The 61,202-nt window shown below is 40.0% G+C and overlaps 2 protein-coding genes across 9 annotated transcripts in view; both read left to right on the forward strand.

Moving 5' to 3' along the window:
• The window catches only part of ZNF639 (zinc finger protein 639), an 18,627-nt gene extending 10,177 nt beyond the window's left edge, over positions 1-8,450 (forward strand). For 3 of the 7 annotated variants that reach the window (XM_060172003.1, XM_060172001.1, XM_060172002.1), the window contains exons 3-6: positions 3,140-3,208; positions 4,782-4,892; positions 6,941-7,075; positions 7,219-8,450. In XM_060172003.1, coding sequence (XP_060027986.1) covers positions 3,151-3,208; positions 4,782-4,892; positions 6,941-7,075; positions 7,219-8,372 — 1,458 coding nt within the window. In that variant the 5' untranslated portion in view covers positions 3,140-3,150 and the 3' untranslated portion in view covers positions 8,373-8,450. Of the gene's footprint in view, positions 1-3,139; positions 3,209-4,327; positions 4,547-4,781; positions 4,893-6,940; positions 7,076-7,218 lie in introns of all 7 variants that reach the window. The other 4 variants (XM_060172007.1, XM_060172005.1, XM_060172006.1 and 1 more) reach the window with 2 other exon arrangements.
• A 10,113-nt stretch (positions 8,451-18,563) lies between these two features.
• Positions 18,564-54,556, forward strand: MFN1 (mitofusin 1). 2 transcript variants are annotated; one of them, XM_060172008.1, is made up of 18 exons: positions 18,564-18,713; positions 19,723-19,838; positions 21,800-21,935; positions 23,151-23,313; positions 23,711-23,835; positions 25,662-25,770; positions 28,431-28,538; positions 30,757-30,910; positions 31,271-31,338; positions 38,413-38,534; positions 39,958-40,084; positions 40,259-40,363; positions 42,892-42,994; positions 43,140-43,369; positions 43,700-43,852; positions 45,212-45,408; positions 51,079-51,213; positions 53,884-54,556. In XM_060172008.1, exons 2-18 carry the CDS (start codon positions 19,727-19,729, stop codon positions 53,960-53,962), a joined length of 2,226 nt encoding a protein of 741 aa, XP_060027991.1. In that variant the 5' UTR covers positions 18,564-18,713; positions 19,723-19,726; the 3' UTR covers positions 53,963-54,556. The 2 variants fall into 2 exon arrangements, with proteins under 2 accessions (XP_060027991.1, XP_007518177.1); XM_007518115.3 differs by lacking the exon at positions 18,564-18,713 and adding an exon at positions 18,791-18,934.
• Positions 54,557-61,202: the final 6,646 nt, after the last annotated feature.

Raw genomic sequence — 61,202 nt, forward strand, 5'->3', positions numbered from 1 at the left:
TCCCCCTCAGTAAATAAAATTAGTAATTAAAGCACAGGTCTTGGGCTGAGGAGATAGCATAATGGTTATGCAAATTATTTTCATGCCTGAGGCTGGTCCAAAAAGTAAATAAAATAGTTGGCAATAAAGCATAGGGTGTGTTGTAGCATCCACTTTTTTTTTTTTTTTTGGCCAGAGCACTGCTCAACTCTGGTTTATGGTTCTTCTTCTAGCATTTGCCCTTCTTCCGTAGCCAGTCAACAGCATTAGGTTGAGCCTGATGTAAAGTTTCGAGACCTCCTTTGAATCTGGAGAGGTGGCAGTCGTTGACTATGTGGGTCATAGTCTGTCTGTAGCCGCAGGGGCAGTTCGGGTCGTCTCTGGCTCCCCAGCGATGGAACATAGCGGCGCACCAGCCATGGCCTGTTCCATAGCGATTGAGGAGGGCCCAGTCATAACGTGCCAGGTCAAAGCCGGGTTGACGCTCGCAGGGGTCTGTGATGAGGTGTTTGTTCTTTACCTCAGCTGACTGCCAGCTCTGTTTCCAAGAGACTGGAACAGAGAAGTTCAGTGTAGGCATAGGGGACCAGATTGGGTGACGAGATGTCAAGCGTTGGACAGGGTGGGCGAAGATATCCGCGTATATTGGCAGGTCCGGTCGAGCGTAGACGTGGGAAATGAACTTAGATGATGCTGCATCCCTACGAATATCTGGCGGGGCGATGTTGCTAAGAACTGGCAGCCATGGGACCGGGGTGGAACGGATGGTTCCAGAAATTATCCTCATGGAGGAATATAGTTTGGAATCGACCAAATGGACATGGGGGCTACGGAACCATACTGGGGCACAGTATCCTGCAGTGGAATAGCATAATGCCAGAGATGATGATCGTAGTGTGGAAGTGCTCGCGCCCCATGAGGAGCTGGCCAGTCTTGCAATGATGTTATTCCTCGCGCCCACCTTTGCTGCAGTTTTTATGAGATGTTTGTGAAATGACAGAGTGCGATCGAGAGTAACGCCAAGATAGACTGGCTGGGCTTCATGTCGGATTCTCGTATCGCCAAGCTGCACATTAAGCTCCCGCGAGGCCGAGGCATGGTGTAGATGGAAAACAGATGATACCGTTTTTGCAGTGCTAGGGATTAGTCGCCATTTTTTACAGTAATCAGATATCAGAGACATGTCTTTCGTGAGTGTTTCCTCGAGGATGTCGAACTTGGATGCCTGAGTTGCACAGCAGATGTCATCGGCGTAGATGAACTTCCTTGAAGAAGTTTCTGGGAGGTCATTGATGTAAATATTAAATAGCGTAGGAGCCAGAACAGAGCCCTGGGGGAGGCCACTTGAGACAAGTCTCCATCTGCTAGACTTGTCACCCAGATGCACCCGGAATCTTCTGTTTTGGACACGAAACGATATAGTGTTGGCCACCCATGGAGGCAGGCATCTTGAGATCTTGACTAGGAGACCACAGTGCCAGACCGTGTCTTAGGCTGCTGTGAGATCAACAAAGACAGCACCTGTCTTTAAGTTCTTCTGGAATCCATTTTCAATGTAAGTTGAGAGGGCCAGGGCTTGTTCGCAGGTAGATCTTCCTGGGCGGAAACCAGCCTGGGCGGGTGATAGGAATTTCTCTGTAAGATGAGAAATACGTGACAGAAGCAGCCTCTCAAGGAGTTTGTAACACACGGAGAGGAGAGAAATTGGTCTATAGCTGGCGGCCAGTGTTGGTTTATGGTGATGCAGGGGATTGAACCTGGGACTTTGGAGCCTCAGGCATGAGGGGTCTCTTTGCATAACCATTATGCTATCTACTCCTGCCCCTCATCCACTTCTTAAAGTCACATTGAAAAAGATTTTTCTCACGTTCCTGCTAAAAAAGGTAATAGAAATTCTTTTCCTGCCTTTACACCTGGTTTGAAAAAATAAGTCCCAAGTAAATAGAGAAACATGGAATAGCAGTTGCTACGTGTGGCTCCTCTGATCAGCTCGTTAATGCAGCAACAACAGATCACCCACAATATAAACAGAGGCATTAACAGTTCTTTATGAAATAGATTTTCACGTGGCAAACATAGTTCTTAGACTTATTTATTAATTTTTATTTTTAACGCTTTTTTAAATTAGTGATTTAATATTGTTTTACAAAATTACGAGATAACAGAAGTACAATTCCACACCATTCTCACCACCAGAGTTCTGGGTTCCTATTCCATTCACTGGAAATTGCAGTGGTTCTCCCAAGGTCACAGATATGGGTTAACTATTATTTCTATAACTGTCTGTCTATCTTATCTATATATATGCCCTTTTTTTTTCCTATGGCCCTGCCTTCTCTCCCTAAATCACAGGTGTGACTGCCTAGTACTACTTCCATGTCTTTCCTTTTTTTTTTTTTTTAATTTTTTATATTTATTTATTTTCCCTTTTGTTGCCCTTGTTTTTTATTGTTGCTGTAGTTATGATTGTTATTGATGTCATTGTTGTTGGATAGGACAGAGAGAAATGGAGAGAGGAGGGAAGACAGAGAGGGGGAGAGAAAGACAGACACCTGCAGACCTGCTTCACCACCTGTGAAGGGACTCCCCTGCAGGTGGGGAACCGGGGGCTCGAACCGGGATCCTTATTCGAGTCCTTGTGCTTTGCGTCACGTGCGCCTAACCCGCTGCGCCACCACCCGGCCCCATGTCTTTCCTTTTTTTCCTCTTCTCTCTCCCATAGAATTGGAGTTCAGAGCCCTCTGGCCATCTTCCCCTAACATTTCTCCCCCGAGTATGAACCAAAATTCTTCCGCGTGCGTGCGTGCATGTATTGTCACCAGAGTTATCTCTGGGGCTTAGTTCCTGCACAATGACTCCACCACTCCTGCTAGCCTTTTTTTTTTCCTTTTGTCTTTTTCTTACAGAGACAGAAATGGAGGGAGGGAGGGAGGGAGAGAGAGAGAGAGAGAGAGAGAGAGACCGACCTGCAGCACTGCTCTACTGCTCATAAGGTGGGGACCAAAGCCTTGAACCTTGATCCTCCTGCCCATATCCAGTGCACCACCACCTGCCCCCTTACATTTACTTATTATTGTCAATAAATTCACTGGTTAGAATAAATCTTTATAATAATATTAGCAATTGTTTGAAGCATATTTTTAAATTTTTTCACATTTAGATTGAAAAGATATGAATGAATATCCTAAAAAAAGAAAAAGGAAGACTTTACACCCTTCTCGTTATTCAGGTGAGTATATAACTTTTTTTTTTTTTTTTTGCCTTTAGGGCTATCGCTGGAGATAGACAGATCCATTGCTCCTGGCAGCCACTTTTTCCATTTTTGTTGTTGGATAGGACAGAGAGAAATTGCTAGAGAGGGGGAGGGAAAGACACCTGCAGACCTGCTCCACCACTTGTGAAGTGACTCCCCTGCAGGTGGAGAGTGGGGGCTCAAACTGGGATCCTTGTGCCGGTCTTTGTTCTTCGCACTATGTATGCTTAACCCATACAACTGTATTCCCATCTATTTCCGCAAAAAATGATTAAATAAGAAGTCAGTACAGAGGGAGTAGGCAGTGAGTGACACTTGGTTGAGTGCACAGGTTACTTGGGGACTCAGGTTTAAGCCCCTGGTCCTCACCTGTAGGGGGAACTGCTTCACAGGTGGTGAAGCAGTGCTGCAGGTGTCTCTCTCCCTATTTATAGAGAAACCTATAAATAAATTGCCGTCAAGGGCCTTGGTGGTGGCACACCTTGTTACAGTGCACATGTTACAGTGCACAAGGACCCAGGTTCAAACCCCCAGTTCCTATTGTAGGGGGAAAACTTTGCAAGTGATGAAGCAGGTCTGCAGGGGTCTCTCCTTCTCTCTCCCTTTCTGTCTCCTCCTACCTTACTGGTTTCTTGCTGTCTCTGGCCAATAAGTAAAAATAATTTTAAAAATCTGAAAAAAATATATCACTTATCATGGGTGAGGCACACATCAGAACTTTGCAGATGTTGTTTTAGTCTCATAAATGTGTGGTCTATAGATATTTGAACCTAGTTAACCAGGGTTATATGCTTATGCAGCATAACTGAGATTGCTTATTACATACTGAATTTTGCAGAATTCAGACTGTAAGGCTAATATCTCCTTTGTGCTTCAAAATACATTTGTCTGGCTGAAGAGGTAGCCAAAAAGACTTTAATTCCTAAGCCACCAAAGATTCCAGGTTCAATCCCCCACATCACCAGAAATCAGAGCCTGAGTAGTTCTCTGGTTTAAAGGAAAAGGGGAAAAGGAAGGAAAAAAAAATCCTTGTTCAAAATACAGTTGTCCCTGGAGCAATATGGCTTGAATAATATGCATTTTTTTTTCTTCCAGTGGATAAATTTGGTTCTGTAGGGTTTGTATTGCTACCAACCACAGATGAGGAACCAGCAGTAACAGAGGGCTTACTATAAACCACTTGAACTTCTTTGGATTTTCATATCTACTGAAAGTCCTGAAACCAGCCTCAACAGATACCAGGGAACAACAATACATAAATATAACAACTATAATTAAGTTCTAGTCAGAAGTTACACTGATTGTTGTCTTTGGGTCAGTATCCCAACATTTGTGTTGTGCAAGTGTTAACTATATCATATTTAAAATTACATGATTTGCAGTTCTTTCAGAATTCAGTGTCAATATCGGGTCTGAAATCTGAAAGCTTTGAGAATTGAGGGGTAATTCTAAAAATGTGATGGTGGTTTATATTATAGAGGGATGGCTACCATTAAATGCATATATGTTAACTGTCCTTGAAACACTTTCACTCTCATTTTACTTACAGATTCCTCTGGAATAAGCAGAATTGCTGATGGATTCAATGGAATTTTTTCTGATCATTGTTACAGTGTCTGTTCAATGAGACAACCAGACTTAAAATGCTTTGACAACAAAGGTACATCTAATTTTCCTTTAAGTTGCTTTTCAGCTTTTCCATTTTTCCCTTATTTTTAAATGTGAGTGAGCGTACAGATTTTTAAATGGGCAAGTGTTTGAATTTGTTATACTGTTATACTTTTGAAAGAGAGCAAGTATATTGTTATTTTGCCTAGCACATGCATGATCTCGCTGTGAGTCATTCCTCCATTAAATAGACACAGAGAAAAGAAGAGATACCTTTATTATACTTGAGCTTCCTCTGGTGCCTGGTTTCACCCATGTGGTGCTGTCTTGAACCCAGGCTTGAACATGCCATATCCAGTGATCTAACTATTCAACCTCAAATTTTAATTTTAACACTATTTCAGAAATATAAAAAGTGCTTTCTCCTCAATGCATTTTAGATGCTAGTAATTAATGGCTAGGAAGAAATTAATAGAAAATAGGAGCATTTATGGTGGAAGAAGTAGTGTTACATACAATTCTACTCGTGTATACTTTCCAGTATACGGGACTACTAGAAAGAAAGAACAGGGTGAAAGATTTGACCCATCTCAGTCTTGCATCTTTTGTTGACTCTTTTCTAGGCTGTTGGGTAAATGATAACAGTTTACACTTGTTATCTTCTTTCTTGCAACCACAAAAATTCCCAATTCCCTTGAACTTGTATTATAGGCACAGAAGCATCAATTTAAAAAAAATAATAATAATACAGAGTCAAGGAGGGGGATATAGCATAAAGGTTATGCTAACAGATTTTCATGCCTAAGGCTCCAAGGCCCCAGGTTCAATCCTGAGTGCCACCATAAGCCAGCACTGAGCAGCACTCTGGTGTCTCTTGTCTTATTAAAATTAATTAAACATTGTGGCCTGGTGGTGGTGCAGCTGGCAGAGCACACATTTTACTCTACACAAGGAGCCCAGTTCAAGTCCAGGTCTCCACCTACAGTAAGAAAGTCTCACCGGTGGTGAAGCAGTGCTGCGAGTGTTTCTTTCCCTGTCTTGTTTCCTCTTCCCTTACAATTTCTCTCATCTCTTTCCAAAGCAAATCAAAGAAAATAATTTTTTTTCAATAGTAATAAATCATGTTAACATTATGTACCTTCGATTATGATGTGATAATATTAACACTTACCATTTGTGATCTACCTCCTAGTTAGCCCATAGCCCTAAGTCTAATTATGAAAAAGGAAAAAAAAAAAAGATGAAAAAGGCCTTCTGTAAAAATGTCTAACCAGTTCTTCTTAAGGCTGCCATAGTCATAAAAAACAAGGAATGTCTGAGAAACTCACATTTAACTGCAGCTTAGAGAGACGTGACAGCTAAAGGCACTGTGGGAAGTGGGATGCGATCCTGGAGCACTTCCTGCTTGGGGCTGAACATCTGTGAGGACCTGGAGTTGATTCCATATACCACAGGCTCAACAAAGACAGAACAAGTGAAACTGCATGGAGGGTAGCTTTGGTTTCTATCCCTCTTGCTCATAAAATGGAAAAATGGGTTCTAAGTGGTGGCTCATGTGACATAACACACACATCACCATGTATTAAGAACCTGGGCTTGAGGGTTCAGGTCCTAGAACGTGACGGCAGAGGACCTAGTGGGGGATCGTATTATTATATGGAAAACTGGGAAATACTTACTGTCGACTGTAAAACATTAACCCCCCATTAACAAATCAAAAAAAAAAAAACTGGGTTCAAGCCCTCAGTCCCCATTTGCAGGGGAGAAGCTTCACAAGTGCTAGAGCTGTGCTACAGGAGTTTCTCTTTCCATTTCTCTCTCTCTCTATCTCTTTCTCTCTCTCTGAAAGTAAATATATAAGTAAAAGTAATAAATGACCATCAGGAGTAGAGTGGTGCAGGCACCAGGCCAGCCCCACTGATAACCCTGCTGTCAGAAAGGAAAGGGCCGAGGAGTCAGCTCAGTATGTGAGTGCATGCCTTATGTGCACAGTGCTCAGGCCTGATCCCTGGAAGTGCATTAAAAACATATTTTGCTTTTGTTTTATATTGGTTAATGTTTTAATTTTAAAAACCATTCACCAAACTTTTTTTTTAACAGATGATGATTCTGATACAGAGACATCGAGTGACTTGCCAAAATTTACAGATGGAATCAAGGCCAGAAGCAGAAATCAGAACTACCTGGTTCCCAGTCCTGTACTTAGAATTCTAGACCACACTGCTTTTTCTACAGGTTAGGGAAACCAATTTATAAAATTTGCATATTTTGTTTAGATCAATGAGAAAATAATGCATAGGAGAAGTTTCTTTTTACCTGTTACTTGTATAATAGATCTAGTTTAGTAATAGCACTACCATGTTTATTTGACTTTTCAGAAAAGTCTACAGATATTGAAATTTGTGATGAGGAGTGTGACTCACCTGAGTCCATCAGCCAACAGATTCAAGAGGAAAATCCTATAGAAGTTCACGCTGCCGAGGATGTTCCCATTGCTGCAGAAGTGCATGCGATTTCTGAGGATTATGACATAGAGGCAGAAAACAACTCCTCTGAAAGTCTCCAAGACCAGACTGATGAAGAGCCACCAGCTAAACTTTGCAAAATTCTTGACAAGAACCAAGCTTTAAATGTGACTGCCCAGCAGAAATGGCCTTTACTGAGAGCGAATAGCAGTGGCCTGTATAAATGTGAGCTTTGCGAGTTCAACAGCAAGTATTTCTCTGACTTAAAGCAGCATATGATCCTGAAGCATAAGCGCACCGATTCCAACGTGTGTCGAGTATGCAAGGAAAGTTTCTCCACAAACATGCTTCTGATCGAACATGCCAAGTTGCACGAGGAAGATCCCTACATTTGTAAATACTGTGACTACAAGACGGTAATTTTTGAGAACCTCAGCCAACACATTGCGGATACCCACTTTAGTGATCACCTCTATTGGTGTGAACAGTGCGACGTACAGTTCTCCTCAAGCAGTGAACTTTACCTACACTTCCAGGAACATAGCTGTGATGAGCAGTACTTGTGTCAGTTCTGTGAACATGAAACAAATGATCCAGAAGACTTGCATAGCCACGTGGTCAATGAGCATGCGTGTAAATTAATAGAGTTAAGTGACAAGTATAACAATGGACAACATGGGCAATACAGTCTCTTAAGCAAAATTACCTTTGACAAATGTAAAAACTTCTTTGTATGTCAAGTATGTGGTTTTCGGAGTAGACTTCATACCAATGTTAACAGGCACGTTGCTATTGAACATACTAAAATTTTCCCTCATGTTTGTGATGACTGTGGAAAAGGCTTCTCAAGTATGCTAGAATATTGCAAGCACTTAAATTCACATCTATCTGAAGGAATTTATTTATGTCAGTACTGTGAATATTCAACAGGCCAAATTGAAGATCTTAAAATTCATCTAGATTTCAAGCATTCAGCTGACTTGCCTCACAAATGCAGTGACTGTCTGATGAGATTTGGAAATGAAAGGGAATTAATAAGTCACCTGCCTGTCCATGAGACAACTTGATTGATCTCTAAACCTATTTTAACAGAATATTAATGTAAAACAATAAATTCAACTTTTTTGAGATGGTAAAATGGAAAACCCTTAAACTTTTTAAATGCAGTCTGTAAGATATATTCAGTTGTCCTGTTTTCTTTGGCATTGTTGCATTTTCCAGTGTATAGTTGTTCCCTGAGTGTGGTATTTTCAGTGCATGTTAGTTCATAGTTTTTACCACTCTTGGTTACTATCATCCTGTTTCTTGCACGTGCTGTGATGTCATGAATTGATAGAAACAAATACTAAAGCAACTAGACTACAATTTTCCTTCCACACGTGCTGTTAAGACAAGCTCAGCTATTCACATATGAAGTCATTGAAGTATTTCACTACCACAACTAGAATATAACATAACATACAAGTAAGTACACTGACATGCCCATTAATAGCAGGCGTTCCTTTTGCATTCCCCATCAGGAGTCACCCCAGCACAGTCAGTGAGTATTCCGCCTGTGTCATTCTTCTAACAAGAGGAGGCCACTAGGAAGGAAAGATCTAGTGTTCTTGTTTGTAAGGTTTTTTTTTTTTTTCCCTCACTTTATTTTAGCCTCTACTTGTATGCTGAGTAAATAATTTCAGATAGTAATAAAGAAGAACAGGTAAAGGGGTGGTGACTGACAATTTTTAAAAAGTGGTATTTTATTCATAATCTGTTAGTTCATTTTCAGTTCTGCACTTGTCAAGTCACACCCAAGCTTCTGATAGTGAATCATTTACTGACAGAAAGTTCACTGAAGTGTTAATCTAGAATTAGGAAAATCTGGAAAAATTAGGGATTCCTGACATAAAAAGGTATATTTTCCTTTTGATAGTGACAAATTAGTCATAGCTTCTCTAATAGTTTTCTTTTTCTTGGTCTTAACAGTTGTAGAGGCTAAAGTTCAAGATCAAAATGTTGGGGCAGGATGTGAGGGTGATCTGGCTGTGACATCTGTCACCCTATTGATCGCCAGGGTTGATTCGGCTGATCTGGCTGGCTAGGCGGGTGTCACCTTCCTCCCTCACCTCTCCATGTTTGTCCCTCCCGAAGCTGCGCGCTTGGTCGAAGAGGATGCCTTCCCTGAATAGAGATGGACCAGCCTTTGGTCGAAGGTATACGAGTAGCTGCACTCCCCTGCTCCAAACAAAATGTTGGGGCAAATTGCCCCTTCTGAAAACTGTGAAGAATGTATGTGTTTCAGTTTCCTGACTCATAACTGGGTGGTCATCTTCATATTCAAATGACGCTATTTCTATGTACTACTTCCTCCCTACCTCCCCCTTTTTTTTATAAGGACACCATACTAAGTTAGGGTTCATCCTAATAACATTGTTTTAACTTAGTAAGGAACCTATTTTCAAATAAGATCATATTCTAAAGGGGCCTGGACATCATCAACATTTGAAATGGGAAAGAGGCACACCAATCACAATTCCAAAGCAGTTTCTCAAATAGCATGAAGTTGAAAAAGTGAAACTGAGCTGTTTTCCAAATTCAAGAGTTATGAAAATTTTGTCTAAATATGGTAGAAACTTTTGAAAGCATGTTTTACATTAGTATCTACATTTCATATATGCATACCTACATTATTAGAAATTATTAGTCCATCTGATTATAACATTCTACTTCAGGCAATCCTGATACAACTTTTTTTAGACATTATTTTTTCTGTCAGCAATTTGAGTTTCAGCATAGTGATATAATATCATAATTAGCCGATGACATAATTTTAAATTGGAAAAGAAACTGATTTCTATATTTTTGCCAGTGTTCAGCTCTGGTGTGTGGTGGTGCAGGTGATTGAACCTGGGACCTCAGAACCTCAGGCATGAAAGTCTGTTTGCATAACCATTTTCCTATCTCCCCCATCCAGAAGAGAACCTTAAAAACAGCAAGTCTAAGCCTTTTAGTTTTCTGAATTTCATGTACAAATAGAAACCTAGGTTATTATTAGGCCAAGGTCACAAGAAGTTGTAGCAGACAGAAGTGGAATCTAAGTTATTTGGCTTCCAGTGTAGTGATGTTTCCATTACACCATGTCACATAAGAAAAAAGCTCTGTCCTTGGAGTGTTTTTTTCACAACTATTTCATCAGACCTTGCAGTACTCTTGCTGAGTCTTATTCAGCTCTAAGATGTTGGGTTTTTAGGGGGAAAAAATCTTTTAAGTAATGACTTGAGGTTTTTTTTCCCCCCTATTTTACTACTCTACTTTCGATCAAGTGTTAAGAAATCAAGTTCGAAACTATAAGTGAAATTACTCAAGAGATTATTATATGTTAATACCATATAATGTTGCTTTTGAAGCCACATTCCACTGACAGGTTGGTCCAATAAAAGTCTGCCTTGATTTAGCTTTAAATAAGTCTGAACCTCAGTGAGGTACATGCTGAGGTAACTAGTATCGATTTCTCTGAGTATATGTTATCACATACTAACATTTTTTTTTAAATATTCCCTTTTGTTGCCCTTGTTTTATTGTTGTAGTTGTTGTTATTGATGTCGTCGTTGTTGGATAGAACAGAGAGAAATGGAGAGAGGAGGGGAAGACAGAGAGGAGGAGAGAAAGACACCTGAAGACCTGCTTCACCACCTGTGAAGTGACTCCCCTGCAAGTGGGGAGCCAGTGGCTGGAACCGGGATCCTTAAGCCGGTCCTCGTGCTTTGCCCTGCTGCGCTACCGTCCAGCTCCCTACAAATTTATATATATATATATAGGCTCTATAGCCTACTATTAGGTCATTTTTCTGAATCATTTTTTTTTTCCCATGAGGTTATCAGTATGCTAAGTGTATTAATCTAATTCAATTACTAATTAATCTCTGGCTCTTTATCATTAATCTTTTTTTTTTTTTGCTTAGTACTTTTTGCAGTTTGATATATTTCTAAAACACTATGATTAATTATATTGTTATTTTTATTTTACCATAGCACTGCTCAGCTCTGCCTTACAGTGGTGCTGAGGATTGAATCTAGGATCTTAAAGCCTCAGGCATGAAAATGTTTTCACATAATCATTATGCTATCTCCTCAGCCCTTATGATTGATTTTTTTAATGTAATTTTACTGCCTAAAGAGTATATAAATTTGAAAAAGATAAAACAAATGAAATAGCTACAGTCCTCCTGGGAAGGAGATTGGCTTTCAAAAACATCAGTATAGATTGCCAAGCATATAACTCTCCACAACCTCCTTATCAAGTTTATTTTCTTTAGGAAAGAGAACAGTATCTGGTACATGCCATGCCAGGGATCAAAATCAGAACCTCGGTCCCAACATTTCATCCACTATGTTGCATCCAGGGTCACCCTCTCTTTAGCAATCTGAATGCCATACTGATAACTACCTAAACCTTGAATAAATCATATTTGTGGAAAACAATTTCTCTTTATCCAAAAAATACCAAGTATATGTATATATATGTTTGTTTATTTTTTCCCTCACATTGCGAAGTGGGAATATTGCCTTTTCCTCACACTTTAAAAGGGATGGTTAATTATACATTATTTTTTAAAAGGACAATTTTATCACAACCTTTAAAAGTTTGGTGTTGACAAGATGGTTGAATGCAGACGTTACTATATTCAAGGACCCAGGTTCTAGCCCATGGTCTCCACTTGTAGGAGGAACTTCAGTATTGCAGAGTGAAGACTCCAATTATTTCTTCTTCTGTGGCACCAGGACCTTATATGTTCACTATTCCACCACCTACCACTTTCAGGTAAACTTTTTTTTTTCATTCTTTTCACTCCAGATCATTAGATTGAAAGAATAAGAGGAGAGAGAGAGAGACCACAGTACCACTCCACCATTTGTGAACCTTACCCTTAATGTTATGCTTTTATGTGGTGTTAGGACTTGAACCCAGGGCCTTACAGATGGTAAGGTCTACACTTTACCAAATTATCTATTATGCATTTAAATATGTATCCATATATATTTTTTAATTTCTTTATTGGGAAATTAATGTCTTACATTCAACAGTAAATACAGTAGTTTGTACATGCATTGTCGTATGCTTTACATTGGTTTGTTCTAGCCCTCCCCCGCCAAGAGAATTGGATCAGTCCTGTTATTTTCGCGGGCCCACTTGGCCCCGCCCCAAGGAACCCCGAGAGAGGATTCCTGAGTCCGAGAGTTCCTGAGTTCGAGAGGAAGAGAGAGAGGGCCAGGGGGTGCCCCAGTAAGAGAGTTCCAGAGTGACAGAGTTCCTGGGTTCCGGAGTTCGAGAGTGCCAGAGTTTCAGAGGGTTCCCCAGTACGAGAGTTCGAGAGTTCCTGAGTTCGAGAGTAAGGGAGAGGGTTCCTGAGTTTGAGAGAAAAAAGAGAGAGTGCTTGCGCCGCCGCAAAGAGACAGCAGAGTTCTGTTTGGTGATTAGTTTGTCTTAGTTTATGAATCGTTGTTCCTGAATAAAGAAATACAGCTGCCCTGCCCAGCCATTGTCTCCGCGTCTCTGTTACCCGCCCGTGAAGCAAGCCAGCCCGGCCAGAGCGTCCGAAATTTTAACAACAATGCATAACATTTAATATGTATTCATATTTTATTATAGTCTGTTGTTTTCTCCGGGCTGGCTTCATGGGCAGGAGACATAGACCAGAAACTCATGGCTGAGCTGAGAACACAGTTTAATCTTTATTCACGAGCAAGCAAGCAGTCCAACAACCTAATCACTACACAATGTGCTCCTCCATCTCTCCTGGCCACTGCATCTGGAACCCAGGAAGTATATAGGATATGGGGTGGGGAGAAGGAAGAAGCGGGGGGAAACTAGCAAGGACTAAACCAAAATCTCCCGGAGGCAGGGGGAGTGAGACCAAACCAATGTAACAGAATGATCATGTAAATAGACAACAACGTCAAGCAATGTAACAGAAGGGTTCCCAGAAGCAGAACTAGAAACATACTAATAGTCAACAACCCAAACCTTTGGTTTTTTTGCCAAGGCTTGCTGAGTCAAAAAACTTCACATTGGGCTGAGGGTAGACAGCATAATGGTTATGCAAACAGACTCTCATGCCTGAGGCTCCAAAGTCCCAGGTTCAATCCCCCACACCACCATAAGCCAGAGCTGAACAGTGCTCTGGTAAGAAAAAAAAAAAAAAAACCCTTCACATTATAAATTCTGAATCTGTCTGCAAAATTGTCACTAACAATATGGTGGTCTTTTTTTTTTTTTTTTTTTTTTAAGATAGAGAAGGAGAAAACCAAAGCTTTCTTTAGTGAATGGGAGCTGGGCTCAAATCTGGATTGTACACGTGGCAAAGCAGCGCACTATCCAAGTAAGCTATCTTTGCCAGTCCTATGGTGGTCAGTGTTAGGTGTCAACTTGAGTAAAGTGTGATACCCAATTTTTCAAACACAAATCTAGTAGAAAGTAGATTGATAGTAAAAAGTAGATTGCCAGGGTTGTTCTTGTGACATTTATAATTGGTTGATGTTGTACAAAGGCAGCTACAATGGTTAACTCTGGTGGGTTTGATCTAATCTAATACATTTAAAGACTTGAAAGCAGAACTAAGATTTTCCTAAGAAAGAATTCCAGGGGCCTTGATGGTGGTGCACCCGGCTAAGTGCACATAGGTTAGAGACCCTGTCTCCACATGCAGGGAAGATGCTTCTCAAGCAGTGAAGCAGGTCTACAGGTGTCTTTCTCCATCTCCTCCTTTCTCAATTTCTCTGTCCTATCTAATTAAAAAGAAAAAAAAATGGGGGAAAATGGCCTCCAGGAGCAGTGGAATGGTTGTGCTGGCACTGAGCCCCTGCGATAGGCCTGGAGACAGGAAAAAGGGACAGGTGGGGAGGAAGGAAGGAATGGAGGGAGGGAAAAAAAGAGGAAGAAAAAAGAAGGAAAGAAAGGATTCTTCAGTAGACTATAGTCTCAGCTCCTGCCCAGGAATTTCCATTCTACTTTTACCAGTAGATGGCCCCTATTTATTTTGCATTTTCCTAATAGTCTTTAAAAATCACACAAACCATTTCCTTGCAATAACTTTCTTACCCTCTGAACCCTGCCTAGCACACATTGGACTAGCTAGTAAACTGTGAAACAATCCTTGGTCTTTGCATCTTAATGTGAAGGTGTTTTTGTTTTTGTTTTTGTTTTTTACCAAAGCACTGTTCAATTCTGATTTAAGGTGGTTCCTGCTTTGGTGCTTCAGGCATGAAAGTCTTTTTCTTTTACTTTCCCTTTTGTTGCCCTTGTTTTTTTATTGTTGTTGTAGTTATTGTTGTTATTGCTGTCGTTGTTGTTGGATAGGACAGAGAGAAATGGAGAGAGGAGGGGAAGACAGAGAGGAGGAGAGAAAGATAGACACCTGCAGACCTGCTTCACCGCCTGTGAAGCGACTCCCCTGCAGATGGGGAGCCGGGGCCTGGAACCAGGATCCATATGCCCGTCCTTGTGCTTTGTGCCACCTGCACTTAACCTGCTGTGCTACCACCAGACTCCCAAAAGTCTTTTTCTATAACCCTATGCTATCTTCAAGAGCTTCTCCTCCCCCACCCCAACTGTGGCTTTTTTGTTTGTGGAATGGAAAGGGTGGGGAGAGGCATAAAACACTATGAAGTCAGATTATTTCACTTTAATTAGAAACTAAACACAGTACAACCAAGCTTTAGCATATTACTACTAATTTTAAAAAATACCTTTTTTAATGGAACTTTTCTAATTTGAGCTAATGGATCAGCTTTAATAAACTGAGTAGAAGAATAAAATCCAAACTTCTGATCGTGGTCTATATGATTCTAAACCTGCTTATCTCTCTAAATTTCTTTCCTCACTTCCTCCTAAATTCTAGTCATACTGGCATTCTTTCTTTGCATTGACCTCCTTCCTTTAAAGCTTTGGACTTCCTGTTTCAATTACTTAGGACATTGCTTCTCTAGGTATTCTAAGGATTCACCTTCTGAGGAAAAAAGAAAATATCACCAGAAAGGACCATACTGTGTGGTTTAGTCTTTCTCATTTTCCTTCTGATAGTCAATCCCATTGTCATTTCTTTTTTCCGTTAGAGTAAGCATTATCTGAAATTAATTGTTTTATTGTGTTTGCCTAGAACCATCTATTCCAACAGAACTATATTTATTCAGAATGTCTTACATAGCCAGCACTATAGTCTAAGTGTGTTACATGCTATCAATCCATTTAATTTTCACCACCCATATGGTAGATGTTAAATTTCTTTCTTTTTTCCTTTTTTTTTTTCCCTGTTTCTAGGGTGATCGCTGGGGCTGGGTGCCTGCACTATGAATTCACTGCTCCTAGAGGCATTTCCCTCCATTTTTATCAGATAGGACAGAGAAATTGAGAGACGAAGGAGAGATAGAGAGGGAGAGAGGAAGATAGACACCTGCAGACCTGCTTCACGGCTTGTGAAGTGAACCCCCAGCAGGTGGTGGTGGTGGGTAAATTGGGATCCTTACGCAGGTCATTACACTGCGTACTATGTGCACTTAACCCAGTGGCCACTGCCTGACCGGTAGTGCAGCGGGTTAAGCGCAGGTGGCGCCAAGCGCAAGGAGCGGCGCAAAGATCCCGGTTACCTGCAGGGGAGTCGCTTCACAGGCGGTGAAGCAGGTCTGCAGGTGTCTATCTTTCTCTCCCCCTCTCTGTCTTCCCCTCCTCTCTCCATTTCTCTCTGTCCTATCCAACAACAATGACATCGATAATAACTACAACAAGAAAACAATAAGGGCAACAAAGGGGAATAAATAAATATTTTTCAAATTTTTTTAAATAACTTTTTGTAGGTACTAGGGCCTATGTGTGCACAATTTCACTGCTACCTGGCTAAAATTTATTTATTTATTTATTTGCTAGAGATAGAAATCAAGAGGAAATGGAGGTGCCAGGTGATGGCACACCTGACTGAGTGCACATGTTACAATGCACAGGGACCTGGGTTGGAGCCTCTGGTTCCCACCTGCAGGGGGAAAAGCTTTGCAAATGATGAACCAGTGTTGTGAATGTCTCTCTGTCTCTCTCTCCCTATCACCCCATTCCCTCTCGATTCTGCTACCTCTGTCCAATAAATAAATAAGGGTAATAAAAAATTTTTAAAAAGAAGAAATGGGAAAATAGAGGAAAGATACGTACAATACTGCTTCACTGTTCTTAAACATTTCTCTCTGCACATGGCAACCAGAGGCTTGAAACCTGATCTTTATAAGTTGTAACATATGCTCTTAACCTAGTGCATCACTGTTCAGCTCCTGGATAACTTCTTTTCATGTTTTTTAAAAATATTTATTTATTCCCTTTAGTTGCCCTTGTTTTATTGTTGCAATTATTATTGTTGTTATTGATGTTGTTGGACAGAGAGAAATGGAGAGAAGAGGGGAAGACAGAGAGGGAGAGAGAAAGACACCTGCAGATCTGCCTCACCATTTGTGAAGCGACCCCCCTGCAGGTGGGGAGCCAGGGGCTTTGCACTTCCGCAGCACTTCCACCTGACTCCCCTTTTCATGTTTTTTTTTCCACTGGGAGTGACACCACAGCAACAGGACTCTCCCTTCTTCAACTGGGATGAGAGATAATAGCAAGGTTATGTTTCCTACCAGGTGAGTTACATTCCAGCCCCAGGTTTTCCAGATGAGATACTGAGGTTCAGAAAGAGAAGAGATTTCATTTGCAAAATTACATCTCACTTGCCATTTCTACTAAGAAACTCTCAGAGCTTTCTATTTCGTTATATAGCTATGTATAGTGTATCTGTAACAACTGTACAGCGATGTCAAAAATGCACACTCTCAGGACCAGGCAGTGGTGCGTCTAGTTAAGCATGCACACTACATTGCCCAAGGACGCAGGTTCAAGCCCTTGGTCTCCACCTGCAGGGGGAATCCTTCAGAAGTGGTGAAGCAGGGCTGCAGATGTCTCTCTATCTATCTCCCTTTCTGCTTCCCCCCGCCCTTCTCAATTTCTGTCTCTGTCAAATAAATAAAATATTTTAAAAATAAAACCAAAAACTGCAGTTTCAGACATCACCTTTGATCCAGTTAATCAGAATTTGTAAGTTCAACACAATGACCAAGTGATTTCTAAATGCAAAGTTTGTGAAGCATTAGTCAAAGACACATGAGTTCCCAAAGTCACCTCTCAATTCTCCCATTCTTTTCATATCTCTCTTTTCTTTGCCTTCTTTCTCTCAGTCCAATAAGCCCTTTCCCTACGAAGAGACAATAATGGAGAAGTCAAAACGTTTTCTTTCATTGCTGCTTTATAGTCAAGCAAGAATCCCTCTTGCAGTCCTCAAAGCCATCACATTCCACTGTGTCACTTTCTTTTTTCTTTTAGGATTTATTACTGATAGTGATGGGATGCATTGGATCGACCTTCTCTTGGTGCATCCCGTGAGTACCCATTCATTGGGGAAACTGACAATCCTTCCTAGCCGACTGAATCCACATGGATCCCAGTCACTTTCAAAGCCAGCAACAAGCAGCTCCTGACAGCTTTCAACCTGACGCTGTTGACTGGCTACGGAAGAAGGGCAAACGCTAGAAGAAGAAACTGATAGTGAGAGAAGCAGATCACCATTCTGATGGGGGGGGCGGTTGAAGATAACTGAATCTGGGACCTTATGTTTACAAGTCTAGTGCCCCGGCTACTGTGCCAACTCCCCGGTTACATTGGGTATGCCTTTTTAACTCTTCCTAAAGCTGTCAATGGTGGTTTTTAAGTATTATTTTATTTTATTTTATTCAGAGCAAAACTTGACTCTAGTTTATGGTGGTGGTGGGAATTGAACCTGAGACCTTTGGTGCCTAAGGAATGAAAGTCTTTTTTGCATAATCACTATGATACCTCCCCAACTCAGTTACTGGCTGCATGTTATGCCCAAAATAGAGAGGGGGAGGGGGAGAGAGGGAGAGAGACAGAGACAGAGAGAGAGTGTGTGTGGTGTGTGTGTGTGTGTGTGTGTGTGTGTGTGTGTGTGGTGTGTGTGTGGGGTGTGTGTGGGGTGTGTGTGTGTGTGTGTGTGTGTGTGTGTGTGTGTGTGTGTGTGTGTGTGTGTGTGTGTGTGGTGTTTGTGTGTGTGTTGTAGAGTGGAAGCTAAAACCTTTTTTCTGGTAGCATTCCATGCCCACAATTGCTTTGACTTCTGCCCTTTAGAATAATGGCGGATTGACCTTCGATACACTTCCGGCCAGGAAGCCAAACAAAACCCAAATGGACAGGAGACCGGAAGTCTCCGCCCCCCCCCCCCCCCCGTTCCTCCTCTTTTCCTCTCCTCCGGGCGTCCCAGCCTCTCCGGGGAGAATGAGGCGGCCTGAGAGCTGGGGCACAGCCGCCGTTGCCGGGTGACGAGTCGGAGCCGGGACAGCGTGAGTGTCAGCTGCCCGGTCGCCGCTGGGTCCTCTCGGCTCGGGGTGACCTTCGGCGGCCGGGCGCGCGGTGACGAGGCCCCGCGGCCCAGGGGCGGGAGAGGAGCGAGCGCGGCGACGGTGGCGGCGGCGGCCGGGCCGGGCCGGGCCCGCGGAGCCCGCGAGGCCGAGGCGGGGCGGCCGCGAGTCGGGGGAGGAAGGCCGGGGAGGCCGGTCCCGAGGTGGGTGTCGGCGCTGGGCGGCCGGCAGCGTCCTGCGCGATCGCGGCGTTCGGGGCGGCGCGGGGTTGCTGCCAAGAGGGGAGTGGATGGCTGTGCACCCCGCAATCCTTGCGGTTTCCTGGCTCTCCGCAGGCCTTCTTGCTTCTCCCCGCCCGAGCACAGGCTTTCAGGCATGTCCCCCTGTGCAACCCGAGCAACTTTCTTTCGCGGCGCTTAGTTCGCTGCAGTTTCCTCAACTTCTCGCTCGCGGTTTCCCACTCGACCCAAGTGTCACTTGCAGTCACACTGTAGCCAACACGCACTGAGTTTCATCTTCGCCAAAGCGACAGAAAAAAAAAGAAACTGCAACCAGGTTTAAGTCGGGAAATCTGACTTATTTTCAACAAGCTGTCAATCAGAAGTAGGGAACTCTGTTTGCTTCACTGCTCAGCTCTGGTTTATGGGGGTGTCAGGGACAGAACCAGGCATCTGGGAGACTCAGGCTTAAGACTTTTTTTTTTTTTTGCATGCTGTCTCCCAAGCCTCAGAAGTAGTTTTTGTTGTTCTTTTTTTTTTTTTTTTTTAATTATCTGGCCATACCTTCTTCCCCACCCAATCTCCATCTCTTAGGTATCTAAAGGTAGTTTGAGAAGTACATAATTGAAGTATTTGCTCAGGGCAGGGTGGGGGATATTTTGGCAGTTTAAATTTTGCACTGGAGACTCAGCGTCTTTGGAAAGTGTCATTAATTCCTTCACATGTCCTATCTCCATGTAACTTTTCTACCTTTTTATTTCCCTCTCCCCCAGAATAATGGCAGAATCCACTTCTCCACTGAAGCACTTTGTGCTGGCCAAGAAGGCAATCACTGCTATTTTTGGCCAGTTACTGGAGTTTGTGACTGAAGGATTACATTTTGTTGAAGGTTAGTTTCTAAACTGTTGGAAGTTATGAAGATGCTTTACTCTCTAAACCCTAGTTACCAAAAGAACACACATATAGCATATAGTTCTCTGTGCTGAATAAAATCTATAAAAGAAGATTGAATAACTCTAAAAACAAGAGTAAAGAAATACAAGTAAGAAATAAATGTGGTTGGGTAGTGTCGAACCTGCTTAGGTGCACAAAAGTTCAAAGCCCTGGTCCCTGGCTTCAGGGGCAGTGAAGCAGTGCTACAGGTGTCTCTTGTCTTTTTCTCTCTCTCTCCCTCTCTATCTTCTCTACCCCTCTCAATTTCTCTTTGTCCTATAATTTTTTTTTTTAAATCTAAAAAGGGGGGCCGGATGGTGGCGCACCTGGTTGAGCACACATGTTACAGTGCCTAAGGATGGGGGTTTGAGCCCCCTGTCCCCACCTACAAGGGGAAAGCCTTGCAAATGGTAAAAAGCAGTGTTACAGGTGTCTCTCTCTCTTTCAGTTTCTGACTATCTCTATCCTATAAATAAAGATTTAAAAAAAAACTTCTAAAAAAATTTTAAAAAGTGGTCTAGGAGGTGGCACAGTGGATAAAGCATTATACTTTCAAGCATGAAGTCCTGAGTTTGATCCCCAGCAGCACATGTACTAGAGTGATGACTGGTTCTTTCTCTCTCTCTCCCTCCTATCTTTCTCATAAATAAATATCGTCTTTAAAAAAAAAAATCTTTAAAAAGTAAGATTTTCCTTTACCCCCCCCCCAAGTGTTTTTATATTTAATTTTGCCTGAATGAACCTGGGACCTTTGGTGCCTCAGGAATGAAAGACATTTTACATAGCCACTGCACTATCTCTCCCCAGCCATCTACCTGTTTTTTAAAGATTTGTTTACTAATGGGAGAGTGAGAGAGAATCAGACCATCACTCTGGCATTTGTGATGCAGGAGATCAACTCAGGACCGCATGCTTAAGGATCCAATGCGCCTCCTCCCATGCTCCTTATCCCAATCACTTGTCAGATGAGTAAGTCATTGTAGTTTTCCCCAAACCTGACGGGAGTGGGATATGCATTGCCATTCTCTTTGTGATTTGTCTTGCCATGTTAAATGAGCTGTTTGGTTACATCAGTATGGGAAGCAGACAGGAAGTAATGAGGTAGCAAAATTTTATGTTGCTTGAAAATCTTGAATCAGCTCTTTCTTGGAAGTGCTCATTTAATCCTCATTCCTTCTTACTGTGTGGATCCCTCGTATCAGCTCATGATTTCAATGATCTAGTCAAGATGGACTGGTAACAGGCAAATATATAGTGGGCAATAGTGTGTGTGTTTGTGTGTGTGTGTGTGTGTGTGTGTGTGTTTTCCTCCACTCCAGGCTATTTCAAATAGAAAAGGAGAAATTCTGCAGCTTTCTTCAGTGCAGTGGGGGCTGGGTTGCACACATTATCCAAGTGAGCTATTCTGCCAGCCCTATATTAGGCAGTTTTTCTATCCATAAATGCCTTTTTTTTTGTCTTAAATACTTTGTATTTTTGAGACCCGGATGAATAATAACTCATTATTTTTATACCCTTTTGTCCAAGCCCACTCAGTTTTTAATAATTTGGTGATTCTTTTGGGCAGGATTCTGTAACCTATTACAAAGAAGCATTAACCTTTTACCGAATACGCAGATACCATGGGCATTTTTATTTATTCATCTACTTTATTTTATAAGACAGAGAAATTGAGAGAAAGGGAGAGCTCTGCTTCACCACTTGTGAAACTTAGCCCCTGTAGGTGGAGACCAGGATCTTGGTCCCAAGTCCTGCACATGGAAGAGTGTGTGCTCAGCTAGGTATACCACTGCCTGGTCCCCCTGACTTTTTAAAGGGTATGTGGATATAGAAGAGACTTACAGTGTCTGCAGTCTGCACTTATTCTGTTGATATAATTAATTTACACACTTTTATAATTCCCTTTCAACTTTACAGTGACATATAAGAATCCAGAACTTGATCGAATAGCTACTGAGGATGATCTGTTCGAAATACAGGGGTATAAAAACAAGCTTTCTGTCATTGGTGAAGTCCTGTCTCGGAGACATATGAAAGTGGCATTTTTTGGCAGGTAATCCTTTAATATTTCTTAAGGATAGATTCCTGAAATCAGCTTCTTTTGGTCTTTAGATTTGTTTGTTTCTGTCTTGTTCTTCTTTCTTTTCTTTTTTTCCCCTCAGGGCACTGCTCAGCTCTGGCTTATGGTGGTGCAGAGGATTTAACCTGGGACCTTGGCATCTCCAGCATCAGTCTCTTTACATAACTATTATGCTATCTCCACCCCTCTCCCCAGATTTGTTTTTGATGTTTCTACAAATGATCCTCTTTTCATTTTTCCCAACAATAAAGGGCTAGTCTTTTAAAATGTTGTAATTATTTGATAAAGACGGAAATTGAGAGGAGAGGAGGAGTTGGCTAGGGAGAGAGACACCTGCAGCGCTGCCCCACCACTCATGAAGCTTTCCCCCTGCAGGTGGGGAGCAGGGGCTCGAACCTGGGTCCTTGCGCATGGTGACATGTGCTTTCAGCCAGGTGTGCTGCTATCTGGCTCCTCTTTTTAAACAGCATTTTTTTTATTTGATAAAGACAAATCAAAAAACGAAGGAGATAGATTTTTTTAACATGAACTTGTTTGTTTTAGCATGTGTGTGTGTGTTCTAGAGAGCAAGATAGGAGCTGCGCCACCTCCTGTGACCCAGCCTTGGAAGTTGCCCAGTGTCACTTGGGATACATATTTGTGGAAGCAGTAGCTAGTTGGCTCAGGCTTAAGGAGATACAGGACATTACACTACACCCTTTAATGGAAAGAATGTCACAGAATTTGAAATTGCCTTTAGAAGGCAGAAAAATAGACAAGGAGTGCTTTCTAAGAAAAGTGGGGTAGCCAGGTGGTGGTGAACCCGCTTGAGCACACACGTTACAGTGCCCAAGGATCGGTATTCCAGTCTCCAGTCCCCACCTTCAGGGAGAAAGCTTTGCAAGTAGTGAAGCAGTGTTACAGGTGTCTCTCTTGTCTCTCTCCCTATCACCCGCTAGCATCTCTATTTCTGGCTGTATCTATCCAATAAAATGAAGATAATAAAGACAAGTGGGATTTGTTTTTACTCTATTGCTTATGTTTATGTAAATCGTCATTTTTAATTTTTAGTACAGTCTGAAATTTTAAGAAAATTTGAATATTAAATCAGGGGAAAAAAAAGGACTAAAAATGTTGGCTTTCGATCCATTGAAGGAATAAAGTTTCACTGCTATGTTTTGGTTTCCTTGATTTTGTATCTTTCTTCAGGACAAGCAGTGGGAAGAGCTCTGTTATCAATGCGATGCTGTGGGATAGAGTCCTCCCGAGTGGGATCGGCCATACGACAAACTGTTTCCTGAGTGTTGAAGGGACTGATGGAGATAAAGCCTATCTGATGACGGAAGGGTCAGATGAAAAAAAGAGTGTGAAGGTATAATATTTAAAACCCAGACTGGGGCAGGGGTGGATAGAAAAATGGTTATGCAAAGACTCTCATGCCTGAGGCTCCAAAGTCCCAGGTACAATCCCTCACGCCACCATTAGCCAGAGCTGAGCAGTGCTCTGGTAGGAAAAAAAAAAAAAGAAGTAAAACTTAGAATGTTTACAGTTCTGGTTATATTTGCAGAAAGATGAGTAACCTGTACTAAGTGTGCACTCTTTTTTTTTTTCCCCCTCTTACTTGGTAATTTCAGGACTCAAGGTTTCTCGGGTTTTAAAATCTGCTTTTGAATGTGATTTGCAAAAATATATGCTGTATATTCTAACTCACAATACTTTTCATTGAGCTTTATAACATAGAATTTTATTTTCTCCTTCTCTCACTTTAGACAGTTAATCAGCTGGCCCATGCCCTTCATATGGACAAAAACTTGAAAGCTGGATGTCTTGTGCATGTGTTTTGGCCAAAGGCAAAGTGTGCCCTCTTGAGAGATGACCTGGTTTTGGTAGACAGGTAAAATTACATGTGAATTGTGGGGTGTTTTTGTTGTTGTTGATTCCATGAAGGGTTACTTTAGTATGCAGTCCATAAACATTTTAAATGTTCAGTTGCTACATTCTTATTTTCTAGATTATTAGGCAACAAATAAGCTGATGTGTTTCTGTTTGTTTCATTCTAATAGTTACTTAAAAGTGTTAGTCTGATTCTACTAGAGAAATAGAAGAAATTTGGGAAATGGCCACTTCTTTGTTCACCTTTTAAAAAATATTTTTATTATTCTTGGTTAGAGACAAAGAGAAGTTGAAAGGGGAGGGACATACAGAGAGAGAGACAGAGACACCTGCAGCCCTGCTTTTCACCACTTGTGAAGCTTTCCCCCTGCAGGGGGGGACCGGGGGCTTGAACCCAGGTCCTTGCACACTGTAATGTGCGTGTTTAACCAGGTGTGCCACAAGCTGGCCCCTTTCTTTGTTTCAGTCTGTTTTGTCTTCAGTTAAAATTTCTGCATTCTGTGGAAGCTCTTTTAAAAGATTTTTTTTTTAAATATTTTATTTATTTTATTTTTGAGAGAGATACAGACAGAGAAGAGAAACACCAGAGCACTGCTCAGCTCTTGCTTATGGTGGTATGGGGGATTGAACCTGGGTCTTTGGAGCCTCAGTCAAGAGAATCTGTTTGCATAACAATTATGCTATCTCCCCCACCCTAAAAGATTTTTTTATAGTGGACTTTTATTTTAATTGGAGGAGTGTTTTAGCTTAACAACAATAGCAAAGAGAAGATACCTATGAAATCAGAATACTTATTTTAGCTATAATGCTATTTAGTTAGTTGATTTTGCTTTGTTTGGTGGCCGTGCTGTATCCATGGCCCTAAGCAGTCATCTTCAAACTTAAAGAATATTCCAAGCCATTATGTAGCCAATTTCAAATTCTTCCACTGTAGTTTTTATAGTATAATATATTTATGTCCAACAGAGGACAATTTTTTTTTAATATTTATGTGTAAAAGCACTCAAATCTTTTTTTTTTTTTTTTGCCTCCAGGGTTATTGCTGGGGCTCAGTGCCTGCACCATGCCACTGCTCCTGGAGGCCATTTTTCCCTCTTTTGTTGCCCTTGTTGTTGTAGCCTTGTTGTGGTTATTGTTGTTGATGTCGTTCGTTGTTGGATAGGACAGAGAGAAATGGAGAGAGGAGGGGAAGGCAGAGAAGGGGAGAGAAAGATAGACTCCTGCAGACCTGATTTACCTCCTGTGAAGAGACTCCCCTATAGGTGGGGAGCCGGGGGCTTGAACCAGGATCCTTCCGCCAGTCCTTGCGCTTTGCGCCACGTGCGCTTAACCCACTGCACTACCACTCGACCCCCAAGCATTCAAATCTTATGTGAACTGCATTGTGTATAACTGCTTGAACTTTTTAAATTGTGTATTAATCTCTTATTTAGCACTGAAGTTGTCAGATAGATTCTGGGAGTTTCTTGTCAGCATATTAAGTAGATTGAAGTATACAAAGCACTTGCTCTCACCTCACCATAGTAGCTCTCTTAGAGATGAAAAAGTAATTTAAAACTCCTATGAAACTAAGGAGTATCATTCCAACAACTACTAAAAAGCCTTTACTTTAGATTTCAGAAGTCTTTCAAAATGTCTTTGCAGTAGGGGGGAGATAGCCCCAGTGGTAGCACTAAGGAGAAATCCCAGGTTCAATCCCCAGCAACACTAGTAATCAGAGCTGAGTAGTGCTCTAGTCAAGAGATAAAATAAAAGTGGTTGTTTATAACTCAGTTTTTTTTTAAAAAACAACATTATGTAACCTAGTTTTAATTCTGCTCCCATTAGTCCAGGGACAGATGTCACTACAGAACTGGACAGCTGGATTGACAAGTTTTGCTTAGATGCTGATGTTTTCGTTTTGGTTGCAAACTCAGAATCAACATTAATGAACACGGTAGGATTTTGTCATTTTACTATGTTTGAGTGGTAGGAAATGACATGGAGTCCCTTTTAATTCTGAAAAGGGTATCCACATCACGAATTAGAAAGAACAGATGTCAAGTATGAATGAAGGGACTTCTTTCCCTATGGACTTGAAGGGCCAGTTATGATCTTCCTCCCAATGGTCTTCTACCCAATGATCAAATGGAGTTTGTAGCTCTGTCTTCTAGTGAATCCTTCAGTTTTAAGTTTTATAGTAGATGATAGTGAGGCCAGGAAAGTGGTGCAGTGAGTAGGGTGATGAATTTGGAAGCACAGGGTTCTGAGTTCAGTCCACAGCATCCCATGTACCAGCATGAAGCACTGATTCTCTCTCCCTCTTCATTTTGTGTTAATAAGTAAAATCTTTAAAAGCACATGGTAATGCAAACATTCTCTGGGTGTTTGCTAGTGTCAAAAGAAATGGGCATCCAAATTACTGGTTTTGGTTTCTTGAATAATGTACAACACCTCCACTGTACACATCTGGAAGGCAGGATTATTCTTTTTTTCTTTAGGTTTTGATTTTATACTTGACTTTTTTTCCAGTTTTATATTTTAGTTTCTAGTATACCAGTACATACACTAAACTGCTCTCAAACATATTATTTTCTAGAATATCAAGAACTAGTTTCATCCCAAAAAACACAGTTAAGTTTAGATTTTTAATATCCAAAGCGTGGTTTATTTTTTACCTGAGCACTGCTCAGCTCTGGCTTATGGTGGTGCTGGAGAATGAACCTGGAACTTTGGAGCTTTAGGCATGAGAGTCTTTTGCAGAACCCTTATGCCTTCTCCTCTGCCCTGTTCTCTGTAAGAATGTGAATGACTAAACACCATTATGCATGTGTTAGCTGCAAGGCTTCTGTTTTGTCAGTGTGTCTTTAATGTCTATACAGCCTTGTGTGTATAGCACAGACCAGGCTGCTGCAACAGCACTGACAGTTGTTTTTCTAGCCTATGTATACAAAAAATGCATAAATGTTTAAAATTTGTGTAGTGGTAACTCCATTATGTTAAAACAAATTTCTCTCTGATATGATTTCGTTTGTGTGTTTGCCAGAACACTGCTTAGCTCTGGCATATTACTATGCAGGGAGTTGAACCTATGATTTTGAAGCCTCAGGCATGAGAGGTTTTTCTGCATAACTATCCTGGCTTCTCCCCTGCCCATAAAACAAATTTCTGATATACATTCTTTGTTGCCTTTGCGTATAGTATTATTTTCCTTTTTAAATATTTTCAACTTTCCCAGGCATTTTATTTTTATTTTATTCATTTATTATTTTATTTTTTAATAGTTACTTACTAGTGGTTCACAAGATAATAAAATTGCCCAAGTATAGTTTCACACTGCACCCACCCACCACTAGTAGTCTATCTTTTTTTTTTTTTTTTATCTTTTATTTTATCTCCAGGGTTATCTCTGGGGCTTGGTGCCTATACTACAAATACATTGCTTATACAGCCATTTCTTTTCTTTTTTCTTTTTTTTTTTTTTTTGATAGGACAGAGAGAAATTGAGAGGGCAAGAGAAGATAAGAGAGGGAGAGATAAAGATAGATACTTACAGACCTGCTTCACCGCTTGCGAAGCGACCCCCATGCAGATGGGGAGTTGGGGGCTCAAACTGTGATCCTTGTGCTTTGTACTGTTTAAACTTAAACTGGTGCACCACCTTCATGACCCCCCCCCCCATAGTAGTCTTTATTTGCCTACATTTCTTTACTTTTCTAAATTTTCTTTATTTGCCTACATTTCTTTACTTTGAAAATTCTGGAAAGATATGGTAAATAGCTCCCTTGGGTAGTGCGCTGCTTTGCCATGTGCATGGTCCAGGCTTGAACCCAGCCCTCATCACTGCATTGAAAGAAACTTTAGTGCTGTGGTCTCTTTCAATCTCTCTGCTTCTCAGTCTCTATCTTAAAAAAGAACATTTCCAAAAGATCTTCACCTGGTATTACTTTTATACATAAATTTTCCTTATGGGGCTGGTCAGGGGTACACCTGATTGAGCCCATGCATTACTGTGTACAAGGAACCAAGCTCAGACAGTAAAGCAGTGCTCTGGGAGTTTTTCTCCCTATCTCCCCCTTCCCTCTCAATTTCGCTGTGCCTGTCCACTAAATAAATAAATAAATTCTGTTTTACTTTTTAAAAAAATTGTACTAGGACCAGGAAGTGGCACACATTATAGTGCACAAGGATGCAGGTTGGGTCCCCTGGTCCCCACCTGCAGAAGGAAAGCTTCACGAGTGGTGAAAGTGTACTTGAAATGACATACCGCTGCTGGTCTTTGCCTGTGGGGGTGGTGGAGCTTTACACGCAGTGAAGCCCTGCTGCAGGTGTCTCCACCCTGTCCCTCATAACCTGTCTCTATCTGATTCCAAAGTAAATAAAATATATAAGAAGTCTTATAACAAGAGCAGAAAAGTCCTTATCCTTGTGACCTATCTTCCAGCTGTCTTTGAAAAGTTTTTCACAGTGTCTTGAGATCTTCCAGCTTGTAGGTATGGTGGTTTACATGGTTCAGAATTTTAGATTAGAATGAAGGTACAGTTAAAATGTAGATACAAAGTAGCTTTTAAAAGTGAAAGGATACTATATTTGACTATATACTTTTTTTTTCCCCAGGAAAAACATTTTTTCCACAAGGTAAATGAACGACTTTCCAAGCCTAATATTTTCATTCTGAATAATCGTTGGGATGCCTCTGCATCAGAGCCAGAATACATGGAAGATGTAAGTTGCTTTTCACCCCCCTCCTTCACATTGTTATCTGAGAAAACATCTACTCTGTTATGTGAAGAAAGAATATCACTGAAGATGCAGCCCAGTAGTTGATGCAGTGGACAGGTCATTGAACTCTTAAGCATGAAATCCCAAATTAATCCTGTCTGTCTGTCTGTCTGTCTCTGTGTCTTCCAACTCCCACCTTATAAATCAATAGGTCTTTTTAAAAAAAAAAAAAATATATATATATATATATATATATATATATTTCTGGGTTGAAGAGATAACCTAATGATAAGACCAAACAACTTTCATGCCTGAGGCTCTGAGGTGCCAGGTTTAATCCCCTGCGCCACCATCAGCTAGAGCTGAGCAGTGCTGTGGCCTGCCCCTTCACCCCTACTCCCCGCCCTTCTCTCATATAGTGAGGGTGGGGAGAGATAGCATAACAATGATGCGAAAAGACTCTCATGCTTGAGGCTCCAAGATCGCAGGTTCAATTCCCCATACAACCGTAAGCCAAAGCTGAGCAGTGCTCTGGTAAACAAGCACAAGCAACAACAGTAATAATATATTGTTAAAATAGTTTAACAAGAATATTACAGAAAGTGGATGTGTGACAGAATGAAGTGATGAGTAGTTGAGACCAGAGTGTTTTGAAGTTTTTCACTACTTTGAAGAAGAGCCCATCAAGAGGGCTCACCTTACTGTGCGTGTGGGCCCAGTTTCAAGCCTTGGTGCTACGTGGAGTGCCGTGGTACTAGGGAAAGCTTCACCAGTGGTAGAGTGGTGCTGTGTGGTCTCACCTTCCACCTCCATCTGAAGTGAAAAATGTGGAATCTGATGTGCCTGAGTTTTCCAGCAGTGAAGAAAGGGAAAAAAAAGTCCTCATCACTTTGACTATTGAAACTTCCTTTTCTTATAATTTTGTATTAAACCGTATTCAGATCTTAGTTTCTAGTGCAACAGATTTCACAAACTTAACATATGTAAGGATCCAGATCAGGAAGCAGCCAATTCCAACACTGCAAATATCACCCTTCTACCCCTCGCTTGAAGGATAATGAGTTACGATTTTTTTTTCCTTCAGGGTTATCACTGGGGCTCAGTGCCTGCACCATGAATCCACTACTGGAGGCCATTTTTTCCCATTTTTGTTGCCCTTGTTGTCGTTATTGTTATTGTTGTTGGATAGGATGGAGAAAAATTCAGAGAGGAGGGGAGTAGAGAGGGGGAGAGAAAGACACTTGCAGACCTGCTTCACTGCCTGTGGAGTGACCTCCCTGTAGGTGGAGAGCTGGGGGCTGGAACTGGGATCCTTACCCGGGTCTTGGGCTTCACAGCATGTGTGCTTAATCTGCTGTACTACTGCCCAACCCCCTGTAATGATTTTTTTAAAATAAGTTTTGATTTTCCATTTTAATGAATGAACGAGACAGACTCCAGAACCCTGCTCAGCTCTGGCATATGTTGGTGCTAGGATTCAACCTGGGACTTTGGAGCCTCACATATGAAAAGTCTTTTTGTGTAATCACTTTGCTTTTCCCCCCTAATAACTCCTAATACCCTAGATTCATTTTTTTATTGTTATGTCAACATGTTGTTGAAATAAGTTGTCATTGCTGTCCAGTGTTTCATATTGTAAATAAATAATTTATTCACTCTGCTGATGGTGGACATTTTGATTACTACTACTACTGTACATATTACTGTATTAAGCTTGCTATCATATTGTTATTAACTCGTTTTATACTTGTCCAATTGGTGTCTCATTTTAATAAGGAATAGGAAAGATCACCCAGTTAATTAAGTAGGCTTGACTTTATATGTATATATAATTTTATTTATTTTTTTACCAGAACACTGCTCAACTTCAGCATATAGTGGTGCTAGGGATTGAACTTGACCTTTAAAGGTGCCTCAAGCATCAAAATCTTTTTGTATCACCACTATGCTATCTCTCTAACCTGTCTACAAAATGCATTAAAATTGTTATGTTAGTATTCAGTGGTGCATCAGAGTTTAAAATTAAATGCTTAAAGAAAGAACCATTACTTAAGAGAAAGATATGCCAGCCAGGTTTCAAACTTTACTTAAGAGTTTTTGGATTTGTTACGAGAGGAACTATTACTATAAAATAATTATAAATAGAATTTAGTATAGGACTGTAGATATTGATTATGATTACATTTAATCTTAAAATTGTTTTAATACTCTTGCTTTGCAGGTACGCAGACAGCATATGGAAAGGTGTCTACACTTCTTAGTGGAAGAACTCAAAGTTGTGGATCCTTTAGAAGCACAGAATCGTATCTTCTTTGTTTCAGCAAAGGAAGTTCTTAGTGCTAGAAAGCAAAAAGCACAGGGCATGCCAGAAGGTGGTACGTATTCATTATAAAGTTTGAAATGCACGCACTTAAAAAAAAGAAAGGGGCCAGGCGGTGGTACACCTGGTGAAGTGCTCACATTACAGAGCACAAGGACCCAGGTTCAAGCCCCTGGTCCCCACCTGCAGGAGAAAGCTTCACAAGCTATGAAGCAGGGCTGCAGGTGTCTGTCTCTCTCCCTCTATCCTCTCTATCTCCCTTCCCTCTCAACTTCTCTCTGTGTCTACCTAGTAATAATTAAATGAAAAATATTTTTTAAAAAGAAAGAAAGAACATGTACATCTAGAAACAGCATACTAGAAGTCTTTCTTCTGCTTTATACTTGGCTTTTAAGTCTTATTCTTTATATTACAGGTGCAGCACTTGCTGAAGGATTTCAGGCAAGATTACAGGAATTTCAGAATTTTGAACAAATCTTTGAGGTAGGAATTTTGTAAATGGGTAGGCTAATTAAAAAAAAACTAGAACTGATTGGAGAGTAATCACAACCTCTTTCACCATCTTTGTCAATCACCTTTGCTTTTATTTAGTGTAGTTAATGACATAACAAGTAAGATTTAAAGAAAGGAAATCCCTATAGGATGGATGATCCATAAGAATTGAGAATTAAAGTTGTAATTTATTATTCTTTATATATTATATTTATAATAAATAAGAATCTGTTTACTCGTGGTCCGGGAGGTGACGCAGTGATAAACCTTTGGACTCTGAAGCATGAGGTCTTGAGTTCGATCCCTGACAGCACATGTGCCAGAGTGATGTCTGGTTCTTTCTCTCTCCTCCTGTCTGTCTCATAAATAAATAAAATCTTTAAAAAAAAAAAAAAGTTTACTTGAGAATGAGAAGTTGAGATAGGAAGGAGAGAGAGAGAGAGACACCTGCAGATCTGCTTCACCACTAGTGAAGTTTCCCTCCCTGCAGGTGGGAACCAGGAGACTTTTAAGCCAGGTCCTTACACACACTAATGTGTGCACTCAATTCTGCGTGTACCACCAGCTGGGCTCTGGAATCTGTGTTCTAGTATTGCTTGTTCTATACAATGAGTGAAACTATATTCCGTAATTTGGAGTAACAGTAGACAAATGTGATTGTTGTTCCTATGTAAAACAAAATGAAGAAATAATCTTTTTTACTATACCATGCTTATATAGTTTGACTAACACCATTTGAGAAATGCTTATTAGATGTCTGAAGTACTATACTTCAGTAACCTGAACTACTGAGACATGAATTGCTAATCTGTGTAGCCATGGGAAGAGAGAATTATTCCTCACATTTTGATATTAGTGTTTTATTTAGAGATTCTAGATGATCCTACATTTGAGTGGAGAGCTCAGGCAATCTTCAGTGTATCCATATTTAGTCTAGCTCTGCCTAGATTGCATAGCAATCATATTGGTTCTTGGTATAGCCTTTGCTTTCCCAAAATAGCTTCTTGAAAAAATGGGAGTGGTCCAGGAGGTGGTGCAGTAGCTAAGGCACTAGACTCTCAAGCATGAGGTCCTGAGTTCAATCCCTGGCAGCACATGTACCAGAGTGATGTCTTTTTCTTTCTCTCTCTCTCTCTCCCCTATCTTTCTCATTAATAAATAAATAAAATATTTTTAAAAAAAAGAAAAAAGAAAAAATGGGAATGAGAAGAACAAGAGTTATGCTGTTAGTCACTGGTTCTCAGACCTGACTGAGCATGAGAATCACAGGAGGTACTGAGAAAGATTTTGGAGATGTGGGGTAGATAGCAAAACAATAATACAAAGGATTTTGATTCCTAAGAGTCTGAAGTCCCAGGTTCAGTCCCTAGCACCACCATAAAATAGCTGAGCAGTGCTGTAGTAAAGAGGGAGGGAGGGAGGGAAGGAGGGCATTTAGAGCTATAAGCATAGCTTTGATAATGTTCAGTTGATTTATTATTATTTCCAGAGCACTACTTAGCTCTGGGTTTTGGTTCTAATCTGGAATCTTTAATGCCTCAAACATGAAATCCTTTTTGCATAATAATTATGCTATCTCCCCAGCCCTCAATATCCTTTTAAATTTACATTTGTTGTTTTAATGATAATTTTTTTGTATTTTCTGTTCAATACAAATATACATTTTTTTTTTAACTTCATTATTGAGGAAGTTAAGTGCAGTCATTGTCACAAGCATAAAATTTTATTATACACCTGGTGGGCAGGTGTAGATAGCATAATGGTATTCAGAGAGACACTCATGCCTAAAGCTCTGAAGTCCTAGGTTCAATCCCCCTCACCACCATCAGCCAGAGATGATAAGTACTCTGGTAAAAAAGAAATAAATAGGGAATCTGGTGGTAGCGCAGCGGGTTAAGCGCACGTGGTGCAAAGCTCAAGGACCGGTTCGAGCCCCCGGCTCCCCACCTGCAGGGGCGTCGCTTCACAGGCGGTGAAGCAGGTCTGCAGGTGTCTTTCTCTCTCTCCCCATCTCTGTCTTCCCCTCCTCTCTCCATTTCTCTCTGTCCTATCCAACAATGGTAACAACAATAACTACGACAATAATGAAAAACAACAAGGGCAACAAAAGGGAAAATAAATGTAAAAAAAGAAAAAAAGAAAGAAAATATTAGACACCTGGCCCCCACAGTTCTCTTCCATCCTCTGTTACCCCCCTTTCCTCAGAGCTCCTTGCTTTGATGCGGTACACCTCAGTATAGATACTTTGATTCTGTTTGTTGACTTTTGGGTTTTTATTGGTTTCTTTGTATTCTATTAATCATAGAATGTGGCCTTTGGATAATTTTTCTTTGCTTTTATAATTTCTTGGTAGTTTTACGAAAAAAAATATGAATACCAATTTGCCATGGATTTCTTGAGATTCATTTGTTTCAAACTGAGCTTGATGCTTTCTGAAAGATTTGGTATTGTGTATTTGGCATTTTCAATATTGTTTGGCATTTAAGATGTTTCTAAAAAAAAAAATAGAAGGGACTAAATAGTATGAGCTTTTGAAGTACCTGGTAATAAACTAAAGGAAATCAATCAGGATACTCTGTATAATCTGTTAATGCCAATTAGAATGTTTTCTTTTGACCTGTATGTGGACAGGTATTTATTTTAAAGACAGCTTAGAAATCTACATTTCTTTGCACAAATATTTTATTGGTCATTAAGTCTTTCTAATATTTCTGTTTAATGGTAACAAAGAAATGTCTTCTAAAATGTCAGTATAAGTGATATTAATGGTGAAATTTGAAAATGGACTCACATTAGTAGTAATGATTTAGTGATAGATGTTTTGAATACAGTTGGTGTTCTGTGGTTGTATAGGAAAATATTCCCATTTTTGGAGGCAAATAATTTATTTTGTAGTAAGGTTGTGCTGACTCCAGTAAACTATCAAATCATACAGCAAGAAAAAGTATGTATGAGTCTGTATTCTGGCTTGAGAGGGTAAGATAAACAAGCCAGTATATGAAAAGTATATTATATACTGGTGTTCTCTTTTCTTGATTTTAACATTGATATACAATACATTGGGGATTAGAGGGTAAGATAAATAAGCCAGTATATGAAAAGTATATTATATACTGGTGTTCTCTTTTCTTGATTTTAACATTGATATACAATACATTGGGGATATAGTTTCACACATGTGTATGTGTCCTATTACTCCCACCATCAAAGTTCCACTACTGTCACAATATTATTGTACTTCCTTACACATTTTTCTTAGTTTAAAATACTTAGATCATCAACTGAAAATGGTGACTGATATGTTAGATTGGGTGTTTGAGGTCTGCCATCAAAGGATGTGGCAAGCATGTTCACTTTAGGCTTTAATTGCACATAAATACTGGTACTTAGAAATGTGTAATTGCATCTGATTACTAGTTGACTTCTTTAGTTAGTAAAATTGCCTTATTTGAGATGTGATTATGATTTTGGCTCCAAAGTTTAATAAGTTTTAAAACAACCTACAGAATTCTCTTGACAAGATAGAATTTACATTAGTTTGGTATAGCATTTAAAACATCACCTTAGAAAATTGGGGGTTCCTTATAAAATAAGATTGGGAACTGATACACACTAGATAATGTTTCTAATAAAAATTCACAAGTAAGTTAGTGTGTTAAGGGCCCTGAGAAATAAGTTAGCATATCCATGATTATTTCTGAAGGATATTGATACCTATTATTCTGCTAACCGGTGGAAGTATCACTGTGAGGTCTTATAATTATATTTAATGGTAAGATTATGTAGTTTCTCTTTTATGCTTGTTTGTCTTTGTTTATTTTTTAATTTGAATAGTTTTCATGTTACCTAATAACTTTTGGAGATGTTTTCTTTCCTGTCTAGTCTAGCTCTAATACTGTGCTGTTATCTACAGTTTGAGTCTTCATTGCTGATATCTAGATCTGCTTCATCGAGGAACATAGGTTGTTTTTTGCTGTTGTTCATTTGTTTTTCTTATGTTCTGCCAGGAATTGATTTAATTTTTTTTAAATCTTTTCTTTCAAAAATATGTTTATACTTCCATTATAATTTTGTAGAAGTTGACTTAATACTTAATGAGATAGGCATTTAAAGTAAAATCAGGGTTTGGTTTTGGTTGTAAAAATAAGTGTACAATTCTTTTATTAAAATTAATTAATTAATTATTATATATTTATTGGATAGAGACAGCCATAAACCAAGAGGGAGGGGGTTATAGAGAGGGAAAGAGACAGAGAGACACGTGTAGCCCTGCTTCACCACTCGTAAAGCTTTCCCCCTGCAGGTGGGGACCAGGGGCTCGAACCCGGGTCCTTGCGCATTGTAATACATGCGCTCAACCAGGTGCGCCACCACCCAGCCCCAAGTGTGCACTTCTAAAATCTTTAATAACATGTAGTTATTGGTGGTCTTCTTTAACAGGAATACTGTAGCTTCCTACCACTAATCTCAAGACTAGCAACACTTGATAGGTGCAGTGAGCTATTAGCAAATGTGAGAACAATGCAGTGAAAGAAAGCAATGACTTCTGAATTAAGAAAAACTTTAAAAGCTGACAGAATGAATCACCTTCATGTGCCCTGTATGTGTAAAAATGAATCTTTTTCTTTACATATAAGACTAAAGTGAGCAGCTAAGGTGGCAAAAGTGATTCTTTGACATTCCTATAAATATCTTACTGAAATGAACAAATAATCAACTTAGAGACATCAAGGCTAAGTGAAGGTTATAAATAGTAGATTGAATGAAACCTATTTCATAATGCTTCATAAGGAACTAGAGTATTAAATGAATAACTTTTCAAGTTTGAAAGCTGTTAATTTTGACAAGGCATAGTAGTTACTTTAGGAAATGATTACCAAAAGGTGTCCTAGTTATTTACATATGAAGAATTTAAACAAGATAAATTTATGGTAATATTAGAGACTTATGATATATCCTGAAATTTTTTTTAATGTTAAAAGGGTTTTCTTAACTTTTTATTTTTAAATCATCTTTATTTATTTACTTATTGGATAGAGACAGGTAGAAATTGAGAGGGAAGGGGGGGTGATAGGGAGAAAGAGAGACACCTGCAGCCCTACTTCACCACTTGTGAAGCTTTCCCCCTGCAGGTGGGGACCAGGGGATTGAACCTGGGTCCTTACACATTATAACATGTGCACTCAAGCAGATGCGCCACCACCTGGCTCCTATCCTGAATTCTTTTTAAAAATACCTTAGAAAATGGACATGAGGGTGGGAGTAGATAGCATAATAGTTATACAAAGAGACTCTCATGCCTCAGGCTCCAGAAAGAAAGAAAGAAGACATGATCTCTTCAAAATGTATTTTATAGTAATTAATGTTGATACGACTGAGACAACAGAAATTACTTTCCATGAAGTAGAAATGAAAAGGCAGTTTTAGTTCAATGATTTTTATAAATATTAAATGAAGAGTCACTGGGAATGATAAATAGCATCCATACTAAACTTAAAATAAAAATTTTCTAACAAAAAAATGTTTACTAACATGTCCACCACTGTGCGTAATCTATTCTAGTGTATTCTGGGCATGAAACAACTGATTTGTACAACCGTGTAATGGAATATGAACTATAGTTATCTTGAAAGTCGAGCAAATGAGATATAGCATCTTTCAGGACAACAGCCCAGTATCAGTAATAGGGTTAAATTGCTATGGGCAGAGTAGTGGTACACCTGGTTGAGAGCATGCTTTCCTAGCCCCGCCCTACCTGTAGGGCGGAAACTTCACAAGTGGTGGAGCAGTGCTGCAGATCTCTCTCCTTTTTTTCTGTCTTTATTTAAAAAAAAAAAAAGGTGAGAGAAGGCTGCCTGAAGCAGTGGGGTCATCACATAACTCCATTGCCTAGTGATAACCCTGGTGAAAAAAAAGTAAAAAGAGGGGGGTCGGGCGGTGGCGCAGTGGGTTAAGCGCATGTGGCGCAAAGCGCAGGGACCGGCGTAAAGATCCCGATTCGAGCCCCCAGCTCCCCACCTGCAGGGGAGTCGCTTCACAGGCGGTGAAGCAGGTCTGCAGGTGTCTGTCTTTCTCTCTCCTTCTCTCTGTCTTCCTCTCCTCTCTCCATTTCTCTCTGTCCTATCCAACAACGAATTGCGTCAACAAGGGCAATAATAATAACCACAACGAAGCTACAACAAGGGCAACAAAAGGGGGGGGGGAAATGGCCTCCAGGAGCGGTGGATTCATGGTGCAGGCACCGAGCCCAGCAATAACCCTGGAGGAGGGAAAAAAAAAAAAAAAAAAAAAGAGGAAAGAAAGAAGTGATTACTGTAGGAACTTTTCTGTGAAAAATCCTTAAGTATTATTTAGGCTGTTATTAAGCATTTTTCAAATTATTTTAATCTGTTTAAGTCCTTTTAACAGGCTTATATAAATCAATGAATTTTGTTAATGTAGAATTGTAATTTTATTTATTTATTTTCCTACCAGAGCACTATTCAGCTCTGGTTTATGGTGGTACTAGAGATTGAACCTGGGACTTTGGAACCTCAGTCATGAGAGTCTCTTTGCATAACCATTATGCTAACTACTCCTGCCCTAGAAAATGTATTTGTAACTCATTAAATTATTTCAAATATAAAAAAATCTAGGTGGACCAGAATCAGATTAAAAGCAATCTAAATAAATACTCTAGTAGTCAAGCATAGTGCTGTGTTTATTCTTTAAAATAGTAGTAATTATTTAACAGACATGTAGATTAGTACCTTATTTTTTATTTTTTTTACCTTATTTATTATTTACAGTAGGAATAATTATTTTATAATAGTAGTGATCAAAACCATTGCACGTTACTGTGTAAAATTACACAAAGATATGAACTTGCTGTCCACGCCCTTTTTTGTGTTGAGTCCATATAATTTTAACCATTGCAATCTTAAGTTGTTTATCATACACTTTTTATTTTGATTTTCTATTGTTTCTGTTTTGATTAACATTATAAGCAGCAAGTTTTTGTGTATAAATTCCTGAAAATGTTGGGATGGAATTACAGTAATGTGTTATGGCTTGGGCCCCTCGCAGGAGTGTATCTCGCAGTCAGCAGTGAAAACAAAGTTTGAGCAGCACACTATCAGAGCTAAACAGATACTAGATACTGTGAAAAACATAATGGATTCAATAAACGTGACAGCAGCAGAAAAAAGGTATGGAGTCATTTTATTGCAAAATAAAATTGTTTTTGTGTGTACCGGTAAAAATTTTTTAACCTTTGATTTAAATTGTTACAAATAAGTGTCAAACTACACTCTGCTTTGTAGGTTGAGGTGGTACTTACTTATGTTTTAAAACTATAAATATTCTGCAATCCTGTGCACATCATTACATTCCTTGAATCTCACTATCCTTTGTTTAAGTTGTGATTTTAAGATGACTAGTGGCTTTAAAAATATCTGTAAGGCAATGGAAGAATCATTTCTTCAAAAATAATTATTTTTGAAGAGTTCCAAAATAGCTGACCTTCATTGCAAATATTACTCTCTTGAAATCACTTTTCCCAGGGTTGGGGCGGTAAGTAAACAAGCTATTTCTAGAATCTAGACTAATCAGTTTGGTCAGCAGTGTAGCCTTATATGTTACACCACATGACAATTTTATTCCACTTATTGCCTTGTAAAGATGAAATTAAATACATGAGGTATCAACACTATCAATGAAAATTTCATGCTACTAGATGTGGCCAATTGATGTTGAGGTTCAATTGATCTTTAATGGACTTAAGCCAATTAGACAAAAGATAAAAAGTATAACAGATAAACTTTAAGATGACATAACTTTGGAATTTTAAATGTATGTCATCTTGCTGAAAAGTCCACTCATATTTCATAGAAATTTATCTCATGACTCTGATACTTTTGAAGGAATATACCGTGTGCAAAAGTAGAAAATTCCCATCATAGAAAAACCCTAATGAAAGTCCATTGTTGCTTTTTTAAGCAGTCAGATTGAGTATTAAGTTGTTTTTTAAGAAAGGAACATTGAACTAAACATGCCACAAAGACGTTATTTGAGGATGACTCATATGTTATATCCTGGGGTCTCTTTAATAGCTAAAGAATATCTTGAAAAAAACAATCTCAGGTCTCTGCTTACAGCAAATAGTTAAAATGTTCTAGGACTCATGGGCTATACTGTTCTCTTTTGCAGCTACTCAGTCCTGTAGTTTCAGGGCAAAAGTAGCCATATTGTATAATAAATACATAAATAGGTATAGCTGTAGTCCAAGAAACGTTTTAACAAAAACTAGCAAGTGACATGATTTGGCTTGATACCATTTGCCAATCCTTGTTTACATAAAAGCAGTAATTGAGTTCTACTGTGACTAGTTGACATCTGTGAAGTGTCTGAAGATTTAATCCATTTACTAACCCTTTGTGGACTCAGGTGCCACATGCATAGAGAACGTTATATGTAGTCTAAAGATATTAAAATTCCTGTAAGATAAGAAATATGAGGGGCTTTTTTTTTCCCCTTGTATCCTCCTAGCAGATGGTTCAATACATATGTGAATGCCTTTCCTTTTGGACTTTAATATATGCTGAATAGTAATTACTCTTTATACTTCAATAGGGTTTATGCAATGGAAGAGCGGGAAGACCAAATTGACAGACTGGACTTTATCCAGAACCAGATGAACCTTTTAACACTTGATGTGAAGAAAAAAATCAGGGAGGTTACAGAGGAAGTAGCAAACAAAGTGAGTAACAATAACATACATAGTTTAAAGATCTGGGGTTGGAAATACTTTCCATAGTGCTAAAAATATACCCATTAGCTTCAAAAAATATTTTGTTTTTTTTAAATTGAATTTGATGTTTTAAGTAGTTAACCTTATTTAATATTTTAAACTTTAACTTTATCATATTTTCAGGTTTCATGTGCAATGACAGATGAAATTTGTCGACTCTCAGTTTTGGTTGATGAATTTTGTTCTGAATTTCATCCTACCCCAAGTGTTTTGAAAGTATATAAAAATGTAAGTGAAAGGTGGGCAAGGTAGCATGATGGTTATGCCAAAAACTCTTATGCCTGAGGCTCTGGAGTTCGAGGTTCAATCCCCTGTACCACCATAAACTGAAGCTGAGCAGTGCTCTGGGTTTCGTTTACTTCTTTCTTTTGTATTTTGGTTTTTTGTTTGCTTGTTAGAATCAGTTACAAAGGGCAGTTCATGCTAGAGGATAGCTTACCTCTATAGAGTGCAGGCCATGGTGTGTGTGAAGTCCCAGTTACTGTGTGGGAGCACTGGGTAGCACTATGCATAGTAGAACAGAGCTTTGGTTTTGCTTTTTTTTTCTTACAAAAAGGAAACACTGACAAAACCATAGGATAAGAGGGTACAACTCCACTCAGTTCCCACCGCCAGAACTCCATATCCTATTCCCTCCCCTGATAGCTTTCCTATTCTTTAACCCTCTGGGAGTATGGACCCAAGGTCATTGTGGGATGCAGAAGGTAGAAGGTCTGGCTTCTGTAATTGCTTCCCTGCTGAACACGGGCGTTGACAAGTCGATCCATACTCCCAGCCTGTCTTTCTCTTTCCCTAGTGGGGCAGGGCTCTGGGGAGGCACAACTCCAGGACACATTGGTGGGGTTGTCTGTCCAGGGAAATATGGTTGGCATCATGCTAGCATATGGAACCTGGTGGCTAAAAAGAGAGTAAGCATTGAAAGCCAAACCAGTTGTTGACTAATCATGAACTTAAAGGCTGGAGTGGTGCAGATGAAGAGTGTGTGTATGTGTGTGTGTGTGGGGGGGGGTGACTCCATTTTGTAGATAGCTAGTAGGCATATTTTAGTTATATTCCAAAGGGCCTGTGGCTATACTAGTTTTTTTTGTTGTTGATGTTGTTGTTTTCCCCCTGAACCTGAAATCTGATATGCAGGTAGATCCAAGTTATTGTCTGGGGAGATGATGTCGTGGCTGGAAAGGAACAGAAAGCTGGATCAGGGAAGAGAGTAGCTTCCAAATATGGGCATGGGTATAAATATTGTTGACTGTAAACCCCATCGATTTAATCTGATCAGATCAGAGCTTTGGTTTTCTCCCCTCTCTCTGAAAAGGAGTGGAGAGTAGAAAAGGGCTGTAGGGTGCTCAGCACTAACACACAAACCAGAGATCCTCAGGCTCATTCCCGCTCACTACATTAGTAAAAAGAGCGTAACTGAAAGTTACTTGAAGGGCTGGCCGTCTGAGATGTGCATGCAACGCTGGATTCAGTCCCTGAAGCCATATTGCAGCCCAAGAGCAATAATATGGGAATTCAGTGGATGATGGAATGAGACTTTGTTGTCTTCCTCTCTCCACTCCTTTGCTCTTTTAAAAAAGAAAAAAATAGGGCAGGGGAGATAGTATAATGGTTATGCAAGTAGATTCTCATGCCTGAGGCTCCCAGGTTCCAGGTTCAGTCCCCCCACAACACAGTAAGCCAGAGCTGAGCAGTGCACTGGTAAAAAGAAATAATAAAATAAGTTAAGTAATTAGATGGAGGTGTTCAGGGGTTTCACTCTTGCACAAGATCCTGAGTTCATTCTTATGCCACATGGGAGAGTTGGGGAAGGGACAGCAGGCATATGATAGCCCATTTCTAGAGCACATGTCTTCCCAAGAGTGAGGCTGTAGGTTTGAGTCCTAGCAACCATATGGGAGCACCATGGACAGCAGAGGAAGGGATTAATTCCATGAATGGAGGAGCAGTTCTCTGATATCTGTCTTCTCATTGGAGTAAAGGTGATTGGTTCAGAGAAGTCACTTTGGTAGATTCAAAAAATTAGATTCAATTTCCTTTTTTTGTTTTGTGCTCATAATGCAGTGTTTTATTTTATTTTTACCAGGGCACTGCTTAGCTCTGGCTGTTTATTTTATTTTATTATTTTATTTTATTTTTTTAAATTGGATAGAGACAGCCAGAAATCAAGAGGGAAAGAGATGACAGAGAGGGAGAAAAACAGAGACACCTGCAACACTGCTTCACCACTTGCAAAGCTTTCCCCTTGCAGATGGGGACTGGGAGCTTGAACCTGGGTCCGTGTGCACTGTAATGTGCACTCAGCCAGGTATGCCACATTCTGGTCCCCTTGCCGTTGAGTTATTGTTGGTGCTAATTGCCTTCATGATAAATCCACTGTTTTCAGAGGCTATATAGAGAGAAAGAGACAGAGACAGAAATTGACAAAGGAGGTAGAGAGGAACACTTGTAGTACTGCTTCACTGTTCATGAACTTTCCCCCATGCAGGTGGGGACTGGGGCCTTGAGAGTGGGTCCTCCCAAACAGCAGTGTATGCATTCCTGGACCACTTGGCCCTGTATTTTAACCTTTTAGGATCTTCATGGCAGTCTGTATCTCCTATGCTTGCTTATGTAAGAAGCTCCCATTGTAAATAAAGTACAAGGAAAAATTGCCATTTTAGGATAAAATCCTTTTAGTGTCTACTGCATTATTAAAGTTTTTATAAAATCTGCATATTTTCTAGATAAGTAATGTTTACATTTATAATTGCTAATAGGAGTTAAATAAGCACATAGAAGATGGTATGGGAAGAAATTTGGCTGATCGGTGCACCAGTGAAGTCAATGCCTCAATGCTTCAGTCTCAGCAAGAAATTATTGGTAATAATTATGTCATAACATCATACATAGTTTTCTTTATTTCATTGATTAAGGAATTGGTTACGGGTTTATTTTCCTTCAGATGTTTCAGGCATTACTATGTACTGTTTCTTAAATAATCATGATCTTGGTTTTATTTTTCTAGAAAATTTGAAGCCTTTACTTCCAGCAGGTATACAGAATAGCCTACATTCACTGATTCCCTGCAAGAAATTTGACCTCAGCTATGATTTAAATTGCCACCAGCTATGTTCAGATTTTCAAGAAGATATTGTATTTCGTTTTTCCCTGGGCTGGTCTTCCCTTGTCCATCGTTTCTTGGGCCCTACAAATGCTCAGAGGGTGCTTCTTGGGTTATCAGAACCTATCCTTCAGGTATGAGATCCTTTCCTGTTTTGCTTGTCTGGTTTTTCTCTGCTAGTTTTGTCAAATTTGCTATATATGAGCTGCTGTCTGTCATACGATGCCTTTTCTAGAGGAGGTATACCAATATTTTCATTCAGTACTTAGTGTAGGCACTATACATACATTTTTGGAACTTTTACTTTCCTAAAACTTTGTTTCCAGACTACAGATAAATTTGACTAGATACAGGCATTGAAATTTGAACCTGTCATTTCAGTAATAATAATAACAGAGTTGTACAATCATGCTTCTTTGTATTTAATGGTTAACACCTCCCTCCTCCACCCCCCATTATATCAGCTCCCTAGGTCTTTAGCTTCTACTCCTACTGCGCCTGCCAATCCAGCAACACCAGACAATGCGTCACAGGAAGAACTCATGATCACCTTAATAACAGGACTAGCTTCCCTTACATCTAGGACTTCTATGGGCATCATCATTGTTGGAGGAGTGGTAAGAAATAGCCCTTTCTTATATATGAAAATAGGACTTTCTTTTTTAATATTTTATTTATGAAGAATGCTAGGCAGAGAGAGAGAAAGAACTAGACATCACTCTAGTATGTGTGTTGCCAGGGATTGAACCCAGGACCTCATGCTTTAGAGTCCATTGCTTTATCCACTGTGCCACCTCCTGGACCACTAAGTAGGACTTTCTGTAGTGATGCCTGCTAGATCATATTTTCACAGAACATGTAAAAAAAATTGTACGGGAGTTGGGCAGTAGCACAGCGGATTAAGCACAGGTGGCACAAAGTGCAAAGACCTGCATAAGGATCCTGGTTCGAGCCCCTGGATCCCTACCTACAGGGGAGTCCCCTCACAAGTGTGAAGCAGGTCTGCAGGTGTCTATCTTTCTCTCCTGCTCTCTGTCTTCTCCTCCTCTCTCCATTTCTCTCTGTCCTATCCAATAATGATGACATCAATAACAACTACTACAATAAAATAACAAGGACAACAAAAGGGAATCAATAAATTAATTTTTAAAAAGTTGTACAAAGATTAAGGGAAAAAAAGTACATTGGAGTAATAAAAAAAGGCTGTCTTACCTAGATTTCCAAATGTCAAAGTCATCTGCCCTAAAATATTAAAAGATTAACTTTTTATATATTTACAAAACCTACCATTAATAGCACAGATTAATTTTGTTTGGTTGTGTTAATAGTTTTATTTTAATGAAAGCAATACAGGGAGAGTGACCAGAGCACTACTCAGCGCTTGGGTTATGGTGGTGCTGGGGGTTGAACCTGGTACCTCAGAACCTCAGGCTCATACGAAAGTCTTCTCTCTCTCTGTCTGTCTGTCTCTCTGTCTGTCTTTGCCTCCTGGGTTATTGCTGGGGCTCAGTGCCTGCACTACAAATCCACTGCTCCTGGAGGCCGTTTTTTTTTTACCCATTTTGTTGCCCTTGTTGTTATTGTTATTGTTGCCACTGATGTTGTTATTGAATAGGACAGAGAATTTGAGAGAGGGGGAGAGAAAGACACCTGCAGACCTGCTTCACCACTTGTGAAGCAACCCCCCTGCAGGTGGGGAGCTGGGGGCTTGAACTGGGATTTTTACACTGGTCCTTGTACTTTGTGCCATGTGCACTTAACCCACTGCGCTCCCGCCGACCTCCTGAAAGTCTTTTGTATAACAAACATGTTGTCTCCCCAGACCGATTTTATTTTTTAAGCCCTCTGGTCTAGGAAAAAAAATAGTATCCTGTTTTGAAATGCATGAAATTAACTTGCCAGATGTCTGACAGGTTCAAAAGTTTTAGTGCAGTTTTCTAAGTATTTTTTTTTAAGCTGTGAAATTTATCTTACAGATCTGGAGAACTATAGGCTGGAAACTCATATCTGTTTCATTAAGTATGTATGGAGCTTTGTATCTTTATGAAAGGTTGACCTGGACCACCCGTGCCAAAGAGAGAGCTTTTAAGCAGCAGTTTGTCAACTATGCAACTGAGAAACTGCAAATGATTGTTAGCTTCACAAGTGCGAACTGCAGCCATCAAGTACAACAGTATGTTGGTCTTTTAAAATTTTTTTTAAAGATTTATTTAATATGAGAGAGACAGAGTAAAAGGTATGGGGAGGTGTGTGTTTGGAGGGCTATGACTTATGGGGGTTCCAAGCATTGAAGCTGGGATCTCTGGACTTCAGGTATACAAGTTGGTGCTCTGACAGACCAAGCTATCTGATCTCCCTAGCCCTGGATTTTATTTATTTTTTTAAGAGTGATTATATTTATTGAGAGCGGCCAGAGGACTGCTCCAGCACAGGTAACACCAAGAAATCAAACCTCGGGGATCTAGGCATCTTAAGTCCTACTGTCTAAAAGCCAAGCCATTGTTCCTACCATAATCTTTGGTTTAAAAAAAAAAGAATTATGACATGCAGAAAGTACACAAGTTGATGCATTACAATTGAACACATATTGCAACTTACATATCAAAGTGAGAAAACAAAATTATATCAGAATGGATTCAGAATGTGTCCTACCTATTAGATGTGATTTACCTCTCTGCACTACATTTTAACTTTTTTTTTTTTTTTAAACCAGGGCACTGCTCAGCTCTAGCCTAAGATGCTGCCAGGAATTAAACCTGGGACCTTGGAGCCTCTAGCTTAAGAGATTTTGTTTGCCACTAGGGTTATTGCTGAGACTCAGCGCCTATACCACTACTCCACTGCTCCTGGCAGCATGCCCACTCCCCCTTTTATTCTAATATAGACAAATATAACCACTACATTATCTCCCCATCCTATTGAGACATCATGTGTTTTAACTGTATAGCACTTGTTTGTGTTTTAAAGTATAATTTTAATGGGGGTATGTAGCATAATGGTTATGCAAATAGACTCTCATGCCTGAGGCTCAAATTCCAGGTTCAATCCCCCACACCACCATAAGCCAGAGCTAAGCAGTGCTCTGGTTAAAAAAAAAGTAATTTTAATGCTGAAGATAATTATAATAAACACCTGCATACAGTTTCTTTTTATGCTAATTTTTTGTTTCATTGAGTACAAATACATAGAAATTCAGTTAAGTGAATTATGTAATATTCCGTACTGGGATGCTACAGAGAGCTAAATTTCAAGGATATCTGAAATAACAGAAAATAATTTAAAAGGCTGAAAAACAAAAGGTTCTCTGATCTGAAGTTGATTCCAGGGACCGAGAAATAGTTCAGAAGGACACAGAACTTTACACCCATGAATATGTCCAGAAATGAGTAGTACTCTGCTCTCTTAATATATAAATATAAAAATTAGGAAGTCACTTTAAAAGCTGATTGTAAATTAATATAAGGAGTAATATGTACATAATTCTAGTAAAAATTGATAAAAAGGTCATAAGATTAGAAGCTTACATTTTGAAGGACAGTGAGTCAGTAAATATTTTCTAGATGAAAAATAGCATATATTCTAATATATATACACACCACATACACAGTGTGTGTGTGTTATACCACCACTGAGTGACTTCATTATTGTATCCTTTTGGAACCAGGCTGTGGCTACCTGGTTAAGTGCACATGTTACCATGTGTGCCAGAACCCAAGTTCAAGCTCTCAGTCCCCACCTGGGGCCGTGGGGCCGTGGGGGTGGGGTGGGTGGAGCTTCACAAACAGTGAAGTAGTGCTGCAGGTATCTCTGTCTGTCTCTCCCTCTCTATCCCTCCCCCTTTCTACTTATCTTTGTCCTACCAAATAAAATGATTAATTAAATTTTAAAAAATCTTTTCTCTAATGAAGCTACCTGGACTGCCAAGAGAGCACATATGTAAAAATACAAATTCATGTATTTTTCAGTTGTTTTGATCAGCAACTATATCTTAATTGCTGACCATATAGCAATGACTATCCTAAAGATTATGGGAAATAAAAAAGTAAAATATAACTTTGTTCTCTTTTTAGAGAACTTTCTGCTCTGCTGGAGGAAACATCAGTTATATTGATTTCAAATACTAGCTAAATAGTAATTTAATAAAATATTAAAATTAACATTGCTGGAGTGGGGAGAAGTGAGAAAAAGACCATGGGAAGAGATGAACATCCACAGAATACTAAGAAAAAAACATTCATTTGCCTAGTCTTAGTAATTTATTTATTTATTTTTGATTGTTGTTGTGGTTATTATTGTTGTTATTGATGTCGTTGTTGTTGGATAGGACAGAGAGAAATCAGAGAGGAGGGGGAGAGAAATATAGGCACCTGCAGACCTGTTTCACTGCCTGTGAAGCGACCCCCCTGCAGGTGGGGAGCCGGGGGCTTGAACCTGGATACTTAAGTTGGTCTTTGTGCTTCGTGCCATGCGCTCTTAACCCACTGCGCTACTGCCCGGCCCCCCCCAGTCTTAGTAATTTCTTTTTCTTTTTTTTTTTTTTTTAACCTCCAGGGTTATCGCTGGGGTTCGGGGCCTGCACCATGAATCCACTTTCCTGGAGGCCATTATTCCCCCCATTTTGTTGCCCTTGTTGTTGGATAGGACAGAGAGAAATCTCGAGAGAGGGTGAAAGAAAGAAACACCTGCAGACCTGCTTCATTGCCTGTGAAGTGCCCCCCCACCCCCCACAGGTGGGGAGCCAGGGGCTCAAACTGGGATCCTTATCCAGTCCTTGCACTTCATGCCATGGGCACTTAACCTGCTGTGCTACTGCCCAATCCACAATTTCTTAATTTTGTAGGTTAACAAGTAAAGTATATTATGCTTCTAAAGCAATGTGCCCATCTCTTCCCTGTTAGCATATTTACAGCTATACAGCATAGGCAACATTGAAATTAAACCAATAGTCATATATATATATATAGTATTTTACTTTAATAAGAGAGTGTGATACCAAAAAGAAAGATACAAGGAATGACCACGGCACTGCTGAGCTCTAGCATGTGGTGATGCCGGGGATTAAAACTAATTGTTTTGTTTACAAATGCTATTTGCTTCATAATACCATTTTTAGCAGTATTCTTTTTTTTTAATTTATTCCTTTATTGGGGAATTAATGTTTTACATTCAACAGTAAATACAATAGTTTGTACATGAATAACATTCCCCAGTTTCCCATTTAACAATACAACCGCAACTATGTCATTTATCATCCTTCATGGACCTGTATTCTCCCCACCCACCCACCCCAGAGTCTTTTACTTGGGTGCGATACGCCAATTCCACTTCAGGTTCTCCTTGTGTTTTCTTTTCTGATCTTGTTTTTCAACTTCGGCCTGAGAGTGAGATCATCCCATATTCATCCTTCTGTTTCTGACTTATTTCACTCAACATGATTTTTTTCAAGGTCCATCCAAGATCGGCTAAAAACGGTAAAGTCACCATTTTTTACAGCTGAGTAGTATTCCATTGTGTATATAGACCACAACTTGCTCAGCCACTCATCTGTTGTTGGACACCTGGGTTGCTTCCAGGTTTTGGCTATTACAAATTGTGCTGCTAAGAACATATGTGTACACAGATCTTTTTGGATGGATGTGTTGGGTTCCTTAGGATATATCCCCCGGAGGGGAATTGCAGGGTCATAGGGTAGGTCCATTTCTAGCCTTCTGAGAGTTCTCCAACTGTTCTCCACAGAGGTTGGACCAATTTACATTCCCACCAGCAGTGCAGGAGGGTTCCTTTGACCCCACACCCTCTCCAGCATTTGCTGCTGTTACCTTTTCTGATGTATGACATTCTTTTTTATTTTTAATATAAAAAGGAAACACTGACAAAACCATAGGATAAGAGGGGTACAACTCCACTCAATTCCCACTGCCAGAACTCCATATCCTATTCCCTCCCCTGATAGCTTTCCTATTCTTTAACCCTCTGGGAGTATGGACCCAAGGTCATTGTGGGATGCAGAAGGTAGAAGGTCTGGCTTCTGTAATTGCTTCCCTGCTGAACATGGGTGTTGACAAGTCGATCCATACTCCCAGCCTGTCTCTCTCTTTCCCTAGTGGGGCAGGGCTCTGGGGAGGCACAGCTCCAGGACACATTGGTGGGGTTGTCTGTCCAGGGAAATATGGTTGGCATCATGCTAGCATATGGAACCTGGTGGCTAAAAAGAGAGTAAGCATTGAAAGCCAAACCAGTTGTTGACTAATCATGAACTTAAAGGCTGGAGTGGTGGAGATGAAGAGTGTGTGTGGCGGGGGGGGGGGGGGGGGGGGGGGTGACTCCGTTTTGTAGATAGCTAGTAGGCATATTTTAGTTATATTCCAAAGGGCCTGTGGCTATACTCGCTTGTTGTTGTTGTTGTTGTTGTTTTCCCCCTGAACCTGAAATCTGATATGCAGGTAGATCCAAGTTATTGTCTGGGGAGATGATGTCGTGGCTGGAAAGGAACAGAAAGCTGGATCAGGGAAGAGAGTAGCTCACTAATATGGGAAAGGGGTATAAATATTGTTGACTGTAAACCCCATCAATTTGATGTGACCTTGGGCCATATTCAGCTTAGGAGCCTGTGTGACCTCTGCATCCCTGTAGATCTGAGCTCACACTCAGTGGTCATGAGTAGGATCATTCCAAGCTGCCCCAGTATTGACCCATCTTCCTCAGTAGCATAGAGTATGTTGTCCATCCTCCCTTCGGAGGATGGAACGTTCTCTACTATTGTTGATCCAAGTTGAGGGCAAGGTCCTATGAGGGCCCACAAAGGGGTCTGTTTTGTTGTTACTGATAGAAATGACCAGTAACAATGGAGAGAGGGATTTATTCAAGGTCTAGGCCCATCATGTCTGTTTGGGAATCTCAGGACTCCCCAAATAGGGCCCTAGCTGATAGGGCCCTGATAGTGACTAAAGAGTCACTGTTAAAATATGCCAGTCTCTTCCCTTATTCAACTTTTGTAGTCCTTGCTTTCATAAGGTTAGCTTTGGAGTGAGTGAGAGAACTGTAATAGGAAGTAGGTGAAGAGGGTATCTAAGTCTAAGTAGACACTATTTCATTAGGAACTTTATACTGACTCACTGTAGCCTATTGTGTACTTTTGCTTTCAGGTATATATTTTGCCCTAATTTATGGATACATGTGAACATATGCTCTAACTCACAGGACCTGGTCTATATCTAGGTTTTGGAACTTTGTTAGGAAGTGAACCTCCTGGAGTGGAATTAGAGAATACTATGAAAGGAAAGGTCTCACCCGAGTAAAGACGGTGAAGGATTGACATTCAACGCCTGACGTCTCTGGACACAGTCAGAAGTGATGCATGCTGGTACTCATTGCGTTGGTTAGGTTGAGATTGGCGATTACAATATTATTTGGTATGAATTGAGAGAAGCATGCAGGAAAGTGAGCCCCCACCCTAGAGGTTCCAGGACTGGAGGAAATAATAGGCTCTATAGAGGAAGCGGGAAGTTCCTGCTGTCTTAGGGTTTAAGAAGGCAATAGACAGTTATTGCTATAATCACATTATTTGGCAATTGGGTTAACTTTGAAATATGCTTAGGATTTGCTGTATCATACACAACATTGCCATAATTTTTGTCCTTTGACATAATTTGTATATAGCTGTGCCATTGGTTTTAGCAGTATTCTTATGTTTTTATGTTTTAATGTTTTGGCTATTTTTTTCTTTAACTTTGGATATCCTTTTATATAAATGTTTGAGTTATAAAAGACATAAAACAAAGACATAAAAGACTATAAAAGACATCTAGATAATTGCTAATGAGATTGTTCTTTTTATTTTAAGGGAAATGGCTACCACTTTTGCTCGCTTGTGCCAACAAGTTGATGTTACACAAAGACAACTGGAAGAAGAAATTGCTAGATTATCCAAAGAAATAGATCAGTTGGAGAAAATACAAAATAATTCAAAACTCTTAAGGTATTTGATCATTTTTTTTCTTTTCTGCTATTAATATCTATTTGGTCTTTATAATTAGTAAATTTGTATTAAAGCTTTTAGCTTTCTGTGATGGGTTAAGTTATTTGCAGACCAAAGGGTATTGCTCAGTGATAAGAGTACAGGCTCTGCATGTACTGAGGCTTCCTCATAAAAATAAGTAAATCTGGGAGTCGAGTGGTAGTGCTGCAGGTTAAGTGGAAGTGGCAGTAAGCACAAGGACTGGCGTAAGGATCCTGGTTTGAGCCCCTGGATCCCTACCTGCAGAGGAGTCGCCTCACAGGCGGTGAAGCAGGTCTGCAGGTGTCTATCTTTCTCTCCCCCTCTGTGTCTTCCCCTCTCCATTTCTCTCTGTCCTATCTAACAATGATGACATAACAATAATAACTACAACAACAATAAAAACAAAAGGGAAAATAAATATAATTTAAATTTTTTTTAAATAAGTAAATCTTATCACATAGTCCATATATTTTTGCAATTACAGTGAAAATGAGTTATCAGGAAACAGTGAATATGAATTAAAGATTTCTTTTTTTTAAAAAATGTCGTGGGGGAATTAAATGTTTTACATTCGATAGTAAATACAATAGTTTGTACATGCATAACATTTCCCAGTTTCTTTCTTTCTTCCTTTCTTTCTTTTTACCAGAGCACTGCTCAGCTCTGGTTTATGGTGGTACAGGGGATTGAACCTGGGACTTTGTAGCCTCAGGCACGAGAGTCTTTTTGCATAACCATTATGCTATTTACCCCCACCCAATTAAAGATCTTTTTAAATCCAAACCTAAAATTCTCTTGTGATTCTTTATCCCCTTTTCCTTTTCAGTGCTGAAGTTCTATAATTAAAAATACCATTTCTTAATTCTTTAAATCTAAGACACCTATTTTCTGTCCTGACAAGGGTCTGTTGTGTGTTCTTAAGTCTGCAACAAAAGTAAAGACCAAATGTCTCAATATAATGTGGAATTGGTTTTAATGTGGTTTATCACAGAATCTTTGGGGCCTACGTGAATTTGAGAATAAGATCAGAAGTGCCCTTGTGAGATTTTTACTTCCTGGCAGTTCTTAAATTTGAACTTTATTACTCACTAAGTGGCTCGTGGATAAATCTGGGAGAATCAGGAAGCATTTAACCCCCACATAGAGCACAAGCTGCATGTACGTGTTCCTGTAAGAGCAGTAACATCTGCAAATGGGAAGGGCTGTTGGATCACCAGTCACATTTCCTCTATCCCTCGGCGTCACAATCTCTGGGGGAAAATGATCCCTTAGAGCATAGTCTCCCCAAGTCAGTTTAATGAGTCCCACTGCTCATACATTGAGTGAGATCACGCAGTACATCTTTCACATTCAGTGAAACTGCCAGTTGGGGGGAAGGGCTGCAGGAGTAGAGCACTGGACTTGCATGCCCTATACATGCCAGAGCATTACTCTGGCTCTTTCTTTCTCACTAACAAATAAGTTATTAAAAAACAAAAAGGGGTGGGGGTGTAATGCAACCGGTAGAGTGAACATGCTACAGTCCACACGGACCCAGGTTCAAGCCTTTGGTCCCCACCTGCAGTAGGGAAGCTTCACGAGTAGTAAGGCAGTGATGCACATGTCTCTCTCTCTCCCTCTCTATCCCCTTTCCCTATTGATGTCTTTCTGACCCTGTCCAGCAAGCAAAATACTAATATATATATTTTGGCGAGACAGTTTTCAGTCTGTTTCTTTAAAAAAAAAAGTATTTCATTTTGTTGTAATAGAACAATAAAATGCCAGTGACCTGTTTTGATTATTAGTACCTGATTGCCATTCTGGTTAGGGTAGGGCTGACTTGAATAAGTAAGAATATTTGATCTGCAGATTTGTCCTGTTTTCTAACAGGAAAAGGTTTAAGATGTTGGGTCAGGGAGGTGACTTGGGGGTAAAGCATTAACATAAATGTATGAGGCTTCGTTTCATCACTGGCACCACAAACAATAACAAATATAATTGTAACCTCCCTTGTTTTTCTACATTAGACTCAGCCCTTTGAGTTAAATATACCTACTGCACAGTAGAGTGGCCTAAAAACATACAGTGTGAAGTTCTTAGGTTCATTTACTTTTATGGCCTCAGTCATACGGTCTCAGCAATGAGACAAAATAAGTTCACCTAAGAAAGAAAGTCCATTCAAGCATGTAGACGTGCCCTGATGTAGTAGTGTAAGAATGGGAGACACACACGTGCTGATTTGTCAGTTTGTTGTATTTTGGTGGAACTGGGGCATGTAGGATCTCACCCCTTTGGAACACTGTTCTCATTCACATAGAAGCCGAGAAAGAGACTCCTCTGCATGAAAATTTCCTCCATTCTATCTGGTACTGGGGCTCGGTCCTGTGTCACACATGTGGAAATGCAGGCACCTTCCAGTCAACTGCCTTCCCAACCCTTTAGTTCTGGTTTCCTCTCATGAGACATATTTGATGCAGTCAAGTGTAATAATAATAATTTTAGTACACCATGTTTTAAGTTCTGAACTTTGGAGTCTTTTTTCTGCTATAGTAACTACCTCTAAAAAAGTTGATAATAGGGTCAGTGAGGTAGTATAATGGTTACACAGAAGACTTCTGCTTGTTTTTCTCACTGATCTTTTTGACAATCTGTCGTTTGTTTTTAATTTAGAAATAAAGCAGTTCAACTTGAAAATAAGTTGGAGAATTTTACTAAGCAATTTCTCCATTCAAGTAATGAAGACTCTTAACAGAAAGAAGATTGCTCTGGTGATTATAGGAGAAAATGGAACTTGGAAGATTGGGACACTTGTTATTTTATGAAATGGCTTTAAATATGAATTACACTAACTTTACCTAGTATCAAGTCCTTGTGTAGATTCTGGTAATGGTCTGTTCCTCAGGGTGTTTGCACTTCTGATGAGTGTTATGATGTCTCTTTAGTTGTGATTTCAGGCAAACTGTTTGATATATTAAAATAATGAATTAGTTAAAAAGCAATAGAACCAACCATGTGACCCCTGAGGGGTGGGGCCTTGCTCTTAGTTAGGGCTCTCTTGGTTTTTGATTCTGAAAAGCTGTTTCCTGGCATCCAGGAGTCAGAATACTCCTCTCACTTCTTCCTCAAAACTAATTTTTGATGCCTACTTTAATGGGAATAGTCACTTTTTTGTTTTATAAATGTTCAAGCACCAAGGAGTGTGGAATGTTCTTGAGAGCGTTATTTATACAAGTTAGAAGTCACCTTGTGCTGTTCTGGCAGGTATATAAACCACTAATGAATAAGCTGTTTTTACTTCCTCTTTCATTCCCATTAAAACTGATATAAAACTGTAAGAAAGGTTTATTGCTAGTCTCTTATGTGTGTGTGTGTGTGTTTGTGTTGTTTTGTTTTGTTTTCTTCTGTCACAGTTTTTGCTGGGACTTTGTACCTGCACAATTCCACCTCTGCAGGCAGAATTTTTTTTATATATAGGAGAGATACCATGGCACCCTCCACTGTTCCTGAAGTTTCCCCCTTTTTATGGTATTCACATCTGATGACTAGGGACTCAAAGCTGGACCCTCATGCATAGTATATATAGTGTGCATTCTACCAGGTGAGCTGTCATAAAGAAGGCTGGTTTTGTTTTACCAGAGTACTACTCAGCTCTGGCTTATGGTAATGCATCGGATTGAGCCTAGGACTTTGAAGCCTCAGGCATGAGATTCTCTTTGCATAACCATTATGCTATCTACCCAAGTTGTCTTTTTTTTTTGGATAGAGAAAATGAGAGGGGAGGGGGCAGTAGAGAGGGAAAATATCACAACTTGTGAAGCTTTCCACCTACAGCCCTACATCACCACTCCTGAAGCTTCCTCCCCTGCATATGGGGACCAGGGGCTTGAACCCAGTGCCTTGCACACTGTAATATATGTGCTTAACCAGTTGTGCCACTGCCTGGCCCCTAAGCTTTCTAAGTTTTAAGAGTAACGTTTGATATGTTTTTTTTTTCTTTTTTTCCCCTTGTTGATGGGGCTTCACTGCTCCAGATCACTTTCAGATAGAGAGGCAGACAGAGGGAGAGAGAAAGATGCCACATCCCTGAAGCTTCCTCCAGTGCAGTGGAGGCCAGGCTCAACCATGGGTCATGCACAAGGCAAACCAGGTTCTCCAGTGAGCTATGTTGCCAGTGCTTTGAGGTAATTAAAAACAAACAAAAAAAAGTCTAATTTTTTTTTCTTAATAATGATCAACAAGACCATAGTATAAGAGGAACACAGTTCGCACCACCAGAGTTCTGGGTCCCATCCCCTCATTTTAGAATAGGGAGATTCTTTGTCCCCCCAGGATCATGGACCCAGGATGACTATGGGGTGCAGAAGGTGGAAGGTCTGACTTCTGTAATGGATATTGTCACATACAAGTGCTAGTCCTCGGAAGTTATTTGTAAGGTCACAGCTGGATCATACCCCACTCTCACCCCAGGTACTTTTGTTCAATCATATGAATTTGTCAGGGCATGGTTAAAAATCACTGTATTTTTTTTTTTAACCTTGATGTGTTTATAAGTCAAAATACTGTGTGTGTTTTGTGTAAAAACCAAACAACAAAAAAATTATACAAAACCAGCATTCTTGGGCCTTGTCATAAAAATTAGTCTTGTGGGTGACCAGACCAGCATGTCAGGTGTTTGCTAGAAATGCACGAGTCCGTTTGACCAGGTACGATTAATTGGTGCATCTTTTCTGTGGAGAGACAAAACTGAGTACTCAGTACTTCCTCTGCTGTGCCTTTAAAATTCCTGGATGCTATTCAGTCTCTTCATAGCACTAATTCTGAAAATACTCTAAGGGGTTGGTGACAAAATTATGTAGGCAATAGAAGCCTTTCAAAATGTTTTATGCAGATCACATAGTAGGAAGCAATATTCAACTCTAAATATTAGTTACTAGCTTTTTATTTGTTGATTTGCAATAACAACAAAAAAATGGGACAAATCAAAGGGGCCGGTTGGGTGGTGACATACCTGGTTGAGTGCACATGGAACAATGTGCAAGGAAGGACCTGGGTTCGAGTCCCTGGTCCCCACCTGCAGGGGGAAAGATTTGCAAGTGGTGAAGCAGTGCTGTAGGTACCTGTCTTTCTCCTTCATTTCCCCTGATATCTTGACTTTCTATCCATTAAATAAAGATAATTTAAGAAAAAGAAATGAATGTCAAAAGACTGGATACTGCCAACTTAGGTTATAAACTCAAGGCCTTAAATCTTAACATGAAAATACTTGAACTTTTGAAACAGCACAGTGGTTTGGGATTAGCTTCTTACTATAGTATAGTGGTTCTGCAAGTTTAGTCAAGGTATCTTTGCACACTTGTGAGAAATGCACGTTCATAGAACTTATACCAGGTCAGCTGTATCAACACCAGGTGTGGGGCCCAGCAATCTTTTAACAGCCATCTGTGTGATCCTGAAGCATGGAAACAAACAGAACGGTGCTACTGTTGGGGAATTTCCTGTCAACTATGAGTGCAGTCCCACCTGGTCAAGTTTGAAAATGTATGACCATTAGAAGTGAAGCACTGGAGTAATGGAACTCTACCTTTATGCCTGGAGATAGCACACCTGGCCCATGAATTGTAGAGAAACTATGTAATTACAGCTGATGTCGTTAAGCGATTGCACATATACTTGTTTACTATGTATGTTTAGAGAACTATTTATAAAACTTTGTATGATCTTTAACTTTTTACAAAAGACACTTATAAGTATGCAAGCTTACAAGGTTGAAAATAAAACGCATCTGCCTGATAGTTGATAAATGTAGCATTTATACTTGGCAATTAATGAGTTTTAAGTTCTTGTTCTCATATTTTTAAATTACAGGTGTATACGCACGCACACACACATTTTGTACTTATTTGCGATGAAGGCACATTGGAAAGGGAGAGGTAGTTGGAGGAAGAGACACCCATAGGTATCTGTCTCCCACTCATGAAGCTTCCCCAAATCGTGGGAATCCGGGACATGTGCACTGGAATGTGTGTGCTCAACCAGGTGCACCACTCACTGCCCAGCCCCTCATTCTTAGCTTTTTTTTTGTTGTTTTTTGCTGTTGCTGTACTTATTGATATTGTCATTGTTAGATAGGACAGAGAGAAATGGAGAGAGGAGGGGAAGACAGAAAGAAGGGGAGAGAAAGACAGACACCTGCAGACCTGCTTCACTGCCTGTGAAGCGACTCCCCTGCAGCCGGTGGCTCGAACTGGGATCGTTAAGCCAGTCCTTGCACTTGTGCCACATGCGCTTAACCTGCTGCGCTACCGCCCAATGCCCCCGTCATTCTTATTCTTTACAATAGGCATATAAGTTACCCAGGGCCATTTTTTGATTGTGTTAATTAACTCGCATTGAGTGTGCCTAGCCAAATAAGGAAAGCTTAACTGACAGCAGCCTTTTAACCATTCACAGATGCCATAGGCCGTGACAGCGTGGTAGTAATTGGTTTATGCATTAGTCATACAATTTACAGGTACTTGTCCATGACTTTCCTCAAGAAAAACAGAATTAGGGGACTGGGTGGTGGCTCACCTGGTTGAGAGTACTTGTTACAGTGGAGAAGAACCAGCGTTCACGCTCCCAGTCCCCACCTGCAGGGGGCAAGTACTGCAGGTGTCTCTCTCCCTCTCTCCTCCTACCCTCAATTTCTAGCTGTCTGTATCCAATAAATAAAGATTTTTTTAAAAAATAGTATTGAAAGTGCCACAAAAGAGCTTTTCCTGCTCTTCATCCCAGAGTGCTTTGTGCTCTTAGATGAACTGACATTATCTGGAAACATAATTTACAATGAAAAAATACTAAAACAGAAATAGCCAGGAAAACAAAATGAAACCCAAAACCTATCACACAGATTCAAGAAATGCCAACTTACAGCAAAGCTTATTTTATCTCCACATTATTTTGAAGTAATTGTAAGACAAGCTGGAAAATATCTTTATTTCCCAATTCACCCTTAAGGTTATGGTAATGAAATGACAGTAGTCAAACTACAAACAGCAGAAGTGATTATTAAAAAATTATATAGGGAGTCGTGCAGTAATGCAGCGGGTTAAGTGCACGTGGCGCAAGGACCGGCGTAAGGATCCCGGTTCGAGCCCCCAGCTCCCCACCTGCAGGGGAATCACTTCACAGGTGGTGAAGCAGGTCTGCAGGTGTCTATCTTTCTCTCCTCCTCTGTCTTTCCCTCCTCTCTCCATTCCTCTCTGTCCTGTCCAACAACAACAGTAACTACAACAATAAAACAAGGACAACAAAAGGGAATAAATATAAAAAAAAATTATATATAAGTGTGGTCCAGGAGGTGATGCAGTGGATAAAGTATCGGACTCTCAAGTATGAGGTCTTGAGTTCAATCCCCAGCAGCACATGTACCAGGGTGATGCCTGGTTCTTTCTCCTGTGTTTCTCATTGATAAATAAAATCTTAAAGAAAAAATCATAAGAATACTGACTTCCTAAATGATTATCTGTCGCCTTTTAAGAGTAAGTTAGCAGTGCCAGCGGGTAGGCCAGCAGCAGCATTCCCAATTTCTTTGCTTCCAACTTTTCCCCAAGGAACAAAGTAATTAAGTATCCTGGACACTTGCATCTCCAGAACTCTGGTCCATTCGGGAAAGACAGAAACAGGGTGGGGTATGATCAACCAGTCAACACCCATGCTCAGCAGAGAAGCAATTACAGAAGCCAGAACTCCTACCTTCTGCTCCCCAAAAACAACCTTGACCCATACTCCCAGCAGGGGCAAGCAAGATAAGAGGGCTCTGAACTCCAGCTCCATCACTATCCAGAGAGAGAGAAGGAAAAAGAGAGGGACACATATATGGAGGTAGTTATGTTGGGTAGCTTGGATGGGAAAGAAAGGATTGAATCAGAAAAAAAAGGGAGGCAACTGTATAAATGTGGACAGATAGTTGTAGAGAGGATGGCTGGCCCATATCTACAACCTTACGGGAACTGTAGTGGATCGCAGTGGGGAGACAAGATTAAGAACTCTGGTGGTGAGAATGGTGTGGATTCAAACCCCTGCTGACATGTAATTCTGTAATATAAAAAATAATTTAAAAAATTTTAAAAAGTAGCAATTTTTTATCAAGAGATTTGCTTTATCCCCTACACCGTCTCCAAGGGGGTCTGTGGCATTGGGGCTTCAGGCATGAGATCCCAAGTTTGAACCCAGCATTGCATGTGCCAGAGTGATGCTCTCGTTCTCTATCCTCTCCTCCCCCACCCCCTCTCTCTCTGTATATATAATTTTTTGAGAGATTTGATCTTAGAATAAAACACTGGTCTTGGAAACCAGTTCTGTGATTTAGTAAGTCCTAAATGTTGTTTTATAACATGTTACATGAAGTCCGGTTAAAATGCACTTTTATTAGTGTCAATTCACAGCAACATTATTTCACAAGAGCCACTGTACAAATAAAAGAAGGAATCACTGCAAGATAGAAAGAAGACTGGCAAGTCGTACATAGAAACCCATGGTGCATATGGGTCCGTAGTTTGGCTTAACACTTGCATGAGCTTCAGTCCAGCGTGTTCACCATCCCTAGAGCCAGCCATAACCACCAACAGTTGGCCACAAGTGCGAGACATCTTTCTACGTGAAGAAAAACAGTTTTAATTAACTTTTAAAACGAACTTAGATGCGGATGTCTTTGAATTAAGATATGTAAATTGCAAGTGTTAAAATGCTTCTTTGAAAACAATAGGATATAGGGCACCACTGAGAGGAAAGGCTTAAAATACCTGCCACATATCACTGCAGTTTTATTAATTAAAAAGATACTGTGTGGGAGACAGGTGGTGGTGCACCTTGCTGAGCACACGATACCATGCAAGGAGCTGGGTTCAAACCCAGTCTCCATCTGCAGGGGAAAAGCTTCCTAAGTGGTGAAGTAGTTAGCGCTGCAGGTGTCTTTCTCTCTTCCTCTCTTACCTTTTTGTTTAATTATTTTTATTTATTTAGACAGGACAGAGAGAAATGGAGAGACAAGGAGAAGACAGAGAGGAGGAGAGAAAGACAGACACCTGCAGACCTGCTTCACCGACTGTGAAGCGACTCCCCTGCAGGTGGAGAGCTGGGGGCTCGAACTGGGATCCTTATGCCCGTCCTTGCGCTTTGCGACACTTGCCCTTAACCTGCTGCACTACCGTCCGACTCCCTTCTTCCTCTCTATCTCACCATTCTTTTCTCTTACTGTCTCTATCAAATTTTGTTGTTTTTTTAAAGGGTACTGTGCGCTGAGATTTTGCTGCTCACATTAACGTTTTTTTATAATGCTGCATTATCATAAGTATATGATCAGACTGGATTTCAACAAAGACTTAGCTTTTTATCAGCATGCAAACAAATTTACAAAGTGCACCTTCAACTAAGTGCTAGCTGAAACATAAAACTATACTGTTGTTCTAATGAGTACCTAGTATAACCAATATTTCAAAGCACGGCATTGAATTTGAGATGACTCAAAATGAAGGTGAGAGAAACTGGTGAGTGAAGGATATTTCACATTCTATTTGATCTATCTTAAAAATAACAATTTTATTCATTGCCTTGCCCTTGTCTTAATAAAGCTGTTCTAACTTGTGGTTGTCTAGGAAAAATTTAATTTTCTAGTGAGATGTCAAAAACTGGTTTTTTTTTTTTAAGAAAATTCATAATGGCAAAGGGAAATTAGAAGCTAAACAAAGTTTTTAAGCCTGGTTATACTCTAAAGACTCTATAAAGAACATCTTCAGTGTTAAGCCCAATGGAGAGATTGTTTAATCGGTTTCCATAAGTTTAAATACAGCAAATAAGCCACAGGTGTTCAATAGTGTTATAATTTAAACATTAGTAGTCTAACATCAAAAATATTGGAGAAAGTTGGTTATAAATAATAGCACAATTCAGTAATTTCATCATCTGAAAAAGATCTCTCTCAAGTTCATTTTAAGATTGTGTGACATATT

Source organism: Erinaceus europaeus, chromosome 14, assembly GCF_950295315.1.
Source record: "Erinaceus europaeus chromosome 14, mEriEur2.1, whole genome shotgun sequence".
Classification (NCBI taxonomy): domain Eukaryota; kingdom Metazoa; phylum Chordata; class Mammalia; order Eulipotyphla; family Erinaceidae; genus Erinaceus; species Erinaceus europaeus.

Coding starts and splice junctions, on each gene's coding strand:
- MFN1 (XM_060172008.1), top strand. CDS start 19,727: ATGGCAGAATCCACTTCTCCACTGAAGCACTTTGTGCTGGCCAAGAAG. Junction 25,771..28,430: donor AATCAACATTAATGAACACG/GTAGGATTTTGT, acceptor TTTTTTCCCCAG/GAAAAACATTTTTTCCACAA. Junction 45,409..51,078: donor TGCAGCCATCAAGTACAACA/GTATGTTGGTCT, acceptor TTTTATTTTAAG/GGAAATGGCTACCACTTTTG.